Here is a 66,950-nt window from a genome sequence, read left to right on the forward strand (position 1 = left end):
CTACGATTTAATCAAATGTGTTCAGCGAAGAAAACGTCTTTTTCCATGGTGGCATGTCTTGGCACATCATCCAAATTGGCCAGTGATGAAATGTATTTTTACAAAATGATATTGAATATTCTTTTGGCCAATATATTTGAAAATTGACTTTTGCGTAGCGAATATATCGATTAAAGTTAATCGCAATTTTTTAAACTATTTATCGCAACTGTTTTCTTGTGATTATTATTTGTTTGTTTTTACCAAAACTTTTTTTAAATAAAATGTTTTCATTTATTTGCTTTTTTATTCTTCTTTAAAATGAATATGTACTTTTAAGATTATATGTAGGCTAGATTATATTTTGCATAATATTTTTTAGCGGTTTTATTTATTTATTTATTTATTTTATAGATTTAACTGGTTTTTGAAGTTTGAAGAACACTGTTTTCAATTTCATATTTTTTATAGCCTATCATAACATACCTATCTGAGTAAAGTAATATGATATTCTGATTTTACTCTTCCTAATTTTGCTAATAATGCTAATTTGTTTTTTCCAGCCTATTCACGATGAAGTTATTGGATATGTGGACAGCATTCATCCGTTGTGAGGATTTTTACCTGACTTGAGAAAACGTTGGTTAAATGACATCATTCTAAGAGGATACTAACTGGATACTCAGCTTCCCAAGTCCACCAGCACCCCTCTGTGGACTGTGGTGGACTGCACATTGGATTTAAAACTACCAAGCCAGTGCAAACCATGGATGACCTAATAGCCAGACACTACAACTTCACAGGGAAGTTTCGCAAGGTCGATAGAGACCCTGGACTCAGTGCGGACTCTGTTGTTTTCATCATCGTGTGCTGCTTCATCATTCTGGAAAATGTTCTGGTTCTCCTCACCATTTGGAGGACCAAGAAGTTCCACAAGCCCATGTACTACTTCATTGGGAACTTGGCCTTGTCAGACTTGCTGGCTGGAGTGGTATACACTGCAAACATCTTGCTGTCAGGAGCCAACACTTATAAGTTGACTCCCACACAGTGGTTCTTCAGGGAAGGAAGTATGTTTGTGGCCCTGGCTGCTTCCGTGTTCAGTCTCTTGGCCATCGCCATTGAGCGGCACCTGACCATGTTGAAGATGAAGCTCCACAATAATGGGAAGACGTGCCGTGTTTTCATGCTGATCAGCACCGTGTGGTTCATCGCTGCCATCTTGGGTGGCTTGCCCATCATGGGTTGGAACTGTATCGAGCGCATGAACAACTGCTCCACTGTTTTGCCACTCTACCACAAGACCTACATCCTCTTCTGCACCACCGTATTCAGCGTCATCCTCATGGCCATCGTCATCCTGTACGCCCGTATCTACGCTCTGGTGCGTACGCGGAGCAGCAAGCTGGTCTTCCGCAAGGTCTCCAACGGCCGTGGTGCCAACAAAAGCTCGGAGAAGTCCATGGCCCTGCTGAAGACCGTCATCATCGTGCTGAGCTGTTTTATAGCATGTTGGGCTCCGCTCTTCATCTTGTTGCTCCTCGATGTCGCTTGCCAGATCCGCGACTTGTGCCATTCTCTACAAGGCTGAGTGGTTCCTGGCTTTAGCCGTCCTCAACTCCGCCATGAACCCTTTGATTTACACGCTAACCAGCAACGAGATGCGCCGGGCCTTCATCAAGATGCTTAACTGTGGAATCTGTGGCCATACGGCTGGCAAGTTTTCAAGGCCAATCATGGGTGCCGAATTCAGTCGAAGCAAGTCAGATAACTCCTCCCACCCCAACAAAGAAGAGCCCGAATACTCACCCAGGGAAACCATAGTGTCTTCTGGAAATATCACCTCTTCTTCATAAAGGATTTGAACTGGGAGTAACCAGGATTTGTTGAAGTCTTGCACTTGCTCTGAAAAGTGCTTACACTCGGGACTTTGTCTTCTGCAATTGCTGATGGACTATCAGTGTTGAAGCTCTCCCTCCCTTCGGTATCAGAGCAAGCTAGGAAAGCACTTAACCAACTGTTATTCAGTGTTATTTGTCAACTTTTTTATCCCTGTCAAATGAAAACAATGTATCTGTTTGAGAAACCTTTAGAGAAGCACTTTTCGTGAAAGTGCTCCTTAATAGGCATTACTGACTCTCTAAAATGCATTGATGTGAAACATACTAGTTTGTCATGGTCGTTTGTAATACATTATGGAAATTAAATTAAAGAAATGCAGTCGAGAGGTACTTGTGTTTCTTTGACTTAACACTACGGTATTAGGATATTGTTTCGCCCCTGATCGTGAATGTATTTTATATTTGTTTTTCTTCACCTTTCAACAAATAAACTTTTGTTGTAGAAGTTGTGCATGTACATTAGCTGTCAATATTAATTTATCTTTGAAACAGTTCCAATAAATTTGAAACTTTGGATGAAGGAAATTAAATGTTGTGTTTATTCATTGTAAATACATTTTGTTATTTTACTTTGATTTTTTATAGCTTGTGCCCATTGATCTACTCTACTGGAAATGTAAGTGCAGCGTAGTTCTAGCGAGAAGACTAGCAGCTGTACATCATCGCACCATAAGCTGGGTAATTCCTAGCCAATCTCATGTAAGCCATTGCTTTATAAGTCTGCTCACAATCTATCACATTCCTGTTTCAGTGCGCTAACATGGTAACCTCCACCACCCCACCACCACCAGTTGAGTCCCGTCCTGCAGTAGGCTCCTCGCCCCTGCCTCCTATCTCCGGCAGGATATGACGGTTCCGAGTACAACATCTTCGGACTACCAGACGGGGCCTACGCCAAAGAGGGACATTACTTTTCTGTTTTATATTCATCAAATAAATGTCATCTTAAATCTCACTCAAGTCTGCAAGACCTCCTGATAGAAATAGTTTTGTCTTTACAGTGTTGCATAGCTCAAATCTACTGAAATGAATTATTGAGATCTGGAATGGGAAGGAAAGGTTTGGGAAATCTGAAATGAAACTTAAGATGCTCTGAGGCACGATGTACAACCAAATACAACAGAATTCTGACCTGGTTCATTAACATACACTTTTTTTCTTCTTTTTTTTTTACAATCTGTAGACTGCTTAAATACCATTGAAGTTAGAATATAACACTTCTAAATAGCATTAAATAAATAAAAACACACAAAACAACAATTCATTTGCTGGACTGTAAAAAAAAAAACAATTGTAAATTCATTCCTGTTGAATAAAAATGAATCAAAACACAAAGTTCTCATATCTGAGCTAGGAGCGCCACCTGGTGGACAATTTAACATAACCATTCTATTGAGGACTTGCATTAATGATAATCCAGGTCTACATTTTAAAATGCATATATATATATATTTATCCTGTGTGTGTGTGTGTGTGTGTGTGTGTGTGTGTGTGTGTGTGTGTGTGTGTGTGTGTGTGTGTGTGTGTGTGTAAAATGAACATGCAGAAAGAAACAATACAAGAGATTGAGACCTATTGCCACAGAATTGAAACGAAATTACAAGCCTAAATAACTTTTGTGCTTAGACCAGATTAACACTTTGAATTAGATTTGTTAATTTAATTTAAAGCAATTTTAAGAATATAAAAATGGCTAATGACTTCATTACAATATAATCTTCAGAATATATACATATTTCTTCAATAAATAATTATATTAAATTATAGCAAAAATTTTAAATTAATCAGTTAGCAAAACAAAACAAAAAAACTGCTAAGAGTACTATTATATAATGGTAAAAAAAACAAAAAAAAAAACAACTACAACAGGTTTTTATGTATTTAGCGTCTTTCCAAAGCTCAATGAACCTTTTCTCCCACAATATTTCAGTAAATTTTAAATAAAAGTTATTTATTTGTTGCGAAGTAATAGCCTAAGTGTTTTACCTCAGAAAAACAAACTATCCTGTCAGATAGTTTTTTTAAAAAAAAGTGCCTCAGAAATAACGTGTTGGCCTGCTGACCTGCTGTCAGACTAGATTATGTCAGGCTTTATGTAAATATTCTAGTTATGTTCATAATTTAAGATATTTTAATATTGTGTTGTGAAATAAAATGTGTCTAAACAACAGTGTTGGTGTAATGCATTAATAAGTAATTAATTACTGTAATTAAATGGCTTTTTCATTGAACAAAAAAGTAAAGTAAGGGATTACTCTTAATTGTTCAGTAATTTTATTACAGTTACTTCTGATGTAATTGCATTATATACGGTATAAACTATAGAACAATTCCATCAGATTTAGGAAACATGCTAAGTTGAAATACTGGCTTGTCCGAAAACAATGATACAGCCAGTATATTCTACTATGAAAATGTCTGTTCATGGCTGGAATTTCTGTTTATGTTTTGGCCTGTGTGATCCCGACCACTGCCCATTTCCCAAATAATATTTCAACACCCCGGATTGCCAGATCTGAAACAAGTTAGCAGGCAAACACAGTGTGCTTCAGCCATGGAAGCTAGCAATACATCCAGCTAACATTGGCAGAGTTACAAAAATATCCACACAACAGTCTCTAGAATTTATTCAGAATGGTGCCAATAACATCCAGTGAGGGGCAGTTCTGTGGATGGAAATGTCTTGTTGATGAGAGAGGTCAACAGAGATTGGCCAGACTGTTTCGAACTGACAAAGTCTACAGTAATTCAGATAACCACTCTGTACAATTGTTTTGAGAAGAATATCATGACAGAATGCTATTCTGAGATGTGGGTTGGTTTGTTTGGCAGCATGAGGGGGACATACACAATATTAGGCAGGTGGTTTTAATGTTGTGGCTGATCGGTGTATGTCATGAAATAGGCCTGCATTGCCATACAACAAAGACTTAAATTTTTTATAAGCGCAACCTATTTGTGTTCAAGACTGCCTGCAGTATATTTAAGTCATAATATCTTTATTGATACCAGTGACACATCCAATAGGGGGCGAAACTGTTACAAAAATGCAACCAAACTCCCACCTTAACAGTACGGGTAACGCAAATGCATCATGGGAACATGAGTCCTCTTCGCCAAAGCTCCTCAAGGCTGGTTGCAATGGCCGCGGCGCTACAGAACTACAATTCCCATAACGACCCGCGTTTTCTGTACATTGGCTCATGTTATACATGGGGGAATATGAGAGCGGCGGAGGAACCGAAAGCGACAGCCCTGGCGATAAGTATAACGATAAAAAATGATTGCGAAATGGGCGACGTTTAATGCCAGGTCACTAAAAACAGGCTGTCGCGAAAGATAGAAAAAATCTGTTTTGGTGTTATAGTTTTCTTTGGTTTAAATTTGGCGTGGAGGCACCTCCCTGCCTGCCCTGGTCCTCGCCGGGGTGTGTGCGTGTTTTTCGGGTAGGCTCCATCGCATCACCGCGCTGCAGTGCGTTACTGTAACCGAGCAGAAGTGCCACGCCGCCGGCTACAGCTGCGCCGTCGGCCGATACTATGTCAAAAACAGAGAGAGACAAAGTAACACTGCGAAAAAATCCTGCTGATCTATGCAATGAAAAAATGGCAACTTTGGTCTCTACCAGCTGTGGTTTGTAGCCACAAAGAAGTGCAAGTGTGCAGACATCTGTTGTGAAGTGGTGTTTGTGCCCGATTTTAAAAAGGTGAGCATTAAAAATGTCAACATGTAAATACAAATGTAACTTTCTTAAAAGTAAATTCGGTGCATTATAGAGTACAGTGTTGCATTTCAGTGTTACATTACATAACTTAGCTTTAAGTACCTTTAATCATTTTTTCCAAGGTGAGGTCAAAATTGTCACATTTCAAAAATGTCAATCAAATGTAACTTTCTTAAAGAATATGAGTGCATTATACTGTAGAGCATAGTGTAACATTGGTACAGGTAGAGGTCAACCGATAGTGAATTTTGCTGATACGATAACCAAGGAAAGGCAAATAACCGATTAATCGGCCGATAGTTTTTAAAAAAATAAATCCATAAAATTTTGTATCTGTCGAGGGGGGAAATACTCAAAACAGCCCATCTGGCACCAGCAAACATGCCATGCTCCAAATCACATTTTTTCCCCTGCTGCCACACGATTGGCTGATTAGATAATCATGTGGATGGTTGTTGGTGCCAGACGGGCTGGTTTGAGTATTTCTGTATCTGCTGATCTCCTGGGATTTTCACACACAACTGTCTTTAGAATTTACTACGAATGGTGCCAAAAACAAAAAAAACATCCAGTGAGCGGCAGTTCAGCAGATGGAAATGTCTTGTTGATGAGAAAGATTAACTTAGAATGGCCAGACTGGTTCATATTGACAAAGTCTACGGTAACTCAGATAACCACTCTGTACAATTGTGTTGAGAGTAAAATCATCTCAAAATGCTATTCTAAGATGCTGGTTGGCGCAGTTTTGTTGGCACGAGGGGGACTTGCACAATATTAGGCAGGTGGTTTTAATGTTGTTGCTGATCAGTGTATGCTAGTAATTACCAAATCAAGCTTTTTATAGTCTATATACAGTATTTACAAGAGTTTTGTATATATACATTTCATTAGATGAGATTTAAATAAGAGGAATTGTTGTTACAATGTTGCAGCATTGCATTAAGGCCTGTGTTTTTCTGTGTTCCAGAACAGATTTCACCTGGTCGATCTCGTTGTCTTTCAAAGTGTGCTCTTTTGACCACTAGCGAATACGAACACGTTCGACACATGCGCTTTACGATACTCTTTAAATTAATCCTACTCTTTTAGGTTTAATGTGAAATTAGTTTGTAGAACTGCTTCTAATTCCACACTGTTAATGTTATTGCCACTGTAATTTATTATAATGTATGTATGTATGTATTTATTCACTATGTAACATTGTAATGTAAAGTGTTACCAAGAATGTCACGGAAAACCTGGAAATAGGCTTGAAAAATATACTTTGTTTACTATTGCCAATAGTTGTTTCTGTGTGGTGTTGTAATGTATATTGTTGTGCAGTATCCAGACAGACTTTTCTTGTTTGTTGTCAACAGCTTTGATCTGCAGCACATCAGGCAGCCCGCATGGAACGATCAGGGAGCATCCAACTTGATATTCCGGACTTCAGCAACTCCGTCCTGTCGCACCTGAACCAGTTGCGCATGCAGGGCCGCCTGTGTGACATCGTGGTCAACATTCAGGGCCACAGTTTCCGTGCCCACAAGGTGGTCCTCGCCGCCAGCTCCCCCTACTTCCGAGACCACATGTCCCTCAGTGAGATGAGCACCGTGTCCATCTCAGTAATCCGTAACCCTTCCGTATTCGAGCAGCTACTTTCGTTCTGCTACACAGGTCGATTGTGCTTGCAACTCGCGGATATTATCAGCTACCTGACGGCGGCCAGCTTCCTCCAAATGCAGCACATTATTGATCGCTGCACCCAGATTTTAGAGGGCATCCACTTTAAGATCAGCATATCGGATGTGGAGGAGGAGCTTGGGGGCGGAGCCCACAGAACCACCAACCAAACCGAATCAGGGAGAGGCGGGACGGCACTAACGGGGTCCCGCTCTGTAAGTCCCAGACATAGCAGCTCTAGGTTGATTAGAAACACTGGAGGGGTGATCAACATCCGTGATGTGAGGGAAGTCCACGAAATCAGTCCTCCGGGGGAATCCATGAGCCCTCAGATGGTGCAGCACAGCGGAATTGGCTCGGAAGAGGTGGGATCCGGGAAAGAGCCCATTCTCCGTATTAATCGAGCTGGGCAGTGGTATGTTGAGACAGGAGCTGACGTGGATGGGGGCAGAGAAGAGACCGTGCGAGTGGTGGATGGGTTTCGTATTAAGACAGAAAGGATGGAGGAGTGGATTGGAGCAGAGACTCCGGCGTCGGCGGAAGAGGGCAGTGGGGCGGAGGAGGGGCCAACGGTGATGATTGACACCTCAGGACGTAGCACACTCTTGAAAGATGAGAGAAGAGGGGGGAAAAGTTCTCAGCCTTCCAGTAGCTTCAGTGAGACGGAGAGGTGTGGTTAATTATGGTTTATCTTTGTTATGAATTTGTTGGAATGAAAATCAACCACATTTACTTTCTTAATGCACATTCCTGGTCTTAAAGTGAATTATCGGGGCATCCTTTTCTAAAGAAAAGCAATGTTTGCCTTTTCTTTCATCAAAATGTAATAACTTTCCGTCATCAAGCACTCTTGTTTTCAACCCCTCCCCACCAACCACCTGTCTAAAGACCTTTTTCTCTTTTTAATTCCAGTTGGATAAATAAAATCTGTAAACTTTTGACATTAAGGTTTGGATAATCCAGGTGTGATGTTTTGTAACGCCAATAACCCAATTTCTTCTGTATGCAAGCTTAGTATAAAAGGTTTAGTTTTAAGCCATGTTTTGTGTTCCCATCAGGTTTAGTCCTACAGGAAGTGTGGTGGTGATGGCTGACCGACAAAGAGCCAAGAGTGAGTCTCCGGGAAGAGTTGACGACCAGAGACACCCCACCTCACAGGTAACCCATCCTAGATGTAGAAAACTTGATCAGGACTTGACCTTAAAGGCCCCGAAAAGCCTCATGAAATTGAAGAACGAACGGGCGTGATTTCATTTCGAACAAAATCTGGCATTCATTTGGGTGGTTTGTAACAGCTTGCCGGGGCGAACTTTTACGATTACTTCCTACCGGTTGCTTAACACCTTCTTACTGTCATTGGTCCACGTAATCGGTAGGTGTGACCTGAAACTCCACCTACTAAGAGGCGAGAGCTAATGATCATTCAACATGAAAACACTGGTGTGCATTAGCGGGTTATTAGCAAGCTGATGCAAATTTATCTGCATATGTACGATCGTTCACATAGAGATGTTTTCTAAGAAAATGCAATTATGTCATGCAATTTTTTTGTTTAATTATTCTACAAAAGTAATAAATTCAGCTAAAAATACTCTCAAGTGCCCATTCACCCATGTGCCTTCTGCAGACGAAAGCCATTCACGAATCTGCCCAAAGTAAGATATGCCTCTCTTATCATCATTCTTTTGTCTATATTCTGCCCACTAACACTCTTTTATACACCAATATTTGCAGTAGTATCAGTGCATATTATGGCTTTGTATAGAATGTTAGCGCATTAGCTGCATGAATGCAGAATGTAAACAAGACAAATTAAACATTATCTACTGCATATATATATTACTTTTCATCACTGAGTTGTTAAAACAGCTTCTTTTACTGATCTAGTGTGAATTATGTTCATAGAATGAGCCATGAAGCCATTGAAAACACTGTTTAATATCACAGCATTTAAGGTTTTACATGTAGTGTTTAGATCCTCATATTTAAATGTACTTTTAAATGCCTCCCACAGCGGTCTGGTGAGTGTCTGCATGTACGCAAACAGTATACCGTTGCTCAGCTGTTTCGAACGTCTTCAACCAGAAATTACATTTCTGTGATAATTCTCTCACCTTCATCTTGTTTCAATCCTGTATGTCCTTCTTTCTTATGCAGAATACAAAAGGAGTTGTTTTAATGAATATTGTGGTATGCCTTTTCAATAAAGCAGTGGATATTGTCTCACTTCCAAAAGTATCGTAAAATTAGTATATGTGGCTCATGTTGCATATTACAGTTCTTTTTAAGACAAACTTTGAAGCCATTTTCTAAGTTTTAGTGTTGTCAAAGTTAAAACAAGTATATGTTAGTTTGACTTTAAAAAACATTTGCATTTGCATGGCAGAGTTGAGCTACAGAGCCTTTACTAAAGAAACTTCCTAAATTCAAGTTTCAGATAAGATTTAATTTCTAGAGTTAGGATGTTTCTGTAAAATGGCCCCAGGAGCTCATGTTCATAGAATTGCATCATACTCCACACAGGTGGTGTACCTAAGTTTGGAACACATTTTTAGGGCCCGAGCACCGATGGTGTGTGGTACACATGTGTAACATGCCAAAACCTACAAAAAAGTTTTTTGGACCCATGCCCTAAACTCAACAGGAAGTCAGCCATTTAGATTTTTCTCTTCAATTTTTGCTATTTCCAGGCCTCGTACTTTAACAAACTCCTCCTAGAGATTTCATCAGATCTACTTCATATTTGGTTATTCTAATCTAAAGGCCTTGGTGATGCTTATTTGCGAAGCATTTGAGTTTTCACTGCATGATGTGGCCGTGACGGTCTGACACAATTCGATGTTTCGCCATGAAACAGGAAGTTGTTGTAACACATTCATACAATGTCCAATCTGCCCCAAAACTTCACATGTTTGATAATAGTCCTGGCCTGAATACATCTACGTGCCAATATTCAGTTATAGTCATAGCGCCACCTACTGGCAACAGCCAATTCCAGGTCTTGTAATTAAACTCCTCCCAGAGATTTAATCAGATCAACATTATATTTAGTCAGTCTTAATCTAAAGTCCTTGGTGATGTTAAATTGCAAAGCTATTGAGTTTTCGTTGAAGGGTTTGTCTGTGGCGGCCTGACAATATTCGATATGAAACAACATTTTTGAGGCCTATACATGGTCCAAAACTTCACATATTTGATAATAGTCCCAGCCTGAACACGTCTGTATGCCAATATTCAGTCATAGAGCCACCTACTGGCAACAGGATAATACACGTTTTACACTGATAAACTCTTAACAACATTTAAGTGCTAAAAAATGTGTGACATTCCCCTGGCACAGCAACCCCAACGTACACCAGGGTGTGAGGGCCCGTTCATCGCTGCTTGCAGCTTTCATTTTTATTGTGTTTTTAAAGTTGCATGATCATGAAACAGACCATAACCAATCAGTTTTCCCCTACAGGGAGAAGAACAAGCTGTGTTTGACATGGGAGGATACGAGGAGTACCTCCGAGAACAGGTAGGTGATCGGTGGTTCCGCTACAACCCCCGTCTCACCTGCATCTACTGCTGCAAGTCCTTTAACCAGAAGGGCAGCCTAGATCGACATATGCGCCTGCACATGGGAATTACCCCCTTCGTTTGCCGCATCTGCGGGAAGAAATACACCCGCAAGGACCAGCTCGAGTACCACATTCGGAAGCACACAGGAAACAAGCCCTTCCACTGCCACGTTTGTGGCAAGAGCTTCCCTTTCCAAGCCATCCTCAACCAGCATTTCCGCAAGAACCATCCTGGATGCGCCCCGCAGGAGGTGTCCCACAGTGCCTCACCCGAGACCACCATGGTCACCTCTCGGGGAGGCCAGAACGAAGATGAGTCGCCCACCCAGGAGGAGCCTGAGGGCAATGGTGGAGGTGGAGGTGCCGGTTCGTCCTTTGGAGAAGGGGTACAACCTTCGGTCTCCACCACTGGGCCCGATTAAAGGCTTCTTAGGGGGAAAAACTTAAAAGGCAAAAGTATACTTCTGCGAGACAGAACGGCACACAGAAAAATTAAGTATACCTTAGCCTTCAGTGTCCATGGAGACAGAGGCCAATGGGGTCCAAAGGGACCTTGTCTTCGGAGACACCTATGTCCTCTGCCTCTTACCATCCACACTGAGATATTGCAGAAGAGTTGGAAATTGGAGGTTCTCTTTCCTGCTGTCAACAAGGAACACATAAAAAAGGGAGAATCTTCTGCGTTATACTTGGACGAAGTTTTGGGATTTGTTTTATGTTTTGGGATTTTTTTCATTGACAGCAAAAATGCAAAGAACTGTTTGCTAGAACTAGTGTTCTATAGGGATTAATAAATGGTATTTCCGCTTTAAACCGCATCTACCTTGACCATACAGACTGAACAGGACGTCAACAAATGAAGACAAGCCACACTCCAACAACCTCACACACCACTGGATGCAGTGATTAATTCTTTCTTCGTTTAGATTTTTTTTAAGCCTTTCCTGTCTTTTATATATGTTAACTTGTTTTATATTTTTGTACTACTACTACTAAAAGTCAGGACAAACAAAAGAGAAGCTGTAGCTACAATGTGGTCAAATAACATCGAAATTGCCAAACTTCTGTGTGCCAGATGGTGAATTATAAAAACAAAAGGATGTCGTAGTCCTTCACTACTCTGCCTTGAGACAATCTTGATAAATCAATCTGGGGCTAGACGTCGCACCCCCTAGCCATGACAAGCTTAGAAAAACGGGTTCAGTTTTATTTAGGGACCTGACATCAGTTTTTTTTCTTTTTCCCGTTTTGTATTAAGTGCCGATATGGCCTGCCATAAAACCGAAACTCATAGCTCACACTTTGAGTCCTAAAGGCCTCAAAGAGAACGCAAGTATATTCTAGCCTTAGAACATTTCCGGGTTTAAAAGGCCATGTCCATATTTATCCGTTTTCGCTTAAAAAAACGTTCAGTTTCCTAACGTCATCATTTTCCTAAATATGCGGAAATGCAGAGCCTTTTTGAAACGCTCTATTTTCGGTGGAGGAAAATGCCGTTCTGGTGTGAATTACAGTCATAATTGTAGCAAAATAAATTCGTTTTCAAACAAAATAGTAGTAGTATGGACATGGCCTCATTTACAGAAACACTCAGCATTTAATTTTCCTGATTTGATGGAACAGTTCACCTAAAAATAATAATTTTAAATAAATTCTGATTTAAAAAAAATTAAAAAAAGTACTCATCCCTAAGGTGTTTCCAAACCCATTTGACTTTCCATGTAATTTGGAACATTCCATATATTGAAGGTGAATCTTCAGGGCTCTCAGAATGACACATAACCCATCATTTTGGGGCTTGACAGCCTAAACCCTACATTTCTCCTTTTGTTTTCTACTGAAGAAATTAAGTCATGGGTTTGGATTAAATTGGAGTTCAATTAATTTTTATATTCAGGTGAACTTTCTCTTAAACGTTGGTGGTAATACTGTGATATAGGCATGCAGGGGGAAAACGATGGTAGAATATTGCAGTAGCGTATGTATTTATTTACATTTACTTCCCATTAAGGTCATTGTACATCTCCATACTCAAAACCCAGCTGCTGAATGTTAATGATACAGTGATATATATATATAAATAATTAACTCTTCAATCTCAGATAAGCTAATATACCGCACAGTTACCTCTCGCATCACTACGCAATACCGATCTGTCACACGCAGATACATCAATGCACTCAACCTAATTCATTTTTTTCAGTTTCATGTTTTAACTGCTTGTTTTTGTAGATCGTTTGGAGATTTCCAAGTCTCTCCAACTTGTTATACTGGTCTGATGATATTTTGTTTGTAAAATGTGTTAGAACAGGAGGAAGGGGTCTCCCACAGGGCATAACCTTCTGCCTTTTTGTATTGAGTCAAAAGAAATACGGAGACGAACCAAAATGGACTTGAAATGGTCGTCAAAGCTGTTTAAGAAAGCAGAAACCGTATGTCTGTGATGATTGGGAAACGATAAAATGCCACGGAATGACTTTGAGTGTAAGATTTCCCTTCATCCAAAGGATGGCACTTTAACTTTTTGAGGTCAAGTGCCTTTACACTTGGCCTACGAACAGATGTTTCCAGTTGGTGCTAATGACGTAATTTACTGAAGCTCTCAGTAACCAAAGGAACTGAAATATATTGTGGAAGTCCTTAAACCCTTAAAGGAATAATTCATCCAAATTTGAAAAACCTTGTGTTCCAAACCCGTATGTGTCTTCCTTCCATGGAACACAAATGGAGATGTTAGGCAGAACGTTGGCCTCAATCACCATTCACTTTCATTGCATGTTGTTTTTTTCCATACAATGAAAGTGAATAGTGACTGAGGCTGCTTAACATTACCTTTTGTTTTCTACATAAGAAAGTAAGTCATGTGAAAGTGGCCCTATTTAAGACCACTAAGCACAGCACTATGCAAAACGTCATACATGCAAAGATAGTGGGGGTGGCCATGAAGTTTTTATATTTTTGTGGAAGCATGCGCTAAGTCTAGGTGCAAGTGGGTTTGGAAAATTTGCACATGCAAAGCGCTAATGGGCTGGGTTAAGTGCAATTTAATTATGAGGTTCTTCTCAGGTTATTGCACCATCTGCATCCTATTATATAGTCCATTCCCTGTCAAGCACCAGTGATACAAACATAGACAGCACATTCATAAGAAGTTGTCAGTGTATAGACTGGATGCAATAAATTGAAAGTATAGAAATATGGACGTTCTTTTGTGCATTAACTTCGTCCATGTTGAATGTCAGGCATATTTCTATGACAGTAACACACTTCTTTTATACGCATGAAAAATTTGGTTCTCGTCTGGATTTGAATTTATGCTCCGTTAAATTATAGAGCAGTGGTTCCCAACCCTCTTCTTGGAGACCCCCACCAACACTGCACATTTTGTATATCTCCCTTATCTGACACACCTAATTCATGTCGTGGAGTCTCCACGAACTATGCTAATGTATTGAATCAGGTGTGTTTAATTAGAGAGATAACCAAAATGTGTAGTGTTTGGGGGCCTCCAGGAAAAGGGTTGGGAACCATTGTTATAGAGAATGTTAGAATGATAAATCATTTCCATCTACTGATACACAAAGTATGCCTAGTATTAACAGTGATTGTATCGGCTTCAGTGTTAATCTCCTCAACGAATATCGCTGACGAAAGCTTTCTTAGAAGTGTTTTTTGATTCCGTTAATGAATGACGATAATTAAACGATTTTATTAAAACTACTTTTGACGAAGATATGACGAGAAACAAACATTACTGCAAGATATAAACATAAAAAGAGACATTTAAACATCTGTTTAGTAAAGAAGATATATGGATCAATCGAATTCAACATTGTGATTTCTCCGCTTAAGATTCGCAAGTTGAAAGCACTGAACACCGGCAAAAATAAATGCTTAAAAACGGGTGAATGACCTCACTCTAACGCATCATATTTATACATGAGATTAATCATTACAGATGATTAAAGACAATAATGTACAGATTTTGCTCTTATGGAAAGAAATTGGTACTTTTATTCACCAAAGTGGCATTCAACTGATCACCATGTATAGTCAGGACATTAATAACATGAAACATTACTTTTACCATTTAAAAAATAAATAAATCTTAATTTCTTAAACTACTTCAAAGAGTTCTCATCCAAAAATTCTTCATGTGCAGCTTTGCAGATTCTTGGCATTCTAGTTGTCAGTTTATCCAGATACTCAGGTGACATTTCACCCCACACTTCCTGTAGCACTTGCCATAGATGTGGCTGTCTTGTTGGGAACTTCTCATGCACCTTACAGTCTAGCTGATCCCACAAAAGCTCAATGGGGTTAAGATCCATAACACTCTTTTCCAATTATCTGTTGTCCAATGTCTGTCTTTCTATGCCCACTCTAACCTTTTCTTTTGGTTTTCTGTTTCAAAAGTGGCTTTTTCTTTGCAATTCTTCCCATAATGTCATGTACCCCTGAGTCTTCTCTTTACTGTTGTACATGAAACTGGTGTTTAGCGGGTAGAATTCAATGAAGCTGTCAGCTGAGGACATGTGAGGTGTCTATTTCTCAAACTAGAGATTCTGATGTACTTATCCTCTTGTTTAGTTGTACATCTGGCCTTCCACATCTCTTTCTATCCTTGTTAGAGCCAGTTGTCATTTGTCTTTGAAGCAATTTCAAGCATTGTATAGCCTCCATTCCTCAAAACAATGATTGACGGACGAGTTTCTAGAGAGAGTTTCTTTTTTGACCTAATATTGACCTTAAGACATGCCAGTCTATTGCGCACTGTGGCAACTCAAATAGTGATGGTGCCGTTTGTTACATCAGTAATGTCCTGACTATATTTGTGATCAGTTGAATGCCACTTTGGTGAATTAAAGTACCAGTTTCCTTCCAAAAAACAAAATCTGTACATTATTCCAAACTTTTGGCCGCCAGTGTATGTGTAATATTTCAACTTGCATATGTACAGACAATGAAGCAGATGAACAGGTGAACTTGGAACTAAGTGACACTCTAGTCATAATATGTGTAACTTGCGCTGTGAATACGCTGTATCCATAAAAAACATATACACACAATGCAATATACTAAACTGGCTAAACACTAAAAATTAAGAACAATCTGTAAAGCATGAAGAATTCAGAATACAGTTGGCTAACTTCTAAAGCGAGCATAAATGTCAAGTGTATTCATAACGTGCTATTATTTCACGAGCTGAAACACTCCCACTCACACCCACTTGCGCTTAGAATTAGCACTCTCAAGATGTTGCGCACCGTCGTAGCGCTGCGCCTAGCGCGGTCATGGAAATGGAGCCAACAGGTTTTAAACAATATAAGGGTGATTAATTGGTGACAGAATTTTCATTTTTTGGTGAACTATCCCTTTAAGATTTGGAGGAACAAAAAGAGATTTCATCAGGCACTTAAAGGAAGGGTGGTGGTGAGATTTTTTTTTTTTTGTCTTTTTAGAATATTTGTATATCTATATACATGTGTCCAATGCATATTTAGACAAATTTATACTTAACTATAAAGAGGCAGTTTTTAGTGATCAACAAAAGCAAAGGCGTTTTAAGCAAAAGTGAAGCTGTTAGCAATTATCATTTTTTTTATAAGGCTGTGAATCACACTTGGTTGTGACTGTTTTTTTTAGGAGAGGATATGATGAATATTATAAAAAATAAACAGCTACTGATTTTTCTGAGAGGGATTTTAAGCACCTCACCTCATATCAAAACAGGTTTACAAATTTTACCGTTACACACGTTTGTGAACACAGGTCAGCAGGTAAACATTCTTCTTACAAATATCAGGAACTCACGGTTTACTTTTTGTGTTTACCTTTTTGGTTTGTACCAAACAGTTATTCTTTCTTGGAGCTCTGGGTAACTCGGGTCATATTTCAGAAAAATGCAGCAAAAAGCATACACACATATGAACATTTCCTCTCGATGTAAATACCCATGCCTCAAGATGCATTCGAAGTGAAATACAATCCTGAAACTGTTTCATTTCAACTTTGTTGTACAGTACAGAACCTTGGTAAATAGAAGAGCATGTCGCTTTTATTTGTCACAATGCAACCTCATAATAATAGAGAATGCAAGTGCATTTGTCAGTAAACAACATAATCATTACTTAATATGTTATAAGAATATGAAAGGTTCTTTTTATGGACTTTGCCCTTATTTTTCTTTTAAATGTTCGATTCGGGGCATGGGCCTGTTTTGTGTATGCCAATCATATAAGACTTGGGTGATAGTGACATAAAGTATCTCTTTGTGAATGAATTAACTACAGTTTAATATCAAGGGATCAATATCTGTAATCAAGCATTCCAATTATTGTACTGCACATTTCAGCAGTCTAAATTGAATATTAATTTGGGTTTTGATAATGCTAATGATAATTAAATTTCAGCATGTTTTCCCTTTGTGTATATCTATCTTTGACCTTCAAAACTTTGATGGCCAACCAACCTGCCTTTTTTTTTATTAATTTTTTTTACTATTATTAATTCAAATATTATTTGTTCAGTTTTTGTATTTGTTTTTCAAGCTTTAAATAACATGGCAGAGGATAAATGTGTTGCTACAGTGTATATATTAGGCTTAAATATTGAATTAATGTTCTGTATGAAAATACATCATCTGCAGTTTAATGGTATTGATTGAACAATACCAAATCATGTTTAATCATAACAGTGTTACAGAATGTGTAGTTTGGCATGAAACTACCTTCAAAGCAATATTTCACCCCATTTCCAAAGTTGCTTTAAAAAACAAAAAGTGGTGCGAAAACAAAAAATACACCTTAACAAACACTTTAAATTAATTGGTTTCAAAATCAGATGTTAAATAAGAAAAGATTGGAAGAAATATTAAAGCAATTATGCATTTTGGCTGATACAATAAATATTAACTGCGTAGCACTTTTCGATAAGGTTCTGTTTGCCAACATTAGATATGATGAGCAGCAATATGCTTTTATAGCATTTACTAAGTGCGGCTTGGGTTGCTCAGTCAGTCTTGATGCTAACTACCACCGCTGGAGTCGCGAGTTCAAATCCAGGGTGTGCCGAGTGACTCCAGCCAGGTCTCCTAAGCAACCAAATTGACCTGGTTGCTAGGTAGGGTAGAGTCACATGGGGTAACCTCCTCGTGGTCGCGATTAATGGTTCTTGCTCTCAATGTGGTAAGTTGTGCGTGGATCGCGGAGAGTAGCATGAGCCTTCACATGCTGTGAGTCTCCGCGGTGTCATGCACAACGAGCCACGTGATAAGATGTCTCAGAAGTGGACTGAGACTTGTCCTCCGCCACCTGGATTGAGGTGAGTAACCGCGCCACCACGAGGACCTACTAAGTAGTGGGAATTGGGCATTCCAAATTGGTAGGAATGGGGATTAAAAAAATGTATTAGTATATGTTAAAATGAACTATCCAAGGTTATTACATTCTATAAAAGTATTGTTTAGTTTTTGTTTATGTTAATTAATCTAGTATACTAATGTAAACAATTCAACCTAATTGAAAAGTGTTACGATTCACTTTTTCTTTGTGGTCATGATCAAGCTTGTGAAACGTGATAAAATGCATGTCTCTAGTTAGTTTTTCGGAACGACAATGCTGAGCCATAACTTTCGAGTTTTTTCAGTTGCGTCGCATTGATGTCCCTCTGGAGCAAATAATGTAAAAGCAACACATTTCGGATGAGGACACTTTAATGGAAATAGCCTACACATATATCAACACTTTGTCTGAATAAGCAAGCAAACGTGACACTGTCAAAAAAAGTTGTCAATTGTTTTCTTTCTCAGAGTCTTTGTACATAGAAATAAGACATTTCTTTTTTTCTACTGACCCTCAGTAGAAATTGTTTATTTGCATGTTGTCTTTGTCTTTTGTAATGGCCAAACATAGACATTTTTTAGGCATCTAAATTTGCACCAAGAGAAGCCAAAAGATTGACCTTTGAAATTTGTCTTGCTATATTGTTTAGCTTGCAAAAAGCAATATAGTCTGTAAAGTTACTTTCATGTGTCTTATAAAATGTTAATTACTTTAATTTAAACCATACCGTAAGAAAATATATTATTTTACAAAACCATGAGATAAAACAAATTATAATAGGTATTTTATTGTTGAAAGTCCAATTTCCAAACACAAGCATCAGTATCTTGGAAATCAATTTGTCTAATTTTAATAGCAAACCAATGTATTTATTGAAATAGTGAATATATTCTGTTTTAAAATTCTAGAAATTATATTCATAGGTGTAATTAGTTATTTGAAGTTTAAGATTTACTCTAAATTTGAAAGATGACGTTGCCCTTTTAAAATGGTACAGGAGTAAGAATGATTAGTCATAATAATGTGAATGCCATTTTCACAATAACCACTATGTCTTTTTCTCATTGGCAGTATGTCAAGTCCATTCTTTTAAAAAGATATAAAGCACTTTAAGTGTAACTGTGAAGGATTTGTAATTATATTCTTTAAATGTATAATTATGTACGCCCAGATTGTGTGATACTGCTAAACCCAAATTTCTAATATGAAAAAATAAACCTGTTTTATCCTTATTATGTGCCTGTACATATATCATTGCAATTATTGTATTATTTTTCTAAACTTAAAGATGAAAACTCTTGCACCTCTTGATATGCTCATTTCCACTTCTCAATTGGTAGACTGACAAAAATAACCTATTGTGACCAACCAATAACGAAGAAACAAAAGCAACCCCGTCAAGTTAACGATGAACCACAATGACAGTCCATGACCATTGTCGTAGTGTCAGATCCATTAACTGCTCCCACAAGGATTTGCGACTCGGCCGGTGAAGAGCAGGGCATTGATACTGGACTCGCGGATCAGCAGAAGGAAGGGCTGGTTTGCTACAAATTGCTCCTGGAAGATTTTAAAGGAACACCCTTTGGTGACTACCAAAGCAGAAGCCTCGCTACCCTCCTCATTCACCTGAAGAAATGGGAAAGTTTGGACAACAGGTCTTGGACTGTCTTGCAATGTGTCTGTAATTTTAAAAGCAATACTCAAAATGTACCTCAAGAAACGCTTTGTGGTAAGCTTCAGAGATGTACAAGCCAGACCCATCAGCCGCCATGCCTAAAAAAGTAACATCCCATGAAAACAATGACAGTATATTTTTGTCAGGCTTTTCAAGTAAAGGTTAGTGCTAAAAGTATGCTTGTTTTCCGTTGAGTGTTGCGTACATTTGTCATCAGTTTTTGTAACAGTGCGAACCTGTAATCGACATGTAGCTTCCGAAAGTTAACGTATCCTGAAATCAACCCCTTACTGCTGAATTCCTGAGAAGTGCTATTCCCATCAGACAATTTTCATCAATTCACTTGATTGAAAGTTTCACTATAGCACCTCTGAGACACAGGTTCTGGTCCCATGGGAAACAGGAAGTAATCACGTTCACAAAAACAATCATGAAGGTGATTTGTAGGTTGCATTTTTGTTTTAAAATTACATTTACACTCCACTGAAGTTGGGGTAGAGTTAATTAAATATACACTCACAGCACTTTATAAGGAACACCTGTACACGTATTTATTCATGCAATTATCTAATCAGCCAATCATGTGGCAGCAGTGCAGTGCATAAAATAATACTTCAGTTAATGTTCACATCAACCATCAGAATGGGGGAAAAAGACTGGTTTGAGCTGTCAGAGAGGCTACGGTAACTCGGGTAACCCCGAGTGTAGTGAGCAGAATAGCATCTCAGAAAGCAAAACACGTCGAACCTTGAGGCGGATGGGCTACAACAGCAGAAGACAATGTCAGGCACTTTATTAGGACTGTAGTGTTCCTAATAAAGTGTAAAGTTATAATAAATGAAAAGGTAGAAAAAAATGTTTTGGTGCCACTTAGCGGACATTTTACCCAGAAACTGGTCCTCAAATGTTCCTTTGCGTTCATCAACACTTCCAGCTTTGGGCACAGGGGGCATGGTTCGAATTTCGGTAAGCAGAGACTTTCTGTCACTAAATTCACAGTGTGTTCAGTCTGAAACAGTCGTAGTGCACATGCCTCAAATTATTCATTTTAATATACTTTGAAAGGCTAATATGCTCAATTGAGTGCAAGACCAAACAGCATGCAAACTATGCATTCCTTCCCCAACAAATGCTAATAAACATGTTTTTTTGGGTTTTGATGGAATAGATGTTAACATTCTAAATCCAACTTAAGAATGTATAAAATGTTGGTGTTTTTGGGCCAGTGTGAATTAGCTGTTAAATGTGGAACCCCCTACAGAGTCTGATTTAAAAAAGGCCACAGTATACAGTATCACTGGCATGTATACTACATTCTGCAGCTAATGTGTAGTGTCATACCTGAGAGACTGGCATGTGCTGAACTAAAAAGATCTTTAAGGCCCATTTTCTTCAGGTGCTCCTTGAGACATAAACTGTCCTCAATACGGAAACGAGGGATCTGCACACTCACTGTGGTCTTTTTCATGGCATGTAGCCAACCAACAAGTTTCTTTTGGTTCATGCTTTCCACCACCTTAATTAGATACAATCATGTTATTTGGGTTTCCAGAAGACGATGCTTAAGGAGAACATTTACTTTTTTGCGAATGGCTGAATAAACGTACTTCCGACAGAGATTTATTATCAGTAGGTAATATGAGCACCATTGTGATGTCACCACCACTATAGGGCAACTCAAGTATCTGTACATTGTCCTCTTGGATTCTGGCATACTGGAATGTGTTCTCTTGGTACATCATGGGGACTGGACACGTCTGTCTCCCAGTAATGTGAAATTCTGCTTTTACGATATTTTTATCATCAAACTTGTGCTTCCATTGACCCTGGAATACAAAAATCAGACCTTGTAACAAAACTCGAAAATATAAAATAGGAAGTCAAGAGTAGCTTTATGTATCCACACTTACTTTAAAGTAGATGACGTTTACCAAGACTAATATGGTATTGGGGTCTATTGAACCTTCTGGCAGAGTGTCTTTTACTTTGTTGTGTGTCTTGTTGGCAATCCAATCATTTATAACCTTCCTTGAAAAATCAGGGTTCTCCTGCAAACTTGAATGATTAGTTCATGGGAAAGAACTGGATCACCTATAGTGTAAAATGGGGTTCCTCAACTGCAATACTGGCAGAACCTTATGGAGACCCCCCAGGCAGCCTTTTAATTCTCTGAGAAACTATAAAGAACTGCAAGAGCTATGAATGCTTCCTTCAGTTAATCATAAGGGAAATACTTCAAGGGTCATGAAATATATCCTAAAGTTCCTTAATATAATATTTGAGGATCCTTTGAAATGGTGCCTGAAGGGTCTACTAAGAAATCCATCAGTGTGGCATGTTAGAAACCCTAAATGGTGCCTGGAGTATCTTTTAAGTTTTACAGTGACGGTTAAGTACTTAAACATTGAAACTCATTCATGGAAACATTGACAACTAACCTTAAAATTGAGGGGCATCAATTTGGCTCCATAGACCATCTCACTGATGTGCTGGTAGGTCTCATTGAACACTGTAGATTTGTCTCCAAACAAACGGTTGGCAGAGATCAGTTCCATCGTTTCGTGCTTTTTGTGGTACAGATGACAATTCAGCTTGGCAAAAGAGAAGTGAACCTGGTCTGATGTCTTCTCCTTTATCGAATCAAACTCAAACACCTACATTTTGAAGATAGGGAGGTTGTTGACCTGCATTTTATTACTACGCTGTCAGAAATTATTAGCAAAATTGTACTTTTAGGATACAACTGCTTGTCACTGGGGCAATACCCTCAAAGGTACACCCACTGTACCCTCTACATGTCTGTATATATTTGTAACTTATCTGTCCCTAAAGGGTACAAATTTAGAACCATTTTAAAAACAGGTCAAAATGACCTGCAAGACCAATAAAGGGTTATGGTGTAAAGAGCGTACAGTTGCTGTTGTACCCCTAAAGGTACAATTTTTGCACATTTTCTTCTAATAGGTGTATATATATATATATATATATATATATATATATATATATATATATATATATGGTGTAACTTTTTCGTGGTGTTGCAATTATTTTAACACCTTACTTTCATTATCTGCTCCAGTGTGGCATTACAAGCCCCTAGCTTGGTCATGGCAAAGGCAGTTGAGATACTAATTGGCGACAGAAAGATGTTTTCATTGCTGGGCTTTTCTGCAGAATGCTGCTTAAACAATGAGAGGGCAAAACCACTGTTGGCTTTGGACAATTCCCATACTCGGGGGTTGGTACCAGCTGGGATCTTCTCGAGTTCTTCGGTCAGTTCTAGTTCGGTATCCGGTCTGCGGTAGACGCACATTGGATTCAAGGGCAGGTCTTTGGGCTTTGCATTGCAGATATCTTTGTTTGCTTGAACGGAACCGAGGGCAAGACCCCAGAGAGCCCAAGTACATGCCAACAACTTCATACCAGAGTTGAAAGAGGTTAGTCTAGGAACAGTACCCAAATTAGATGGCTAGTAGTTGGTTTTCTTGGTCCTAAAATGTGGTTGTCAAACAAATGATAGAACTGAACAATAGTGATTATTGCTAATTTGAAAAGGATTTTTATAGTTGTATAGCATAAATTGTGATGCCAATTTAGCAATATAGGGTAACAGATTTATTGTAAATTGAATGCAATTTCAAAAAAAGATCCACACGTACAAAAAACAAGACTTACCTGATGTAGTCTTATTTGCTTTTAAAGACCAGTTTTGGGGCCATGTTCAACTAGAGTAAGCAGCAAACTGTTCAAAAACACAGCTTGCTTGACAGGTCAGTACCCTTAAGAGCACTCCAGTGACTAAAGACACAAAATTTACTCAGGCCACCCTTTGAGCTATTGATTAGTGTGGTTTTGTTAGTCACAAGTTGAGAAGATATGAGTAATAATGTGGAATCCAGTCAAAACAATCATTGTTAAAACAACTATTTCAAATCCAAACAAAGAATGGCATTGTAGTGTACAACACATATTCTGTTTCTTATTAGTAATGCTACTTAAGACAGTGGTAAACTTATAAGGTCTTTTGTTTAATGTTAAAAACTCCATGTTGTGGTGTAAACATGCATGAATTTGTTAAAAAAAAAAAAAAAAAAAAGACCACAAAAGGAGATGGTTTACAATATCATTTATTCATAATTCATGCCAGAATCACTGTTGCACATAAAATACATTTCTTATTAAATAATTTCAAGTGTTTCAATATCTAATTCAAAAATCCAGTTAGTAATACCCACTTGCCCTCTCAAATAAGAAAAGCAACTGTATTATACAAAAATGCAATCCAAACTTTCACACAGTGAATTCTTGTACAAAGAAAAAAAAAAAAAAAAGGTATTACAACTACATCCACATTGGAGAAATATAATTCTAAACATTCCTTAATGGAGTATAATATACAAACATTTATTTTTGTATTCATATTGAAGTTAAAGTGTACCTTAATTTAAGCAGTCTATCATGAGATAACATGGGATAAATCATCAAAAGCAATCATATTTCCCAATGTTAGGAAAGGAATCATGGTAAAAAAAAAAGAATAAAAAAAAAAAAAGACCACAACGCAACACCCCATCTCACAAAAAGGTCAATACATGAGTGCAAGCAATAAGTATGTTGGAACAAACAGACAGAAATGAGGTGGACAGCACTCCGTTTGGACACACCAGAACACACACACACAATCATTCATTTCAAAACTACGTCCTACAGCTATAAGCTAAAACACTAAAGCCTGTATTTGTGTGCACAACCCTTATGTTTTCCAAGTAACATCGCAGCTTCTCAATTTACTACTGAAATTCCCTCCTACGCATGTGTGTGCAATGTATACTTTCCCCTCAAGACCAGGGAACAATATGTACCAGTAATCATTTATCAGTGTGGGAAAACATATTGCAGTTTCGGGTGTTTCAGGCACTAAAAGTGTCAAAATTCAATTTTAACCAGTCCTATTTCCTCATATAAATCTTTGCAGGTTTACAACATTTTACACTAGTTAGCACTACATTCTCATTTTAAAACAAACCCTGAACGCATTCAATAATCACTAACTTTTTAAACTAAAATGAATCTTTTCATTGGACACCGATCATAAATAAGACACAAGTTGTTTTTTTTTGTTGTTTTTTTTTTAAAAGTCAGCACTGGGTGGGTGAATCCCACAAAGAAATGTCCAGATCATATTCTCCCTCCCACCCCCCAGTTATGTTTTGCATAAAAGAAAATGAAGCCTATTTTTGGATCATTAAGAGTTTTTGCATTATTAAGCACATTGTCTTCCAATTCTAATGACTGTAATATGACATTTTATTCTTGTTACCAGAATACAGTACTATTTTACCATACAGTAATAAGAATGGTAATGACAATGAGATTTTTGCATTACGGTAATGAGAATTCCTTTTTTTGTTTTACGATGAGTTGAATAAATGTTTTGCGTTACAGTAATAAGAATGAGATTTTCTCTTTACAGTAATGGTGGGGGTAGGGGGCATTCGCATCATTGTCATGAAAAAAAAATTTGGAATGCAAAAAAAATGTCTGATAATAAAAATGTGCTTCATTTTTTATATATTTATATATCCCAGACATCATCTTGACAAGTTTTGCATGATTCACCCATTTTGGTAAACATTTTGGTTCCCTTTTAAATCGAAGGTGATCCCCATTGGCTCATGGGGAGATCATGTAAATGTTGCTTTGCAACAATAGGTTAAAACATTTATACATTTTCAAATGGCTGACATAAAATACATAATTTCAACACCACAGTAAATAAAGGCTTTCTTTGAGAGAATGGTTGATATCAGTGTTTCATTCAAGGAAACATCAAAAAACAGTCTTGCTTCAATACAAAGGAACTGTCTAGGATTGTATTAATGGCTTATATGAAAATGGTAAACCTTCATAAGCCATGATACTCCCTCTCTCAATAAAAACACCACAAACTATGACAACATACACATACTGCATAAACAGACTGTCCTTGTTTTCCTGATCCATTTCAAACCTTAACATACAAAGAAGATGGACCAATCACCATCACACCATGAAACACTCTTAAATACTCAAGTTCACTTGCATGAAGATACACAAAGTGACTAAAAAAAAAACTTTAAAAAAAAACTAATGACCTGGCAATAAATTCCTTTATCTCCGAAAGGATAGGCAGTACTCAGTTGGCGGCCTGAAAGCCTGCAGATTTGAAGAGATCATTTAATATAAATGCTGACTTAGAAGACTGAGAAGATTTGATTATTATAAATAAAGATGTTTTGGCTACATATACAATCATATTTGCAGATCTGTATAAAAGGCACAGTCTTCAAGTGTTGAACCTGTGGTTGAGCAAAAATCGTAGTCCTGATAAAAGCGTGCGCAACAGGGCAAAGACGTTTAAACCCAAATATCTTGAAAATCAACCCTGAGATAAAGACAGAGGTTTCGTTTTTAAAATAAAATACAGGATGAAGAGAATTGCTGAAACGTGGATGATATCAAACGAGAACAAGTTACTCATCCATGACCAGTTGATTGGCTCCAAACCAACAAAGCTTCTGCCTTTCTCCATTTCTATCGAACAAATTATGTGTAAATTCATCCTATTCTTAAAGTCTACACTGTGAATCACAGTTCAACAATTGTTATCAAAACTAAATTGTAATATCCAATCTTGACGATTGCTTAAATGTCAAAAGCTCAGACCAAAGCCATAGTAAAACCATATCAAAAGATAACAAAACAACGAAAATAAAAACAATAATCAATCAACTCCAACTTAAGAGAAGTTCCACCAAAATAGGTGCTTTTATGCAGGCTGTAGGATGTCTCAAAGAGACCATTTTATGGTAGCAGAAAGAAAAGAAAAACCCTATTCAACAATTTGACAGTGTTTTGTATCAAGTGATGAGATCTCACCACTAGGGAAGTAATCTACATAGAAGAATGTACGTTTGAGATTTAAAGCGCTAATAGTTTGTCTTCTCAACTTTCTGCATAACTGATCACAGATCGCTTTGCTGATGGAAATATGACGAATTAACAGTCGTGTTTTAATGCTATTGCATACCCAGGCCCACAGGAAATCTGTGCCCGCAGAAAATTCAGTAGTATTTAGGGATGCCATTCACACATTTCTAAACATTTCCTACCCTTTGCATGTTAATCTATTAAATACAGTCCAAACACAAAAATCATCATGCGCCTTTGAAATAGTCACTTTTCATGTCTTTGTTTGTTCCTGTTCTTCCAGCTTTAAATAAAAATGTTGCCAACAATGTATTAAAAATGAAAAACTAGAATAACAGGGTTTGAAAAGTGATCATACCCCTGGATTAAGTCCTTCGTAGAGCTACCTTTTGCTTTAATGACATCAGTCTGTTTGGGCATGTCTCTACTAGACTCGTACACCTAGATTGGGGAATATTTGCCCGTTCTTCCTTCCAGAATGGTTCGAGTCAAGTCAAATTGCAAGGGAAGCGGCATTGGACTGCTGCCATGTACAACCAAATTCTTGAGGAAAGTCTGTGGCCCTCTACTCGACAACTAAAGATGGGCATATTGTTCAACATTCAACACGACGATGACCCTAAACAGACGCCAAAAAACAATGCAGTGGCATAAGGATAGGAAGGTCAAAGTCCTTAAGTCACAGTCTTGACCTAAATCAAATAGAAAACCCATGGATGGACCTGAAGAGAAAAGTTAATTGCTGCTCACCTCGCAATCTGACTGAACTCGAACCATCCTGCAAGGAAGAATGGGGAATAGGTGTGCGAAGCTAGTAGAGGCATATCCAAACAGACGGACGTCATTAAAGCAAAAGGTAGCTCTACGAAGGACTTAATCCAGGGGTATGATCACTTTTCAAACCCTGTTATTCTAGTTTTGTTTGATCTTTTATACATGTTTGGAACTGTTGCAATATTATTTTTTTTTATTACTTGAATGTTGTAAAAAAGGGAAATTTGTAAATAAAGCTGGATTTTTTATATGGGTTTTCATTTCCGGCTGTCAGACAAAAAAAAGGGTCTATTCCAAAGGGTATGATGATTTTCTATATGCACTGTATATTTTGTTTACACTCATTTTAACCAAACAAGTGATGTTCATAATACTTCCAACCTGATTTTTCACCTTACAGGTAATTGTATATTTAATTCTTGAAAAATGCTTGATGAACAAAGTATAACAGCTGTGGGGTTGTGTTCAACTTTATCATTAAGCAACATTATTTTTTAACTATGAATATTTTCAACCCAACAGCACACCAAGTATAACCTATATATTTTTCTGTCCATGCACACAAGTAAAAAAAAAACTTAAGTAAATAACCTTGCCTTGGGAAAACTTAAGTAAATAAACTGGAGTAACTTCAGAAAGCTCATCCGTTATGAAAAGGCATATGAAGAACTGGCTGGTGGTGGAGTACAGAACGCACTGGCATTGATGTAAAGAACATAATCCATTTTTGTTTTTGTTGCCGCAAAACAAAACCCAAATATACTAGTGGGGAAATATTCTGCTTAATCAGATTTTGCTTGGTGGTTTGGCCCTTTTGAAGACAAGAGGTCCAACTATTTCCAAACCAAACAGTCAAACATCATGTCCTTTATCTCAAAGACATTTGACAGTTCACAAGACTGCAATGTAAAGTGAAATAATCCAACCAGGATTCTCCCTCCACAGCCGGTATATGAATGAAAGTGAGGAGAACTGGTCGCTCATACTGCATGTGATTCAATCAAACCTAACCAATAAAACAACATGTTCTTTTAACTTCAAAGAAGTTAAAGATAAATGGTAATAGAGGAGTCTTGTGGTGGTTTCAAGAGTGTTAAAGTCTTTCTTTTTGGGATGAATATCAATATGCCACATCGTTCTGAAACTGGTTACCTTTAAGAAAGGTAACCAGTGCATGAGAAATGTGCAAACTACTACCAAGAAAGGCTCAGGCTTCCGGATTATGGAATTTTTGTTAGTTTTTGACTAACAAATGGAAGCGAAGTTTGATCTTTTACATCAGCATTCTTAAAACAGAATGTGTTTGTGTTGTTGTATTGGCTTTCTCTTATCCTCAGGATGAAAAATTGAACTAGACCCACAAGAGGGGTACATATGGTGGCAAACCCTTTAACCAAAATGTATTTCTGATTTCCTCCCAACCAATTACAGACTCCACATCCATATCTCTCTTTATACTTAAGCCATGCACAGAAAGAGTGACCTAGATAGAGGTCCAAAATAAAAAAAAAGGAGGCCAAATAATGTATCCCTGAGAACAATTGCAATGATTCTCCATAGAGTTCAATTGAAGACCCATGCAGCTGAGAGAACAGTGTAATAAACTGAAAACAAAAAAAGGGCCCTATTAAGATCAGAAAAAGGCTTTTGGGTTGTGTGCATGAGCGGAATTAAGGTTAATTTAGCGAGCACTTGGGTTTACAAGCATTACTATCAAGTATAACAATGTGCATTTACATCACACAGTAAATAGGTTGGTAAAGTTGACGAATGAAGCCTAAAACACGATGAGAGGGTTTTGACTCCTGTGATGATATAACTAATCACATGATGTAAATTTAAGACCGTACCCTAGCCAGGCACAACACGATAAAGAGACAAACTATAAAAGGTTTTTGTTTGAGTTTTTTGTCGATTTCATGGTTTGTATTTCTAGTGTTTCACAAGGTAGCTCCACCCACTGTGAAATCTCATTGGACCAAAATCTTGCTCCACATAACTGCGCATTAAACATGAACTATATTCTGATTAGCTGTGACTGTGTCGCACACATAATTGTATATAGTTAATTTTTCCGTGTGCGCACAGCCTTGCATTCGACGCATGTGCACTTCGACTGCTTTGTGATACTTTTTTAGTATAGTTGACATGCACTGTGCTGATGCCGAAATTTGCGTTGTGCACCAGATGCAAAACAAAGTATACTTGGGACTTAACAGACAATTGCTTGTCACTGGAAACTTGTGCCTGGTTAGGACACTGTTGGATTAATTACTATAGGTTAGTTATTGCAGGTCAGTTACTATAAAAAAAAAATTCTTATATTGATATAAACACTGTAAACTATGACAAAATAAGTGTAAACGTGACATCAAGCTAGCTAAGCAATAGAGCAACTACCAAAAACGTAGTGCATATGATAAAAACCAAGATAGTAGACTTCCCTAATGATCATTTAAACAACATTATTACTGTCGAATTACTGTTTATGTTGCCTGATAAACACTTAAGACCGAGGATATTTCTTATTAATCCTGGTTTACAAGGCAATGGAAAAAGGCTTGTCTCAGGAAAAAGGTAAGTCACAGAGCATGAAAATACTTAACAGCAGATACTGCTGTAAAGACAGGGCAAGATTGTGCAAATGTGTTTAGGTACATAGACTCCATCCATATTTGCCTGCCAGGTGTTAAATGGTCATCTAACCCTTATCTATTTAACATAACAGCGCTCAAGTACAAATTAAACAGAATTAAGCAAATGAGTGGCGTGTTACACAACCAAAGCTTGGAGGGTGATGAGAGTACCCCGTTCCAGAGAGTACCCCGAGAAGTGAACCTGGGATAGAGGAGCCAAATGGGTGCCCAGAGCTCCACAGAGTGGGGTGGTGTTAGTGGAAAGGAAAGGGTTGAGGTAGAAAGAGTCGACTAAGAGTGGACGACTCCATTCTTGGGTAGATCAGGGCTGCTGGCCACCTGTTCCGAGGATAAACTGAGAGAGGACGTCTTGCTGGTCAATGAGGACATACTGCTGCTGATGAGACCACAGTCATGTGGCAAAATGATGGAGCCATTTGAGCCCTCACTAAAACCAGAGAGAGAAAGAGAACGATAAATATTGTGATATATTGAATCATGCATAACAACTAAGGCTGGGCAATAAATATAAATTAGTTTTTTCAGAGGAACCATCGTTTAAACCAAATAGCTATTACAGCAAAATATATTTAGAAAAAAATAATTCACTAAAGAAAAAAAATATGTGGGGACTTCAGTGAATGTTTTGTGTCATGACACAAATGAATCATTGATTCAATGGAACAGATAATCTGAACTGATTCATGCAAATAAATCAAATTTACCAACTCGTTATGACATTTCGCTACTGAAGTTTAAATGAACAATGCTATTAAAACATCTCAATGCCGTTCACAATAAACGTGTTTTTGTAAAAGTTAGCACTGTTTTTCAATTGTTTTTCTATGTAATGTGTCTCGTGCACCTTGTTTTTTTAGAGGCCATGTCTAGGGCTGTTCAGTGGCAAATTTTTACAAGTGCCAACCACCACTGGTTAATGGTGTTGTATGGTGCTTGCTGGGCAGGGGATTTGGTGCGTGCAAATTACGTGTTTATTGTGGATCAAACTTTAAAAAGTGCGTAATTGAACATTTAATAGAAATTAAACCCTTTATAAAATATCAAAACATTCTCAAACTAAATGCACTATAATACAAAACGAAAAAATTGTTTGCATTGGCTTTAAAATTGCTGTCTGTTATTGCACCAATAGCCTATTTTATACATGGGTAACATGTAAACATCAGCGGATAAAATTATTCCAGAATGTCAAAATTGGTTAATATAGCTAAACTTGGGAGCCTGGGTAGCTCAGCGAGTATTGACACCGACTACCACCCCCTGGAGTTGCGAGTTCAAATCCAGGGCATGTTGAGTGACTCCAGCCAGGTCTCCCAAGCAACCAAATTGGACCAGTAGAGTCACATTGGGTAACCTACTCCAAACATCCTACGTCTCTGCGGTAACGTGCTCAAGCCACATGATAAGATTCGCAGATTGACGTCTCAGATGCGGAGGCAATTGAGATTTGTCACTACACCACCACAAGGACTTAGAGCGCATTGGGAATTCCAAATTGGGGAGAACTTTTTTTTTTTATATATAGCTAAACTTGAATATTCAGTATGACTAAATATCAGTAAACAAATGGACAGTAATTAAATGGTGGTTCAATCCTACCTTGGCTGTAAGCTTTTCAATTGTCAGATGTTTTGAATTTTTTCGACAGGGAATTTTTTTTTTTTCGGGTTTTTGAGAGAACCTTACTGGGTTTATTATGTTTCCATCCACACTGAATACACGTTCAGAAGCAATTTTAATCTTGCAAATAAAATTACTGATAAAAACTGTAAGATGTTTTTTGATTCCATTAACAAAGATGAGATGGAAAAAATACACATCATGAGGACAATTGACCAAGTCTACTTAAAACATATTGTTGATGATAAAATACTACAAGATGCACTAACAATGTTTTAGACGAAGAAAAGTCTAGTTTGAATAAAACAAATAGTATTTTGTCATAGTATTTTTAGGATTGCCCCATCTGAGCTGCAGGAGCCGATAAACTGAAGCGATTAGTGGGCTAATCACCTTTTATTCCAACGCATGCTATATAATAGGTATATGACATAATCAGCTATATAAACAACATCAACTTAATATTAGCACTTACTTTTGCACAGACACTGAAGCAAATGCACAGCTGAACTTGCTAGATGCATAACTCGCATTGTGAATAGGCCAATGCCAAATACCCTTCCTGACGCAACCCCCAGTGGCTGGGGGACTCACAAAATCCTAAAGTCTTTAAAAAACTAAAAATGAATACGTCTCTAGCATGAAGAATCGACAACACCGTAACAAAGGAACTTATACTTCACTATTCTCATTATGTGCTATTATTTCATGAATTAATAAGTTGATGCCTTTATGAGCAAATCACTGGCGGTGCCACTTCACCACTGTGGTGGGGCGGTTATCATTGTGATTCAAGCAGACCTAGCTGTACCTAGTTAAAAATAATTTCAACTTTTAAAAACACTACAAGACATGTACATTCTGTTCTATTCGTTTCAATGCGTCTATCTGTTTTTCAGCATCTGAACGTGTTCGGTCTGAATGGCCACATACTCCAATAAAAAGCATATAAAACGATTGTGAGACTCACAATGTTGCTTAATATATATTGCTATAATACACACACACATACATATATATATATTATATATATATCATATATAATCACCCAGCCCTCGTAACCACACGTATATTCAAACTTCATCCTACACCGTGTATTTCTAAAAACAAATCTTGACTTGTACTGAAAGAGAGCTCTGTATTTAGGTCATGTCATAAAATCTCACCTGCGAGTCGGTGGATGCTCATCTCTTTGCAGAGCATGTTTGTCTTGGCCGTTCTCGACTGAGACCAGCTTGTACTTGCCATCGTGGTTCTCCTAGAGGTGAAATAAATCAAGCTCAATCACAGGGATTTAAATCATTTGATGATTCCTACACTGGGTGGATTTCTGAAATCATTCAGCATAAATATTAAATCATCCTCTGATGATTAATTAAAAGGCATAGTTCACCCCAAAATGAACTGTCATCATTTACATTTACTTTAATTAACATCTCTGTTTGCGTTCCACAGAAGAAACACAGTCATACAGGTTTGAAAGACATGAAGATGAGTAAATGATGACTGATTCAAGATTCATAGACTCATTAAAAACAACTAACAGGTCCTTGCTTGAAATGGATTTTCTGCTCAAGAAATGGCAGTGACCTAATGAATTATTCACAGGTAATGGAATATATTAATTATGAATTATTAATATAACCTCTATAATTTGCAAGTCTCACTAACCATGGCCATCTCCTGTGTCCTCATGCCGATCTCTCGCTCTACCTTGTCCAGTTCAAGACTCAGCTGTTCGCTGGACAAACTCCGAGAGGACCAGTCCACTCGAGACGGCTGAGGAATCACAGAGCTCGAGTTCTGCAGAGAGAGAGAGAGAGAGAGAGAAGCTAAATCATTTAATGCCACACTACCATCACAATGCCAAACCACTGACTGATGGATCTGTTAGCAAAGGTAAAATTCTATTGTTCAATCGTTCATACAACTAGAATGCACTGTTAAGGTCTATTTACAACAAGTGCTGCACAATTATGACAAAAACATAATTGTCAAATGCTGTAATTGACACTTTTCACAGTTAATTAACTGCGGAAGCTGGAATTGTAATCTCGATAATTTTTTTATTAATCGTGCAGCCCAAATAAGTAAAAAATCTTGGACATGAAACATGCACAGCAAAAGTTCAAATGAAAACAATGCATTACTACAAATGTATACCACAATGATCCATTGTTTTATTTATTCTGAGTCTAGGTTGATTATGAAATATTTTGGATGTCAAGCATCTCATTCAGGTATTCAAACTTGTTAAGAGAATGATGAATGAAAAACTGTTTGGAAATTATTAGTGCTGTCGATTAAAATGTTTAATCGTGATTAAATCGCATCATTTTGTGGATAATCACGATTAAATCACAGATTTTTTAAGTATTGAAATTAGACACTATATATACACTTCTTTCCCTATCAAAATGCAAAATCCACCTTAGGAAATAAAACAAAACAATATGCAACACGAGGGGTCCCAATCACAGTGGGACGTAACGTAGGCCCATCGCAAATTGTTGGCAGGGCAAACATATGTCTCAGTTTTAAAGTGTGGTGCTAATATTGATTTGTGTAGACAGATGAGTGGGTGATTATTATACTAGGGTTCTGTATACTAATACTTTATTATTATACTAATACTTCATACTGTATAACGATTTACAGTATATTGTTAATGTAAAATAAATTATGATATTTAATTGCATACTGTACATTTTCTTTACAGCAAAATTGCAGTAGTTAATTGCATAACATACAATAAAATACACTATTTACTGTACAGCTAAAATAATTACAGTAGTTGATTGTGTCTTACATTACTTTAAATTTCAGCTCATAAATTATATTAAATTGCCGTATATATATAAGTACTGTAGAACTAATCACAGTAGATGTGTAAATTTACCAGTTAAAGTGTGTTTACAGCTATAGAGTAAAATCACTTGAGTACTCACAATTTAGTGGGTACAGTCCATTAAACGTGGTGGTGCACCTTGCCAGAATGCTTTAATTTACCCCAAAGTCAAATATGCCAAATTTGCATATTACTTTGTAAAAATGGAGGGGCCAATTTTGTCACCTTGTGGTTCTCCATGCTGAATAAGAACAGGTTTCAACAAAACACTAATGGAAATATATTCTCTGTGACTATGAAATGCATTTGCATAATTACATTTGTTTAAAAAAAAAAATCTAAGATGAGTTAAAGCAGAAAAAAAACAAAACAAAACAAGTTGTCAAATGAACTTGTACATGTTAAAACTAAAATTAGGTCAACTGTTTGGGGATGACATGAGGGTGACATTAGGGTTTGCTAGTAGGTATTCTTTGAACGTCATTTCGAACAACATTTGCAGTCAAGTCAAGACTTTAAGTGGGTTGATCAATCAAGATTTTGCTGATAAAACAATATTGCAAAAACAACATCCAAGAGTGTATCAGCACAATGCTACATTTTGAACTTTATAATATTTCACCACATAACACCAACAACTCTTTCAATTTCCCTCAGGGGCGTCGACTGGGGGGGGTAAAGGGTACCGAGTACCCAGGGCCCGAGGCAGGGGGGGCCCCTTAGAAGTCAGTTTTCTATACATACATATTTGGTACGGGGGCCCAGCAAGATGGTTTGTACCCAGGGCCCAAAATTTGGTGCTACGCCCCTGATTTCCCTAATGAATGTTCAAGGTTTACACTACCATTTGCTAGATTTAACAGCTTCAATACAATCCTGTATGTAATAGCTGTATAGCTGTAACAGAGACATGGCTGCCTGCAAACATATCAAGTGAATCCACTTGCATTGAAGGCTACCACTTTCACAGTGCTCCACGTTGTTTTTCTTATAGTACAGACAGCCCTCTGTTAAACACAATTTGACCCCAAACCATGGTGGTGTTGGCATATACTGTAGAACTAATATTGATTACAATATTTTGGACACACCAATGTTAACATAAAGTGCAATGTCATTATAATCATAGTTGTTATTTATAGGCCACCACAATATCGCTAATCTTTGTTTTAAAAAAAATATATTACCAAACTCTGCAATACATTAAACAATATGTAAGTCAGATAATATATTTTTAATTGGTAATTGGAGCCATGATGAATTGATCATATGTAAATAAAATTACCATTGCACAAGTCATGCCAGCAGCCATATCACCCTGTAGCTCAAGTCTGGTTACCCACTCTCTGGTACCCCAGATAAACCCTAAAGACATATCCATATAAACTCTACTTCAAAGTGCAGCATAACCATTTCAATATAGGTGGTGCTATAACTATGACTCGTAATTGCCATGTTGGTGTAATCAGGAATGGCCCATTGGTAACCATGCACAATTTTAAACTGATCAGACCAAGCATGACCAAGTTATACACACTTCCTGGCCAACTTTCTGTTGGGCAGAGCATAAGACTGTAAGTGCGAAGTTGTCCGGCTTGATGAGATCTATATGTGGACCAGGGTTAGGGTTATGTCCCCATCAAAACTTGTGAATATCAGACAAACTATGTGGCAACTACAGTGATAAACTCATTCAGAAATGTTAGAGGGCACTATGGAGTCCACTGACCACACCCAAAACAAATGACAAATTAATTATAAAATCTTATCTCAAACTTGTGCCAAGTTTCAAGAGTGAGTATTCCAAAGGTGTGAAATATGCATTTATGAACTAGGGGGTGCTGTGGAACCGATGAGGCACGTCTATATTGAATTGCAATATCAAATCAAAAGATGTCCTTAGACAAATATAAGTCTAAACTTTCACAAGTATTCAGCCATCGTAAGGCCCTCAAAACACAATGAGAAATTTTTTAAATACCACATTCCATCCAACATGGCTGACTTCCTGTTGGGCCGAGTCAAATACAACCAAGTGAACTTTGTCCGACATGATGAGCAGTAACCACACCTAATGTTGTGCAAATCTGAGCAACTTCATCACAACCATAGCCTGCATTTGGAAGTGCTGTAGAGCTCCTCGACCACACCCAAGCCTAAACACTACATAACCTTTTGATTTTACGCAGGTCTGATGTGTGTGCCAAGTTTCTTCATTTTTCAAGCATGATGAATGGCTAAAAAAATGGGTGAATGTGCTAAAAATAAAATAGTGAAAAAACATTCCAAAAACAAGAGATCTTTAGCACCTCCGATAATCAGGCCTTAAATATAATGCTTCATTAACATTTTCCAAACAAGGCCTTCCACAGTATAAAAGATAGAAATGCACTAAAATGGCACCAATGTAAGTAACATTAAAAGTTTCCCACGTGTACGTGGGAGTTTGACTAATTTAAAGAACTAGATCATATATTTGTTGCATATTCATTGCAATTGGCATTAAATCTCTTAAACTATTATCCTCAATGACATTAATCTGCTGGTAGATCAGCTTTCCTACAGCAATCGTGAAGCTGTGCTCATGATTCACGTCAAAGCATCAACGCATCAAGCGCTGAACTTTGAACTCCACTTGAAAACGCTTGCAAACAAAAACATCTCATATCAGTTTTGGTGATTGTTAAGACTTGACGTACTTCTGTGGTAATTAAAATGTTCCATACATAGGCTGAAAATACTTGATTTCTTTCACAAGTCCCATCTGGGCTTGTTTTATACAACAAATAGCATCGAGCTCCTTTCCCCATAATTTTATCACAGACACTGAATCACTGCTTTGTGTGTTGTGTAGTGTCCATCCTAGCGGACACAAAGGATCCCCCCTTCCGACAAGTGTTTATGCTGGTTTATGCTGTAATAATGGTAAATGTGTTAATCGTGATTAAGCTAAATTGAAGTTAATGCCATGCTGACAGCTCTAGAAAAGATTTATTCCATTCACACAAAGCCTGAATTTTTGGGATGAAAAAAATGTAAGACGAAGCAATACATCTCTATGAACTCTTTTACACAAAAAGGTGGTACTGCGTTGATTAATATATTTTTTCATTCTTATATTGTTCATTTTTAAATAATTGGATATTGAACAATTAATCTAACAATCTAATTAATGTCTAATATTTTTTTAAGAGACTGAAGACAATGACAAAATTGTTTTCTAAAATACTTTTATACATTTGTGTTAATTTAATTGGATCTGACATGGTGAGAACAGACCTTTAGAATAAGGCCAATTCCATTCCAATCCATTTTCAGTTTGCTAACGTGATTGTTTTCTGACGTTTGCATGCTCAGTGCATAAACGTATCAAAATCAATGCGTTTAAAATTGAAACGCATCAAAGTTATTCATCAACAGTGAGTCTAACCTCCAGGCCATGGCTCTGTTGGCTGATCTGTTGGTTGACCTGTTGGAGCTCCATCCTCAGTTGTTCCCGTGCCTGCACTGCAGGGGACAAACTGAAACAGCAGAATGAGAAAGAAATACTCACCAATAGCTAATTTAGGACATGTAGAAAATAACTATGAGAGAAATATGGATGAGGCAATATACCGTTCACTGAAGTGTCCCTGGGATGTTTGGTGCTGCTGGTAGGATTCACAACTCCACCCACTGTGGTTCCCATAGGTGTAGTCAGCTAAATGAGCAAGAAAAGACAACAATCATTCAAAACACTGAAATAATCTTGCAGTCCCATTAGCAATTATATTTTTGCTCAATTGGTAATATTTTCAGTGTAACACATTTTTTTAAACGTTTAAATCCATTTAGCAGAAATCCACAGCATTTGCCCAAAAGTAATTGCAGAAAAAAGTCTGATTCTGCAGATTGTCTTTTGCCGAGGCATAACCAGAAATAAAATCGAATCGAAATAAAAAGTTTATTGTCATTGGAAATTAAAAGGCATATCAGAAATGTCAGTTCAGCTGTGTTATATCAAGCTGTAGTAGGATTTTACCAGCAGACGCAGTATGTTTGGCAGAGTTTGGCAAGGGAGGCATTGGACTGTTTGGCGGGTAGCCCGGTTTAGATGTGCGTGAGATGACTCCAAAGCGAGACACGGTCGGCAGGGAGCCAAAGGGAATGATGGGGTCATCGTCTTTGACATCTCTGCGTTGAAGCTCCAAGCCGTGTGCTCTCAGACCTTTGCCTTTGTCCGCATTCTGCTGGAGAAAACAAACAATTTTTTTTTTTACAATTTCGATTAAATAGTTGTTTTATTGCCAAAAACATTTCATGGAATATATCTAATATTAGTGTTTGGATATCACAGAACATGTATATAATCCAACCTATTACATGGAATAAGCTTAAGCCATCAACAAATTCAATGCTCCTCTGTAGTATATTTTTGGCCTTTGGTTTGTCAACAGTATTATTAGTACAAAATAGACAGAATAAACACTGGTAACCTTTTGTACTGAAATGCCTACTGTAAGAACAGTACAATTTTGAGTGACTGGCAGAACATTTAACAAAATCTCTTTGTAATGTGAATCCTTTCTCTTAAAGTCAGAGTTTAATTGACAATCAATATTGACATTACAGCTTAAGGGCATAATTTACTATGGGAAAAATACATTTTATGAAGGAAATGTTAGTGGAGCTTGCCCATGCAAAATGCTAGGGTGTTGTGGGTGGTTGCCAGGGCATTGCCATTCAGTTGCTAGGGACTTTTGAGTTTTTTTATTGCATTGCTATGCAGTGGCTCAGGTGCCTCCTTCAATGTTTGTATATAGATTTTTTCCACCTGTCAAGTGAAAGAGAAGTCTGATCGTTTATAAAAGTAATAGCACACCTCTCAACAAACAAGTGGAAAATATCACGTTTTCAAACTGCCTGAGAATATCCAAACCCAGACTCTGTGTACTCATAAACAGGCAGATCATGAACTTACTTCCATGACGTTCATGCCCTCTTTGGACTTCATATCCTTGCTGCCAATGTAGGAACCAAAGGTGTCACATGACCAAGGCGAATATGAGGAAGTGTAGTCTGACTCCCGGAAATGTCCAAAACCGTGGGAGTTCTTCTCCATGTACTGCAAATGTTATGAACATAGCCCATTTATTAGATTAGCTGGTAATATTACCAAAATGGTACCATCCCTTTTAGATTGGAGAAATATTCTTCTAGCTTACATGGCTTTGTCCTCTCATGTCCTGAGGGTAGCTGGGGTCGTAGGTGTGTGAGAGGGATGATGAGGAGCGGAAGGATGGATGTGAGACGGCCGTTCTCTCCTCCAGCTGGGCCATGATCTCCTGTCTACGACGGTGCAGGTAGTCTAGGGAGGATTGTGCTCGAGTGTAGGCATTCTGGGAAAAGAACAAGGGGACATTAGCAGGTTGTATCTTCTTAGAAGTTGAGACTGACTGCTTGGAGGACTACAGTGGCAAAAAAAAGTGTACCCTTTGGAATTAGCTGGTTTTCAAAACATGTAATCTAATTTTTATTAAAGTCACAGGTACAGACAAAGCACAATGTGCTAATGCTAATAACACACAACCAATTATAATCTTTCATATCTTTCTTGAACACATCCCTTTAAACATTAACAGTGCTGTGGAAAAAGTAAGAGAATCCCTAGGCTAAAGATTACAAAAAACTAATTTTTAAAACCTGGCATCCAATTAATGAAATGAGATTTCAGAAGAATAGTTGCTTAGAATTATGCTGGAAAGGGTTTTTTGGAAAGGGTCTTGAAGAGCTTAGATATTCATCTGTCCACAGTTAAACAAATCTTCTATAAATTGAGACAATTTAGTACTGTGGATACTCTCCCTAGAAGTGGTCATCCAGCCAAGATGAATCTCAGTTGCCTCTGAATCGAAGATGTCAATCGGCACATCTTATCACGTGACTTGAGCGCGTTACCACGGACACCTAGTGTGTGCGTGGAGGCTTCACGGTATTCATGCTTCATGGCATCCAAGCACAACTCCCCACGCTTCCCACCGAGAACCATATAATAGCAACCACGAGGACGTTAATCCAACGTGACTCTAACCACCCTAGCAACCGGGCCAATTGGTTGCTTAGGGATCCTTACTGGAATCAATCAACACGCCCTGGATTCGAACTTGCGACTCAAGATGCGGCAGTCAGCGTCTTTACTTGCTGAGCTTCCCAGGCCCCCCTGCCACTGTATCTTCTTAAAAATATGAGTAAATTACAGAATGTTCTTTATTTGGGTGAACTATCCCTTTAAGCAAGTATGAATCTTACCCTGTGGTAATTCCTGATCTGACTAGAGTGGTTATAATTCTCTGTGTCGTATCTCTCCTGAGCTGATTCTGGAAGGTATGGTGAAGCGGTGCTTTGGGGCTGGAGGGGTGGAGGGACGTCCAGAGGTGCTGGACTCCTCCTTACCATCTCTTCACGTGGGGGAAAAGCTTGGGAATGGGAGTGGCCTGAGTAAGCAGGGTGGCGGCGGTCATCATGGTGTGAAGGGTATCCATAATGGGAGCTGGAGGATGGGTTGGAGTACTGGCGCTCTGAGGCATAGGAGCTGGGGTAAGAGTCCTGATATGGTGCCATGCCTGGTTCTGAAGGTGGAGCAGGGTGGCGGCCGTAGCGTGAGTGGCCGTGGTGGTGGGGGTAAGGATTACCTGTTGAAATTAGGAAAATAAAGTCTTCTTAAACATTGCAAAGCAATACAGAAGTACAAACATAACTTGCTTTGTTGATTCAAAGAAAAATATTCATTTTAGTACCTGCAGCATACTGAGAGGACTCATATTGGGTGGAAGGGGGTGGCGCTCTTGTCTCAGGATAATAATGGTCAGGCTGGTGTGGTGGATACATGTGGGGAACAGACATGTGCTTCTGTCCAACTACACCATCACCTGCCATCCTAGAGTGGGGGTTCATGGGCCTCCCTGGTTTTGGGACCGAGTCCAATCTGCAAATCAAGAGAGAAAGTTATTTTTTTTGTGCTTGCTAAATGATTAAAATCATATATTTTTCAGATATTTCTGTTTAATGATCACTAAATTGACTGACTTTATTATAAATACTAAAATACATTGAACTACTTTAATACTATACTGAAAAACTCACGAGTCTGGAGGTGAGCTGGGGGCACTAAGGCTCCCAGAGTCCATTTTCCCTAGCTTGTGGAATGGGTCGTAAGATGGATCTGAGCCTCTTGAAACCAGGTGGGCAAGAGTAGATCCAGGGCCTGCTGGTAGGAAGCCGTTTGTGATGGAGGTCGGCTTGCATGGCAGTCCCTCCATGGACAGGATTTCCTCAGGCAACAGACCTGCGCCAAGGTCCATCTCATTCAGCTGGGTCAGGGACTGGCTGAGTTGACGATGCATTCCCAAACGTTTGTTCATCTTACGGTACCTGCCATTAGAGAAGAGAAGGTTAGGCTAATGGTAATACGGAGCACAAATATATGTGTTATTTTGTGTATTAACAAATTTTGCACTTATGTTCTACCTAGTTTTGTACTAGTTTGTGTTATAACAATGTTTGCACTGGTTTGTGTTATAACTATTTTTGCACTAGTTTGTTTTAACTAGTTTTGGACTAGTTTTTGATTTTAAAAGACCCCCTCCAGTGAAAGTCAAATTTTTAACCTTGGTTACATGTCCAGCAGTCAACGCCATGGTTGAGCATTTTTGCCTTGGAACTTCAGTGTCTCAAAAACACGGATTCAGACAGCCAGGGTTTCATAAGTCACAAACCTAAGGAACTCAACGTCAACTTGCAGGTGGGGCTTTCCATATCAATAGCATACGCTACAGCAAAGCAAGGGGTCTCAGGATATGCCAAGTGTAGCTACGTATCGGTATTTTGCAAAGTTGCGAAAGGACAAATTGTGAGTCTTCAATACCTTCAAGTATTACAAAAGGATATGAAAATCTGAGATAAATGGGTGCAGTTTATTTGGAAAAATCGTAATGTCCCACAAAAACTTCCAGAGAAATCTAAGTTTTGCTGTAATAATTTTCCAGAGAACTGTTTTGAAAATTGTACCCAAAAACAGAAGGGTTTTGCCACTTATATTGAAGCCCAACACAGATCCATCAATTTATTCTGGGGACACAGCAAGTAAGAGCCAACATGTTGGTCAACCGGTAAGTTTCTTTTCTTGTGTTTTATCCGTTGACGGTGTCCAAAACTTCTGCAGTGTGCTAGATAAAGTTAGCCAACGTTAGCATGCCAAGTTACATGATGATTCATGTCAAATGCTGTCAGGAAATGTTATATGGATGGGGTATGTTGATGAAGAAAGTTACTCAAAACATATCCATATTGTATATTACGATGAACTATATGGCTTTCTCCAGAGACTTTCTATGATGTTACTGTGTTTCAGAAGGGGCAAATTATTGGCTTGCATCAAGCAAAGAAAACAACTAAGGAAATTGCTGAAATCACTGGAATTGGTTTAAGAACTATCTAACGCATTATTAAAACCTGGAAGGATAGTGGTTAACCGTCAGCTTCACAGAAAAATGTGGTTGGATAAAAATCTTGAATGATCATGATCGGAGATCACTAAAAAGCTTGAAGTCACAGTATATGTTAAATAGTGAAAGTAAGAGCATTTCCACATGCACAATGGGACAAGAACTTACAGAATTGGGACTAAACAGCTGTGTGGCCACAAGAAAACCACTTGTTAGTGAGGCAAATCAGAAAAAATGACTAAAATGTTCTAGTGAGCATAAAGATCAGACTGTGGAGCAATGGAAGACGTCATGTGGGCTGATGAGTCCAGATTTACTCTATTCCAAAGCGCATGAAGCAATGCACCCGTCATGCATAGTGCCCAATGTACAAGCCTCTGTAGGCAGTGTTATGATCTGGGGTTGCTTCACTTGGTCAGGTCTAGGCTCAGTAACTATTATAGTATATTATGTGGTAACAAAATGAAGTCAGCTGACTACCTGAATGTACTGAATGACCAGGTTATCCCATCAATGGATTTTTTCTTCCCTGACTAACAGGCATATTCCAGGACGACAATGCCAAAGTTTATCGTGCTCAAACTGTGAAAGAGTGGTTCAGGGAGCATCATTTTCACACATGAATTTGGGTTGTGCTGGACAAGACTTTACAGAGTGGTTTGACTCTCCCATCATCAATAAAAGATCTCGGCCAAAAATTAATATTGGAAATAAATGTTGTGACATTGCCTAAGTTTGATGAATGCACACCATAATCAACGCTAAAGGAGGTCCAACTAAATATTAGACTATGCAACTTTTTTTGGACATGGCAGTGTAGATTTGCATTTGTTTATGTGTTTTAACTAGTTTTACACTAGTTTCTTTTAATAAGTTTTGCACTAGTGTGTATTTTAAGTTTTATGCTAGTTTGTGAGCTGCTTAGTTTTGCACTTTTGTTTAACTTGTTTTGTGTGCGTTTTAAATTTTATGCAAGTTTGTGATCTGCCAAGTTTTGCACTTTTGTTTCAACTTGTTTCTTACTTTTCCAGTTCTTCCTGAGAGTGGGCAAATGTGCAACTTGCTCCACGAGGGCAGCCTCCTTTCTGTTTCATGTCCCGGCACATGTAGGTCTTGTATTTGCTGTGCTGGGGTGGCTGTGGAAATATGGGGATATGCTTGCTCACATTTCTATTGGAGTAATTTAAGTATGTGACCTGTGCGGGCGGCTGTGACATAGGCGATGTGGTTACTGACCTGCTGCTGATCACTTCCCTTCTTGCTGTGGTTCTGGATGAAATCCACCAGGCCGTGCACCACCGTCCGCACTGCTTCCAACCCTTTGGCTAGCTGCTCCCATGTGGGTGCAGGGGCATCTATTAGTGAAAAATTAAGCACAAACAAAATTCAGGATTTAAGCACATCATTTTTAATGAACAAAATATAATAAAAATATATTTAGTGTATTTGGTGTATATAAATATAATAAATGCATTTACACTTAGTGATGTGTTTTGTGGAAGTGCCCAGAAAGTTATGAATACATGTTTGTGTGCGTATTTGTGATATGCAAGCAGGTGAACCTGGGCTGGGGTCAATGTCGGCCAGCAGTTCCAGATGGGGTCTGAGGCGGTTGAGATTGGCTGGATCTCCAGTTCTCTGCAGGGCAATGGTGAGTTCCTGTACGCTCTGAGCAAATGATGCTGGTGTCTGCAACTAACATACACATTACCACATAAACACATACTTTACATACTGGCATGACAAAATCAACAAGTATGAATAAGTTTTAATGTATGAAGTGGAGTTTCACTACACCCTACAGCATTCTTTCTATATGCAGGGAGGTGTGAATGGAAAATGTAAACACATAAGTGCCAAAGCCACCTTAAAATAAATTATATGGCACCTCCTTGTGAGGCCTTAAAATAATACCCAGAGAACAATATGAACATGATCAGTGAGTAATTTAAGCTATAATTCCCAAAAATGTAATCATGAATCATTCCAAAATGTGTCTCAAATGCTTCTGTTTAACAGTTTCTTCTTAAATTTAGTAACCCTACCTTAAAAACCCATAACAAATACATAATTTAATTAGCTTTAAAAGTTATTTTGATGATTGTAGATCTACAAATGAATAAGCACTGCTGATAACAGGAATGAACTTTAATTGCTACTCAATGCATATACCCCCAACCAGCTACAACATTACCATCTGCCTAATATTGTGTAGGCCCCCTTCATACAGCCAAAACAGCACCAACCCGCATCTCAGAATAGCATCCTGAGATGATATTCTTCTCAACACAATTGTACAGAGCGGTTATCTGGCTGACACCAACAGTCATGCCATGGTCTAAATCACTGAGATCAAATGTTTTTCCCATTCCGATGGTTGATGTGAACATTAACTGAAGCTCCTGACCCACATCTGCATGATTTTATTCACTGCACTACTGCCACATGATTGGCTGATTAGTTAATCGCATGGATGATTGTTGGTGCCAGATGCACTGGTTTGAGAATTTCTGTAACTGCTGATCTCCTGGGAATTTCACGCACAAAAGTCTCTAGAATTTACTCCGAATGGTGCCAAAAACTAAAAACATCTAGTGAGCGACAGTTCTGCAGATGGAAATGCTTTGTTGATGAAAGAGCCATTGGCCAGACTGATTCGAACTGAAGTCTACGGTAACTCAAGTAATCGCTCTGAACAATTGTGTTGAGAAGAATATCATCTCAGAATTCTATTCTGAGATGCGGGTTGGCGCTGTTTTGGCAATATGAAGGGGGTCTACACAATATTAGGCAAGTGGTTGTGGCTGATCAGTGTATAGTAAATCAAACTAGTGAAATAAAATTACCGTAAATAAAACTAACGATTTTGCCATTTATACCTTGTCTATAATGGACTGCATGTGGGATTTGTGGGACTGGTCCCCATACAACAGAGAGGACCACTGGTCAGGGGCAATCCTCAGTCCACCCTCCATAGCAATCTGAACGATCTGAGAGTCATGTTCTCTCCGAAGAGCCTCATATGTGCGAAACTCTTCCTTTAATTGCATCAAGGAGGAATCCTCGTCACGCTTGGTGACCTGAGGAAAAGAAAATGTAATTAAAAAAAATACACTTAATAAGATATGCAGGAAATTACGTATTCCTTCCACTTCTATCAAATAAAGATTCCCAAAAAATCTGTAACAAAAAGAAGCATCAATAATGTAAAGGAAAAGCAGAGGCACCTTGAAGCAGGAAGCCCTGTACAAGAGCTGAACCACGTGTCCAATGCTGGTTTTAGAGGCCTGGGGGAAACGGGGTTCAAGTCTTTGGACCACAAACAGGACCAGAACCTTCCGTGAGAGGGCAGAACCATCTTCCAGAGCAAGCAGAACTAGTTTCAATGCCTCTTCTTGCATGGCTATAGAACAGCAAGAAATTGATTAGCTCCCACATAAAAAACAAAATCACCTGCATAAAATAGGTAAAACATTGCCTAAGCATTACCAGGGCCAAGGAATTGGCAGCCCCTGGCTCTGACAGCGGCCCACAGGTTGGAGGAGAGCTGCTGGGGATTTTGGTGCTGCAGGATGAGTTCAGTGACCGTGCGTTCACCCAGAGATCGAGCTGCCCTCATGGCCCTGATCCGGCCCTCCTCCTCCACCAGCTGGCAGTGCACTAGAGTCACCAGCTTCCTCTGCATGGGTCTGCTGAGCACGCTCTGAGCGGCGCCATTCAGCCCTGCACCTGCACGAACCAAGATGAACAACAATCAAGCATTAATAGTGTCCTCTGTGTAAAGGCTGGTCATATTTTTTTGCACTGAAAAATTGTGTGAATATTACATAACTATGTTTGTTGGAACAATATGCACTAGTTTTCCTGACACAAATTACATATCTCGGATTGAAGACCACACAGGATTTCAGTTAATAGATCTTTTTGTTTGGAACTATGTTTAATCTGTAACTGTGGAGCCACTGTTCAATCTGTAACATGGCTTTACATTTTTCAGCTACTAGTTGAGCTTAACACATAGTAGAAGTCTACATCAAAAGTAATGAATTTCAAAAGTGGAAACCATTTGTACATACAAGATTTTTTAACACTAAGTAAGTCACTTGATAAACGGTTAATGAATCAAGGGTAAAGATTGTTATTTGAATGTAATTTAAAAATGCAGAGACCTCTGCTATTGCTGAGGGGTTTGAGATAGAGGGCCAGATCCTCCACACATGTGCGAGACTCCTCATAGTGCTTGATGTCCTCTCCAGCTGTCAGCAAGGTAACAGGTTCAGGACTGGAAACCTGTGGAAGAAAATAAGACATTATATTGAACATTCCATATTAAGATTTCCAGTACACCTAATAATTGTTCAGACACCTACAGATAGTTCTCGTGCACCTATACATAGTCCTTGAACACCTACAGATAATTCCAATACACCTAAAGATTATTTCCATACACATATGGATGGTTCTTGCACACCTAGTGATAATTCCCACACACCTATAGATGTATCTCACACACCTATAGATGGTCATTATACACCCAGAGATAATTCCTATACACTTAAAGATTATTCCATACACCTAAAGCTAATTCTCGTGCACCTCGATACCCGGCCCACACGACTCCACATGCTGAAGTGTCCTTGGGCAAGACACTGAACCCCAAGTTGCTCCCATTGGCAGGCTAGTGCCTTGCATGGCAGCTCTGCTGTCATTGGTGTGTGAATGGGTGAATGAGACGCAGTGTAAAAAAGTATTAAAAAGTGCTATATAAGTGCAGACCATTTACCTAAAGCTAGTTCTCGCCCACCTAAAAATAGCTCTCGTACACATAAAAATAATTCACATACACCAAAAGATAATTCTCATAATAATAGGTGTTGTATACCTAAAGATAATTCTTGTACAACTAAAGGGCCTTGTTTGCATTCTTCACATAACTGGGCAGAACAGATGTGCTTTTAAATTCTGTAGGCATTCCTCTATGTGTTCCTCTCCTACATGCATAACATGTTCACACCCACAGAAAACATCATGTGAAGAAATTATTTGCATAACATTATGCATGTTGTTAATAAGAAGAACAGTTAGAGGAACAAGAAATTTGCCCAAAAAAAGGGGCTGTTGATGCCGTCTAATTTGGATGGCAATATGTAATTGGACTATAAAATGCACAATGATTGCAATAATCTCAAATAATTAAAACATGCCAACTATGTAATAACTGGGAGAGGCCTACCCATCACAAAGGGTGTGTGTGTTTTATGTCTAATTTTGAAGGATTTTTACAGAAATCAAAAGATCTGGGCTGTGAATGAAGTGAATTAACAAATGTTGATTAAACTGTTATTGTCTTTGTGGTTTTCCTTGACTGTTACTGTCATGGAAGTGTGCGTATCAGTAAGGAAGCTCCGTTTATATATTTAGACTGCATAAACTCTTAAGTTCTCCTTCTCTGACCATGATGACTCTGCTGAAATCTGCTGTTAGCTGGACACGCACACAAATCTAAAGATGTGCAAACATCTCACACACTTCAGTATGACACATCGTGGCTCCAATCCAGAACAACAAGCTGATTGTTAGAAATGCCCTGTGATCTGTTGAATAGCAACATCTCTCCATTTTGCCCTTGACCTTTACTTTGCTAATGCTACATCTTTTATCGTTTAGAAGAACAAGCAGTAAAACACCTTCAGCTAAACTGCAACTGCTGCACTGTACGCATTACCAGTACAGTCTGGTCTATTTGTCCCATGTTGTGATCATTATAGCAGTAATTTAGAAAGGGATAAAAAGTGCATTGTTTGAGTTACAGGGAACTGCGGTAGCTCTACTTCCTTGTCCTAGCTGTTGCATGACTTTGAGGCTAGGGTGGGGGCCAAAACATAAAAATGCATGGCATGAGTTAAGCAAATCTGGTACAAATAAATATATTCCTTGCTTGGTACAGAGTGAACTATCCTCGTCTTGTTTACAGTAATGTCTCATTGGTCTTTTGCACATTTCAAACAGAACTGGGGTCAGTGCTTGGCTCATGGTGCATTGGAAGCTTTGCAAGCAAGATCCAAAATTAACACTCACCAAGCACTTTTCCACCGCACGTTACGGTTCGACTCGACTCTGCTCGCTTTACTTTACTGAGCTTTCTTTTCCACTGCAGTTTAGTGCAGCCTCAACGTGGGTGGGATTATAGGCTGATCATCATAGTTACGTTGCCCAATCCAGCTCTCGTTGGATCCTCTCCTCAACTACTAACAAGAGGAATGTTTGCACCTCGTTTATTGACCACAGTGTGGTTTTGCACATAGCCATTTCTGCTATCGCTGTTGCTAACTTTAAAACTAGTAGGTTGATGTCCCGTGTCGAAAATCCAGTGATGCTGGTAGTGACGATTCTCTCTGACCAATCAGTGATCTGCAGGGTTTTGACTTCACGTATAGTATCGGCTTGGCTTGCTTGGAACCTTGACCAAGGTGGCACTAACTAAAGTACCAGGTACTATCCACAGTGGAAAACCCACAAAAAGCGAGCATAGTCGAGTCGAGCCGTACCGTGCACTGGAAAAGTATTGATTAGTATTTTTGTCTTGTTTTCTAGTAAAAACATCTAAACATTCTTAAAATCAGATATATTTACTTGACAAGGAAAATGGTATAAGATAGTTTGAAGAGAAAACATGTGTTTTGTTTTAAGAATATTTAGATATTTTACTAGAAAACAAGACAAAAATTCTAATTGAGAAAATCATTTCTTTGCAGTGTAAATAAAATATATTTATTCTGCCAGTGGCCAGAAACTTTATTAGGAAATATAACATAATACTTTGGTATAAACTGAATTGTTAGAATAAGCTAAATAATGCCATTGAGATCAAGGATATTTTATGGCTGAGAACCTCAATTCACTAGGCATTGGAAGGTTTGACAAAAATTACGTTTGGACCCAGCCTGCATGTGTCAAGACTTACCTGTCCACTAACAAGCTGTAGAAGGGCGGTGTTGACGGGCAGTTGCTCGATATCCGTATTGATTGCGGTCTGATCGAACGGGCAGGCTTTGCGATGCAGTTTGTTCAGGCACATTTTGCACACGGTGTGGCCACAGCCCAGGCTGATGGGCTTGCGGTGGCTCTCCTCGAAGGTTTGTGTGCAGATGGGACACAATAGAAATTCGGTCCATTGCGGGGCTTGCACAGGCATTGTAACGAAGTGACAATGATGCACTGGTCCCAAAGATCTTCTCTTACTGCAGCATTTGTTTTTGTATTTGTTTTGTGTAAAACAATATGGCAAGTCCTATAGGTTCCACTAGAACCAATAACGCTCTTCCAAAGATCAGAATTTTTAAATATGTTCTGGCATTGTGGGCGTTCAGCACATAGTGTGAAAAACATAACCTGCAAAACAGAAGAAAAAAAAATACAAATTAGAGAGAATTAACTTGGAGATTTTACTATAAAAAGGTTCTAGCCTGGCAAAACAACACATTAACTTATGCCATGTAATCACTAATAGGTTAGTGTTTAAAAAAGTTTTCAACTTTCTAATTGTATGACAAAGTATGCCATTATGGAGAGCATTTTGTAGTTGATGCCAGCAGAATATTAATCACTACATTAATTCACCTCTATATGTTCTTGCTAAACGAATTCCACAAGGAAGTCAATCTCGTAATTATGGTATTTCTGACATGAACTCGTCATAAAAAAAACACATGAAAATGCATTTCATACATTCAATGACTTGAACATGATATTCATTCAAATATATCACAATATTTATAAGAAAATACTTCTTGAATTCCATGTTGAACATTTGTATGAAATCCTTTTTGAGAAATAATTAAGATGTGTACACTCAAAAATATTAGGGAATGTAAACACTTAGAACACAAGTCTTTTTTTGAGTCATTAAATCTAAATTTTTGTTGAAAACAAAAAATAGGTTGAAAACAAGTTTTCAAAAATACATGAAATCAACACAAACACAAGGTGCATCCCGAATTGCATACTTCTGCACAATTCTATGCATTTTGTAGAGTAAGTAGCGTGAACTGTGTGTTTAGGCTGTAAATTCAACAAAATGAAAGAGTACTAGGAGTACACGGATGTAGTTCTTTAACCGAAATATGGAACTGTGAAATGTTGGACACTTCATGAGAGATGAACATTCTAAGTGTTGAATTGATGTTGGGTAACACACTAAAGCTAACAGCAATATTTCACGTGCGGCTGAAATGTCACTTCCGTGAGCTAAAAAACAGTGAATGCTTCCATGTAGCCTATAATATTGTTTGAGAATTATAAGAGTTTTCTGTGTAGGTTTTATAATGTTTTATTAATTTGTTTCTTTTTAACATTTTATAAGTTCTATTAAATTCTGTTATTAATGTTTGTAAAAAATTGTACAGCACTTTGGTTACAACATTTGTTGTTTTTATGTGTGCTTTATAAAAAACTTGACATGTAGTAAAAAGACGTTCGTGTTCCTTCACTTTGAAAATTAATTCACTGGTTGGCAATGTGCATAGTATATACACTGATGAGCCAAAACATTATGACCACACACAGGAGAATCAATTAACGTTGATCATCTCCTAACAAGGCCACATGTCAAGGTCTGGGTAGATTAGATGGTATGCGAACAATCAGTTCTAGTAGTCAACATGTTAAATGCTGGAGAAATGGGCAAGAATAACGATCTGATCGACTTTGACAAGGGTCAAATCTTTATGGCCAGAACATCTCTGAAACGACAAGACTTGTGGGGTGCTCCCAGTCAGCAGTAGTGAGTACCTACCAACAGTGGTCCGAGGAGGGGCAAACCACAAACCAGCAACAGGGTGTTGGGCACCCAAGGCTCATCGATGCATGAGGGCAACAAAGGCTATCCCGTCTGGTCTGAACCTACAAAAAGGTCTACTGTGGCACAAGTCACAGCAATTTTTAATGATGTTAAGGGAGGAATGTGTCACAACACACAGTGCATCGCACTCTGCTGTGTATGGGACTGCATAGCCGCAGACCGATCAGAGAGCCCATGATGAACCCTGTCCAACGTCGAAAGCACCTACAATGGGTACACGAGTGTCGGAACGGACCTTGAAACAGTGGAAAAAGATCACCTGTTTTGAGGAATCCTGTTTTCTTTTACATCACATGAACGCCTGTGTATGTGTTTGCCCTTTACCTGGGGAAGTGGTGGCACCAGGATGCACTGTGGGAAGACAACAAGCCGGTGGAGGGAGTGTGATGCACTGGGCAATGTTCTGCTGGAAAATGCTGGGTCCGGCCATTCATGTGGACGTCAATTTGACACGTGCCACCTACCCAAACATAGTTGCAGGCCAGGTACACCACTTTATGGCAATGGTATTTCCTGATGGCATTGGCCTCTTTCAGCAGGATAATGCGCCCTGTAACACTGCACACATTGTTTGGGAATGGGTTGAGGAACATGATGAAGAGTTCAAGGTGTTGCCCTGGCTTCCAAATTCCCCAGATCTCAATCCAATTTAGCATCTGTGGGATGTGCTGAACCAACAAATCCAATCCCTGGCAGCTCCACCTCTCTAATGTCTTGGTGCCAGATACCACAGGACACCTTCAGGTGTCTTATAGAGTCCATGTCTCGGTGGATCTGCACTGTTTTGGCGGCATGCAGAGGACCAACAGCATATTAAGCAGGTGGTCATAATGTTAAGGCTCATCTGTGTAGCGCAAGTGCACAGTGTTTGGAGAGTCATTTGGGGCACGGCTATGGATTAGCTATATTTCAATGAGTTTGGGAGCTTAAACTAAATTTTTAAAAGATGCTAATGACTCAAGTAAAGATTGCAATTGTTTTAAAGTTATTTTGGTGTCAAAGAATTCTAACCAGTAAAAAGCATTTTGACTAACATAAAACCTTTCAAGCTTTTTGGCTCGGAGGAAGTCTTTTGGCAGAAACATCGGTTTTTAAGTCCTCTACTGCTAAATAACAAAACATTTTTCTAGAGGCATTTTTTAGAGTGCAGACCTGCTCTTATTTTTGCTATAGTTCCTTGGCCTCGGCACCTGAACATGCAGTGGCGTTTGTTTGAATCCTTTTGGCTGTACCCGACAACGCTTCTCCAGTCATTTCAACATGAGCCAGATAAACCATTCAGTCATGGGAACTCCAGAAAAGCTGTAATAACCTGACTCATCATTTAATATAGCTTAGTCTGCTAACCGTACGTTAAAGCAGCCCAATATAGCCATTATATTTCAAAAACAACACCCTCAGAAAACAAAACTTAGGGGAATTTCAAATGACTAATAAATGCGTGAGGTTAGACAGTTCCACTGGGAGACATCACAAGGAAGCATTAATCAAACAAAAACATGTTACGTGCCACACACTGTGACTCATCAGAATATCAAGGCTGCTTTTCTAAACTCAGCACCCCTTGGTTACTATTGCTTGCTCTATAAGCTTTGCAGAACAAAGCGGTTTTTGGAAAAATACTCTCCTAAACAGAATTGATATTCTTAAGTGCGTTGGAATGAAGAGTTTAAGAACAATTGAAAATGTTAAGGCATATTTATCTGATGTTTTTTAACACCGTAATTCGATTGAAAACTGTTGGGACTATGAATTATAATTGAGGCAAACAATTATTACTCTCACTTGAAGAGAGAAAAGTGTAATTTGATGGCGATTACACACCTGATAACATTAGTAAAGTGAACAGAACCGCTCATAACGTCTAATAACACTCACTATGATGGTGAACTCTTAATTTATGCCTTTATAGCCCGATACATAAATAAATTAACGTAAACTTATTAGCTTTAGTTTACCTTAAAGGAAATGTAGGTGTCCTTGCGGATGTAATACATGTTAATTTGGAAATGAGGGTGGACACGGTTTAATCCATAGCAATCTCTTCTCAAGATTTAAAGATCTTTTTTTTAAAAAAAAACTAAAAAATCATTGGGTGTTTGTTTCCACTCTAGGTACCTCATTTCAATATTAAAAGTGACCCAACAAGGTTTTTGAATTTATTTTGGATAATTTCTCAAATTCTGCTTAAAACTACTAAAAACACACATCACTCCCATACACTTTTGTTGTAAAAAAGCAAATACTTGTCAGAGAAATGGAGGACGGCAACAGTAGCTAAGATAGGATTGCTCCGGAATGCTTTTAAAAGCAGGGCTTAGCGAAGGGTCAATTGCAACAATGATGCCTATTTTTTTACATTGTGACATTTTCATGAGAGTTATTAACATTTTATATTGGGTATCATGATATTCGCATTACAGAAATGTAAAAACAACGCTTTATATATTTTTGGGATAAGTGGCCTATTTATACATTCACCAAGCACTTTATTAGGAACACTATAGTCCTAATATAGTGCCCCATGTGGTCTTCTGGTGTTGTAGCCCATCCGCCACAAGATACTATTCTGCTCACTACCGTATCCTTTCTGTAAGCTCAAACCTGTTAGGCCATTCTCCGTTGACCTCTCTCATCAACAATGTGGTTTCATCCACAGAACTGCCCCTCACTTGATGTTGTTTTTTTATGCACCATTCTGAGTAAATTCTAGAGACTGTTGTGCATGAAAATCCAAGGAGATCAGCAGTTACAGAAATACTCAAACCAACCCACCTGGCAACAACAATCACACCACGGACAAAATCACTACGATTACATTTTTTCCCCCATTCTGATGGTTGATGTCAGCATTAACTGAAGCTCCTGACACATATCTGCGTGATTTTATGCATTACACTGCTGTCAAATGATTGGCTAATTACACGCATGAATAAGTGAGCAGGTGTTCCTAATAAAGTTAACAGTGAGTATGTCATAAGACTTTAAATTTCAAGATTTTGATAAAAAATAAATACAATAAACAAAAAAATAAACAATGGGAAAAGTGAAAGTAAAATGTCCAGACGCATTATTGTAAGGAGATTTTGGGGGGTAAAATGTGGCATATGGGGCAGTCACACTAGGTTTCGGGCATGCAAATTGTTTTGTACAATGCAACAGACCAGGATATGATATCACACAGGAGGACTTCCGGTGTAAGTAAATAATACATCTCAAATAACAAATAATATCTTAAAAATGTTCAAATTCATTGTCAACTCATTTTCCTGTAAAAATAAAACACGCAGCTTTAAAATATGTATTCTTTGTATTGAGCCAAGAGGTCAGCGTGTGACATTTTGATATTCTACTGGGCATGCGGCACCCTCGGTTGTTTACAAAGCTTGAACTTTTGTACGCAGCGTTGTACGAAATTCCTTCATGTGAGGTCGCATTTCCGGCCAGCTGCATTTGAATGGGAGTGAATGGAGCGTAAAGTGTAGGATGACTGCCCCTTTAGTGTCCTGAAAATAAAGTCATAATGCAAAGAATCTTAATTGTCCTCCTTGTAGGCTTCATTTTCTTTATGCAAAACATAATTTCTTATATTTCTGTGCTGTTTGGAAACCTCCACCCCATTGTAATGACAGCAAGAATGCCATATTGCCTTTCGCAAGAAATTCTCCAGTACTTTCGACCATCATTAAATGGTGTGCAATTGGGACAATCACACTTCAGTGGAAACAACTATATAAAAAAAAATGGCTTGGACTTTCTTAAAGCCTTTCATAACTTTTACATAACAGTTGCATGTATACATGCGAGTCAAATGCATGCTCTCCGCCCATGCAACAAAGGTACTTCCTCTTGTGGTAGCCATTAAAAGCATCACTTTAAGTGGGCACACCCACTCGCTTCCTGTATGTCACATACTGGTTCATTGGCACCACCGATTTTCCCCAGGACTATAAATAGGTATGCGAGGTGGGCAATCAAATGGTTTTGACAAAAGGGGAACCTCTGTGGTGACACTGGTGTGGGAAGTGAATAACCGTGCATCTGAGCACCAGGAAGCAAGCCTGTTCTGACAGGTACCTTGGTAATATTTTAACCATTTCTCAGAACCCATCTACAAAGAATTTATGTCAAAAATGCAATGTCATGAGGTGGCAAATAGTTCGGAAATTGGAAACTTGGAGGATAGTGAACCAGTTTATCCACTAGATATGACTAATTTCAAGGCATATGACTTCAATGATGGCATGTTATTAATTCAAATGCTGATTTACACTCCTGCCATTCGTTTACTTAACTAAAAAAATAAAAATGACTAACAAAACCGACCAGCCTTGCTACTGTAGTCATGGAAAACCATTGCCTTTAGACAATATCATGCCATATATATATACATACACACACACACACAAAACACTGAAAATCCCCTAAAGCGGTTTACCAAAGCCTAGAAGTGCCATTGAATTGTATATTAAGGTTTAATTATGCATTGATCAATCGCCTCTGGTTTATTAAAAATCAAATCCTATTTGATCTGTTCCAGGAAAGACGGCAACAATGAACACATGTGGTTAAGCAACACGAAAGAAGCCAAAAGCAGCAAAACAAATGTATTATAATGCCACAAGCTTCCCAAGAACTCACAATAAAAGACTTCTTGTGAAACTAGATTAGATTTCTTTTTTTCAGGCCCTACAGGAAATGGGAAAACGAGACAAAGCCCATTGACTACGGCTGCTCATACTTGAAATAGGTTTCAAATAGTCACATAAATCCCCCAAACCTTATAGAATTATGTTATGTCATGTTAAGTGGCTTATTTGAGCCCATGCCAAGAAATAAATATTAAACCGAAAGCTCTTGAATTATCTGTTTGAAATGCTATGCTAGTCAGCTAGCATGTTGAAAAACAAACAGCCCTTTCTAGATGTTAAATAATCTAAACCAGATTACAAAAAATAAACAGCCTCGTATATCGTTTCTAAACATTAAATACGTGAAGTTTAAAGTAAACTATCCAACGTATATGTGGTTCTGAACGATTAAAACACAAACATAAATGTGAACGTTAACAGTTAGTCGGTGTGCTAACAAAACAAAGCATGTAGCTTTCGGCTAAAACGTCAGGTACCAATTAAAGCGGTTTTACTATAAAGCTACTGGTGCCTATAATAATGCGAGTTTTAAATAAACTTTTTAAAAGCCAACAAACTGAACAGTAACCGAAAATAATATATATGTTTAACTAAATTACGTTCTCGTGTACAATAGCATTTATGCTACGCCGGTTGCTGCATCTGCAAAAACGTCTTGCGTTATAAAGCTTGAAACGTGTTTTAAACCGTTTTTTAACGATAACGTAAATTTGATAGTTTTATATGCGATTCTCGGCGGTTTTCGGTTATTTCACATCGTGTAAAACATTGTGTATTTTTTTTTAATGCATACAGGTTAAATGGCAATAAATCTACATGATGTAAGGAGTAAATTATGTACTTACAATGTTTGGTTAAAGCTCAATCTTCACAGAAGAAAGGCGAGAGTTGAGTTTCGCATGTGCTGTAATGGAAATTTCTTTGGAGTGACTGTCTTGATTCTCAGCGCTCCGGTAAATGAACTACAGGATTGCGCAACCGGAGATCATCATGAGCTCCATCACACTCATCCTGCATGCAAGTTCATAACTGTGACTAAAATACACTAGACAGCCTTTTTGAAATTGGTGCCTAGTTTGGCATCTCCCTGGGTTTTAAAACAGCTCATCAGCTTTATCTTTGGTAAGGGACGATGATAAATTAGAGAGGTTTTATCTGAGGTCTCATCCGCATTCAGAACCACAGATTACGTTTTGAAAGAAATGTTTGTTCATGCAAAAATTCACCATCACGATGCCAGGATGTTGCTTTATGGTTTCTAAAGTGGTTTGACTGATTTTTAGTGCATTGATAAGTGGTTGATAGTGTGTTCTGAATGGTTGCTAGGCAGTTTCTTTAGTCTTGGCCAATGGTTCCAAGCCTAAATTTCTATGATATTCTGGTTCCTAAATATGTCTTCTATATAGCAAGTCCATGGTTTTGTTGTTTTTTCTTTAATGTTAGTAGCACAGGAGGGGTGGTTTGTGGTACAAATTACACCTCAAAGTTGAATATTTAGGTCATGTATTTGAACAGACCATGCTCTATCTGGATACATGAATTACAGATGCCAATCAAAAAGTTTCTGTCATCAATACATGACATGTACAAATTATATAAAAAGAATACATCACTCCATTTAATTATGAGAGAAACACATACTTGAAGGACTATAAGAAGGACATACAAATGACAAAAAAGTCAGTAGTATTTCTCCCTTTCGTCTCTACGCTGAAATTAGTTGCACCCATTTTAGGAACATAATCTGAGAGAGACAAGTAATGCCAAAAAAAGAAAATTTATCTAAAAAAAATATTAAATATTAATAAAGTTAATGACCGCATTTATTAAGTAAATGTGTAAAAAACGTTCAAGTTTCCACAAGAAAGAAAAAGAACATTTAAAGCCCCTTAGGGCTAGACAAAACAAGATGAAGGTTACAGACAATAAAACATACATAAAAGCCTTCCGTGGAAAGAGTTAGTACACTTAAAAACAAAATCATGTTATGACTGTAAACAATGGATGACAAAAACACAAGGTGGAATCTGAGGGATATTTTCAAACTTGAAAGACTCCTCGGATCCCTTTTACACATGGTGAACTTTACGATATTCTCCATGACGCATTTTAGAAGAGCTTGGGTAGTTGCTGTAACCTACTCCAATACAGAAAATTTCACACCAACCCCTGAGACTCAGAATCTTCCTGTGTCCTCTGGTTTACAGTTAGTGAAGACCTGCGTTGAGACAGAATATTCTTTGCAACATACTCTGGTTTGAACTGCCCAGCACAAGAAGCTGCATTTTGGGGTGCAAATCTTGGATTAAAAACTCGAGTCTCCAGAGGAGATACATGAAGATTGGCGACTGGTAGAATCTGCTTATTTGTAATGTTTTTGAGAACCTCAGCACTTTGATATTCATGTTCTAACCAAACGTTCACGTTTGAGGTTACATGCTATACAGAACACCCAATAACAAAGTCAATCAGCACGGAGTCCTCTTGTTCTTCTTCTTCAGTGCCGTTTTCTCCTTCAATGAGTCCATATTTCTTCATGTACTAACAAGTAGCTAGAGACATATTGCTAAAGGATAATATACAGAGTCCACACTGCTCTTTTCTGGAGCAGACCTTCTCAGGAGAATTGCGCTGGGGTCTGGGTGTGGGCCGCGAGTTGCTTAAATACTTAAGTTCTATGGCATTGGCTTCAAGGGTCAGGTCTATGCTGCTGCTAGATCCCCAAATACTTGTCCCGACAGTTTCGGAAAGAGCCAGTCTTGGTATCACTGCCTCAGGGTTAATGCAAGCGAGGGCGCTAAAGAGAAGATGTTAATGAAAAAAAATTACTAGCAAGAAATCAGACTTTCCAAGGCCCAAACAATCAATTATCATGTATTGTTGACAAATCGAGCTACAGCAGGTTTTTGCATAGTCGAGCTAGTCTTTATCCGTCTGTCCTTGATCCCTTCAATATTTTAAGGGAGGACATCAGATGAAGAAGTGACATTGGTTTTGCACGCTAACATGACTCAAACGTCAACCTGAAACATCAAAAAAAATAAGTCAGCTATCTAGCTACTGAGCTAGATTTATTAGTAGGAAGTTGTTGCTCACGATGACATCAGTGACATAATTCTGTTGTATACAAAAAGTCGTAGAAGTACAGCAAAAATCCTGCATGCCTTTATGCATTTTTAACATGCCCAAACATGGAGGCCCCATTTGTTTTGGGACACACTGTATACTTTTTTTTACATTCTTTAAATATTTTAGGTACAAATTGGTAGTAGAAATATGTGTTAATAGCATTCGCCATAATATCTCTAACTTGCTTGTGTTGCATTCGAATTCCAGGCTAAATACTTACTGTGCATCAATTCTTTCTTTCAAATTTATGCTGGAGTTGTCTCAAAGTGGCACTTAAGACTTGGCCCTGATCTGGTGGAGTGTCTCTTCGCTTTGTGCATGGAGGAAGTTGTTAGTGATTTCCTTAACTGAAGGTGTACAGGGGACACACTTTGTCTGTTTTGGACACTCTGTTGGTCTTGCTCCACTTTGTCCTCCTCACTAGCAGAATCTTGAGGACGACTTCTCACCTGTCCCTGGAGGAATAAAATATACGAAAACGTCCATTTTATAATGTGTTCAACAATCGTATTGTTTTAGATTATTACTTTAATGCATTTAATGGAACAATGCAAGTGAAAGAAATGGGCCTTACCAGTAACTCTAGGTCAAATCTTGGGTCATCCATTTCTCTATTTTCAGAGACATCTTTGCTTTGTGAGTGATGGTACACGCTAGTGCTTTCACCCAACACTGGACTTTGAAACTAATGAGCTCTAAAATCTGACGATATGCTGTCAAGAAGACAAAGAAATGACTTATAAAAGGGCAAAGTATTATATCGTTTTCCATGTAATGCAAATCTCGTCATCAGCCCAGTATGAGTGGCATGTCTGCATGCCGCCCGGTTTTTCTAGACAAGCCAACGGTCCACACCATTGCTCGTCATCAGCGCATGCGACCTGCTTCGACTGTGCCAGTCATAGTGCACATGCATCAAACGCATCCGTAAAAGGGCTGCACAATTGACAAATAGTCATATTGTGATTATTTTGAAAAATGTTGTTATTTGAACACTGATATGATAAACAAAAGATTTATTTTTATAAAAATTAGGTGACTTTCTCACGTTCTATTGCCAATAAAAAAAAGCTACTCTATAAAAGATCTCGCACATGTGTCCTCTTAAAAAGAGCCAAACTCAGACCTTTTATTTCAACATAAATAAATCATATATTTCACATTTTACCTGTCCACGGTATACCAGTTTTTTCCACTTTGTGATAGGGTCTCAGCCCACTATTCATTATAATTTTTTGGAACACAGTTGACTTGAATATTATTATTATGTCTGGATTAAAGGATCTGCTGTTAACATCTTGGTGCCAGATAACACAGGGTCTTGAATCCTGGAACAGATTCAGAGGTCTTGTGGAGTCCACGCCTTGAAAAGTTAAGAGCCGTTTTGGCAGCATGAGAGACACCTAAATGATATTAAGCAGGTGGTTTTAATGTTGTGGCTGATCAGTGTAGTTTAATTTCAATACCTTTATTCATCCTTAATGAAGAGAAACCATGATTTTCCACTGTAATCATAACTTAACCATGATATTCTTGATAAAACCATAATACAGGATAACGAAAGCTATTTTAATTAAAATAATAACTTTATTAAAACTAACCATGCTTTCTAGCATAGTAACACCATCATTACTTTGTGGTACATGTATCACAGTTTTTACCAAAAAGAATTACGGTCATTGTTACTGCAGTTTTGGTGTAAACTTTATTAACCACAAACAAAAAGTGGTGTTACATTATTAACACTGGAAAAAAGAGGTAACAAAAAAGGAACGCAAAACGATTAGGGCTGGGTAAAATATAGTTGTTTTTTTAACAATGCACACGATCTTCGAATCTCAATACTGATTCTTAAATCCCAAGATCGATCTTTCACTCTATGTGGCAACCCTCAATAATGCAAGTAAATCACACTCGCATGTGTGATTAAATCTTGCACTATGTGACTAAAAATGTATATGATTAGCCACTTACTGGTAAATGTTCAGATTTCACTTACCAGTGATTGAGTAGTATAATTAAGTTATTAGCACAGAGGTCCTTTCACTGCACATTGAGAGCAAAAGTTTGGTTTAACAGTGTCTAAAGAAGAGATCCATGGATCCATTAGGTCACTGAATAATGTCTCTTTTAATACTCAGTTTTTTTACAGTCAGTTGTTGATTAAACAGGAGCTTTGAATCTCCTATGCATGTAATTAAAATGGAAATTGTAACCAAAATGTACCCATATGAATCAATATTGAATTGAGATTGGAATTGAGCTCATGTGAATCGAAATGGGAATGCGTCAACACCCAGCCCTAAAAACTAATAACTAAAACATTTCCTCCCTGGGGCTCCGTACAAATAAAACCCTGGAGTTGAAGAAGCTTCAACTGATGCACTTGATCCATAAGCATCAGGGCAGGGAGACCATGTGAACCCCCTCCTGAACAAGCCACAGAAGATTGTACCTGCAGCACTGGTCCCGACAGGAATCTTTAATGTTATTGACTGCAGGGATACATGTACCATGCGATGGAGGGTAATGGAATGGAACAGCTGCATGGCAAACAGGACTTTTGGTTGGGGATATATGACATCCCAAAGACTGTTGAGGGGGGGACAAGCAGTGATCCCCAGGTAGGACAGATTCAGACGTGTAAAGAAATCCACACGGATTGTTGACAGCCATGTGCACTGGAGGTCCAGGGATGCTACCTTGATTTGAAGGCCTCAACCCTAAATTGCCCTGGTGGGTGGGGCTAATGCTTCTCCACTGAACATTTGACAAGGATTAAAATTAGTAGAGTCTTGGGTATTTATCATATTACCCATCCAAAAAGCTACCATCTAGTACAATAGAGGGTTCTGGTACTGAAGGATGAACCAGTCTTGTCTGAAGAAAAATATTTTATACAGGATATTAACAGATATAAAGTTATTTACCATGAAATATTTAGAGGTACATCAGTGGTCCAAACATTCTGAAATGCAGGTCAAACCTGTTGACTAAGAGGATGAGAGGGATTGAAGATGGTCGAGGAGAAAGGTCCTCATCTTCTACACCCGAGTAATGATCACTGATGGATAATCGTTTCTGAGAAACAGCTGAAGATGCAGCCAGAGTCCCCCTGATAGGGCAAGTAATAGATATATTGTAATAAATCTCTCATATGAGTTCATAAAAAAGTATGAACTCTGAAGTATGAAGATAAAAACGAAGACCTGATGGAAAGAAGTCTAATAATAAATAATGTTTAATTTTCACATTAAAAGTATACAGCTGCTTGCCTTTTTTATAGTTTTCAAAGAACATCTTTCCAAATTGTCACACAATATGTCTTTAGGTCATACATAATGTCTTATTTTCACAACATGTTTTCCAGGCCTTGTCAGCATTTCCTGAGCTGAAGGATCATCACCAGTGGCCTCTATCATGAAGCCAGTTTTGGTGGCTAGCCAGGTAAGTTTTAATTTAGTTTGCCTCAACCCCAGGTTTTAGGTACCATGAAAGTTGGTCGGCTTTTAGCGGCGTTCATCGCCATAGCAACTTACACTACACGGCAAACCTGCTCTGTAGCAGGTTTCGTTCTGGATTACAGATCGATAACAGATGCTGAACCAATCAGCTGTGAGTAAAATGACATCTCTGATGCAAGCAAACTCCCCGTGTCTCTTAAAGCACACTTTACAAATAAAACCTTTGAAATCCACAAAATGGACACCTTGTGATAAATTATTCATTTGAGAATCTAAATGAAGATTTTCAGCAGATAGAGTGTTGTATTTCATTTAAAATTTAAATGCTTTTCATTTACACTCTTTCTAGGTTTCCTATTATCACATATATATTTACAAAATAGTTTATTCCATTGTCCAAAAACACTTTTTGATATACTTGATGGTAGATTTTGAAAAAGGGGAAAAAAAAAAATTCTTTATTAATTTTGTAATCACTTGTAGCCTATATTTATGTGTAATAGTTTTGAATGATATATACATTTTTCAATTCAAATACTGCAAATATAAAAGCTTTTATATTTTAAATAAATTTAAGCTTTTAAAATTAAGCCCGTGTGTTCTTGATGTGGGCCTATATGAATTCACATTGATATAAGAGCCGTTTAAATATTTTTATCACATTAAGAATTTGTTTGCAGCAGTCCTCTTGAGCTCTCTTAGCAGCCGCTGTTTCTACTTGTATAAATGTCTTTAGTTACTTTATAATTTTAGTTATCCCTTGTACTGTGTACATCATGCGTTTAAGTCTTCACGATTTCATGATGATCTCTTGAGTGGTGTAAATGCATAAAACATTTTTTTTTTAGATTTTCTCCCCAATTTGGAATGCCCAATCCCCAATGTGCTCTAGGTCCTCGTGGTGGCGTAGTGACTCGCCTCAATCCAGGTGGTGGTGGACGAACCTCTATTGCCTCCACATCTGAGACAGTCAACCTGCGCATCCAATCACGTGGCTTGTTGACCACATTACCGGAGACATAGCGCATGTGGAGGATTCACACCATTCTCCGCGGAATCCACTCACTACGTGCCCCATCAAGAACGAACCACATTATAGCGACCACGAGGAGGTTATCCCATGCGACTCTACCCTCCCTAGCAATCGGGCCAATTTGGTCATCTAAAAAAAAGAGCTCCTGCTTGAGATGCTGAATAAACAAAAACAAAGGGAAACAAAGACATTCATCTAGCACATTTACATAGAAAAACAAATGGATGCTTGCAAAGGCATTCAGAAGAAGCTTTGTCAGGAAAGATGTTCAACTTGGAAATGTGTCTCGAGATTCTCATCATTTTACTTTTGACTTAACATTTGAGAATAGAATTATAATTTTAGTTTTTGCACATTAGTTGAAAATGAAATGCTTTTGTTAACAGCTAGGATAGGAATGGTCTATGTAATAATATAGCACTGCTGAATAGTTTGTATTTATTGCGCCCTCTTGTGGAAGGAAACGATGTCAATTTAAAAATCAGCTGACTTAAAAATGTGAATATTAGTTCAAATACATTAATATTTATTTAATCAAAATGTTGGTTAAAAAATTTATTACAGGGACAATCCCCCCCGGAACAACCTGGATTTAAGTGCATTGCTCAAGGACACAATGGCTGTAGGGTTCAAACCAGCGTCCTTCTAAACAGTTATGTGCTTTAGCCCATGGACATGAAATATAAACATATTCACCTGTAATATGAAAAATGCACTCACAACATCACCATTTGGAGTGGGGTCCAAGATAGAAACTTTGGATTTGGTCAATCTCAAAAGAGTGACAACATTACCCGAAGACCTTCGAGAGACCACGCAAATCATTACTTTTATTGAACAAATAAAACAAAGTGCAATGCATCAGATGCATCATATACTGTACAGCTGAGGTCAGAAGTGTGCATATATCTTAGCCAAATACATTTAAACTCAAAGTTTTTCACAATTCCTGACATTTAATCGTAGAAAACATTCCCTGTCTTGGGTCAGTTAGGATCACTACTTAATTTTAAGAACGTGAAATGTCAGAATAATAGTGGAGAGAATTATTTATTTGAACTTTTATTTCTTTCATCACATTCCCAGTGGGTCAGAGGTTTACATACACCTTGTTAGTATTTGGTAGTATTGCCTTTAAATTATTTAACTTGGGTCAAATATTTTGGGTATCCTTCCACAAGCTTCTCACAATAAGTTGCTGGAATTTTAGCCCATTCCTCCTGACAGAACTGGTGTAACTGAGTCAGGTTTGGAAGCTTCCTTGCTTTTTCAGTTCTGCCCACAAATATTCTATCAGATTGAGGCCACTCCAATACCTCGATTTTGTTGTCCTTAAGCCATTTTGCCACATCTTTGGAGGTATGCTTGGGGTCATTGCACATTTGGAAGACCCATTTGCAACTAAGCTTAAACTTCCTGGCTGATGTCTTGAGATGTTGTCAATACATCCACATCATTGTTCTTTCTCATGATGCCATCTATTTTGTGAAGTGCACCAGCCCCTCTTGCAGAAAAACACCCCCACAACATGATGCTGCCACCACCATGCTTCACGGTTGGGATGGTGTTCTTCAGCTTGCAAGCCTAATCCTTTTTTCTCCAAAAATAACGATGGTCATCATGTCCAAACAGAGATCTTTGCCCCCATGTACACTTGCAAACTGTAGTCTGACTTTTTTAATGGTGGTTTTGGAGCAGTTGCTTCTTCCTTGCTGATCAGCCTTTCAGTTTGTCAATATAGGACATGTTTTGCTGTGGATATAGATACTTGTCTACCTGATTCCTCCAGCATCTTCACAAGGTCCTTTGCTGTTGTTCTGGGATTGATTTGCAATTTTTGCACCAAACTACTTTTATCTCTTGGAGACAGAATACATCTCCTTCCTGACTGCTATGATGGTGTGGTCCCATGTATTTATAATTGCATATTGTTTGTAAAGGTGAATGTGGTACCTTCAGGCATTTGGAAATCGCTCCCAAGGATGAACCAGACTTGTCAAATGTTTTTGTGGTCTTGGCTGATTTCTTTTGACTTTCTCAGGAGTTTGAAGGTAGGCCTTAAGATACATCCACAAGTACACCTCCAATTCAGTATACCTACTATCAGAAGCTAATTGTCTAAAAGCTTGACATAATTTTCTGGAATTTTCCAAGCTTCTTAAAGGCACAGTTAACTTGGTGTATGTAAACTTCTGATCCACTGGAATTGTGATATAGTCAATTAAAGGGAAAATCTGATTGTAAACAATATTTTGAAAAATTACTAATCATGCACATAGATGTCCTAAACGATTTGCCCAAACTATAATTTGTTCATATTAAATCTGTGGAGTGGTTAATAAAATTAGTTTTAATGACTTCAACCTAAGTGTATGTAAACTTCTGACTTCAAATGTATATAGGTACCTGAGATTTGCAATGTTTCTTGTATGACACTGTTCTCTAGTATGTGGGGCGGCAACCCTTTAAAATCCACGTGAACACGATTCATCCTGTTGAAAACAAGGTTTCTCGGTTAATTGAAGGGTATATGATTTGATGCACCAATATGTTTCCTTAAATAACAGAACAATTTCATATGTACTTTACAAACTAGTCAATGTTGATTGTT

The 66,950-nt window shown here is 38.2% G+C and overlaps 4 protein-coding genes and 1 pseudogene across 7 annotated transcripts in view; 2 read left to right on the plus strand and 3 right to left on the minus strand.

Moving 5' to 3' along the window:
- LOC127641224 (sphingosine 1-phosphate receptor 1-like) overlaps nt 1-2,823 on the plus strand; it is a 3,151-nt gene extending 328 nt beyond the window's left edge. The window contains 2 exon segments of the mRNA XM_052124051.1: nt 543-1,543; nt 1,545-2,823. Of these exon segments, the coding sequence (XP_051980011.1) occupies nt 746-1,543; nt 1,545-1,835 (1,089 nt within the window). The 5' untranslated portion in view covers nt 543-745 and the 3' untranslated portion in view covers nt 1,836-2,823.
- Nucleotides 2,824-5,123: 2,300 nt separating this feature from the next.
- Nucleotides 5,124-12,452, plus strand: LOC127641432 (zinc finger and BTB domain-containing protein 37-like). Its single transcript, XM_052124450.1, has 4 exons — nt 5,124-5,586; nt 6,963-7,936; nt 8,325-8,424; nt 10,730-12,452. The coding sequence occupies exons 2-4, from the start codon at nt 6,993-6,995 to the stop codon at nt 11,249-11,251; spliced, it is 1,566 nt and encodes a 521-aa protein (XP_051980410.1). The 5' UTR covers nt 5,124-5,586; nt 6,963-6,992; the 3' UTR covers nt 11,252-12,452.
- Nucleotides 12,453-12,955: 503 nt separating this feature from the next.
- LOC127641437 (antithrombin-III-like) lies at nt 12,956-23,671 on the minus strand. Of its 3 annotated transcripts, XR_007970163.1 has the most exons (9): nt 23,526-23,671; nt 22,912-23,341; nt 22,289-22,504; nt 21,761-21,898; nt 21,458-21,676; nt 21,192-21,366; nt 20,737-20,859; nt 19,887-19,948; nt 19,715-19,801 (listed from the first exon to the last, which is right to left on the minus strand). XR_007970163.1 is itself a non-coding variant. In XM_052124458.1 (8 exons), exons 2-8 carry the CDS (start codon nt 23,269-23,271, stop codon nt 19,628-19,630), a joined length of 1,344 nt encoding a protein of 447 aa, XP_051980418.1. In that variant the 5' UTR covers nt 23,272-23,293; nt 23,526-23,670; the 3' UTR covers nt 12,956-19,627. The 3 variants fall into 3 exon arrangements, 2 of the variants coding, with proteins under 2 accessions (XP_051980418.1, XP_051980417.1); XM_052124458.1 differs by lacking the exon at nt 20,737-20,859 and having other exon boundaries at nt 12,956-19,801; nt 22,912-23,293; nt 23,526-23,670; XM_052124457.1 differs by lacking the exon at nt 20,737-20,859 and having other exon boundaries at nt 12,957-19,801.
- A 296-nt stretch (nt 23,672-23,967) lies between these two features.
- On the minus strand, nt 23,968-57,659 carry LOC127641080 (roquin-1-like). 2 transcript variants are annotated; one of them, XM_052123849.1, is made up of 20 exons: nt 57,559-57,659; nt 50,166-50,593; nt 47,371-47,491; nt 46,691-46,930; nt 46,429-46,604; nt 46,081-46,281; nt 44,764-44,896; nt 44,438-44,556; nt 44,225-44,337; nt 41,841-42,128; nt 41,495-41,682; nt 41,007-41,389; nt 39,923-40,096; nt 39,679-39,822; nt 38,740-38,947; nt 38,334-38,418; nt 38,149-38,239; nt 33,542-33,673; nt 33,037-33,125; nt 23,968-30,677 (listed from the first exon to the last, which is right to left on the minus strand). In XM_052123849.1, the coding sequence occupies exons 2-20, from the start codon at nt 50,394-50,396 to the stop codon at nt 30,521-30,523; spliced, it is 3,273 nt and encodes a 1,090-aa protein (XP_051979809.1). In that variant the 5' UTR covers nt 50,397-50,593; nt 57,559-57,659; the 3' UTR covers nt 23,968-30,520. The 2 variants fall into 2 exon arrangements, with proteins under 2 accessions (XP_051979809.1, XP_051979807.1); XM_052123847.1 differs by having other exon boundaries at nt 33,037-33,128.
- A 477-nt stretch (nt 57,660-58,136) lies between these two features.
- LOC127641081 (SCL-interrupting locus protein homolog) lies at nt 58,137-59,515 on the minus strand (annotated as a pseudogene).
- Between the last annotated feature and the right edge of the window lie 7,435 nt (nt 59,516-66,950).

The sequence above is a fragment of the Xyrauchen texanus genome, chromosome 50 (assembly GCF_025860055.1).
Source record: "Xyrauchen texanus isolate HMW12.3.18 chromosome 50, RBS_HiC_50CHRs, whole genome shotgun sequence".
Lineage (NCBI taxonomy): Eukaryota > Metazoa > Chordata > Actinopteri > Cypriniformes > Catostomidae > Xyrauchen > Xyrauchen texanus.

Coding starts and splice junctions, on each gene's coding strand:
- LOC127641432 (XM_052124450.1), top strand. CDS start 6,993: ATGGAACGATCAGGGAGCATCCAACTTGATATTCCGGACTTCAGCAAC. Junction 7,937..8,324: donor AGCTTCAGTGAGACGGAGAG/GTGTGGTTAATT, acceptor TGTTCCCATCAG/GTTTAGTCCTACAGGAAGTG. Junction 8,425..10,729: donor AGAGACACCCCACCTCACAG/GTAACCCATCCT, acceptor TTTCCCCTACAG/GGAGAAGAACAAGCTGTGTT.
- LOC127641437 (XM_052124458.1), bottom strand. CDS start 23,271: ATGAAGTTGTTGGCATGTACTTGGGCTCTCTGGGGTCTTGCCCTCGGT. Junction 21,677..21,760: donor TAAACGTCATCTACTTTAAA/GTAAGTGTGGAT, acceptor TTTGTATTCCAG/GGTCAATGGAAGCACAAGTT. Junction 21,367..21,457: donor ATAATAAATCTCTGTCGGAA/GTACGTTTATTC, acceptor TATCTAATTAAG/GTGGTGGAAAGCATGAACCA.
- LOC127641080 (XM_052123847.1), bottom strand. CDS start 50,396: ATGCCTGTGCAAGCCCCGCAATGGACCGAATTTCTATTGTGTCCCATC. Junction 33,674..38,148: donor AACAGAGCCATGGCCTGGAG/GTTAGACTCACT, acceptor CTCTCTCTGCAG/AACTCGAGCTCTGTGATTCC. Junction 33,129..33,541: donor GGACACAGGAGATGGCCATG/GTTAGTGAGACT, acceptor TTTCACCTCTAG/GAGAACCACGATGGCAAGTA.